We start from the raw sequence: 67,057 nt of genomic DNA, 5'->3' as shown, positions 1-67,057 counted from the left end.
GGGCCCCGGGGTGGTGCGGGCGGCTTGGGTGTCGGGTGTTTTAATTGAGGTGAAATCCGCGGAACGGACGAGGACATCTTCCAATCACAAATCGGCGCCCCACCCCCAGGCAGCGCGGCCGCGACCGGGCTCCGATTTCTCACCCCAAGTAGCAGCCGCTCCCCCGGCCACTGACCTGCCTCGGTCTGTGCCTTCCTGTTCGAGACCTTCCTATAAAGGGCATCACGCTCACGCGGCCTCGTGTCTGCTTGCGGCACGGCGTCCTCACGCTCTGACGGCCCTTCGCCCTCTCCCGGCTGCGGGGTGCCCCGCTGCAGCCACACGCCGGCGCAGCGCCACACGGGCCTTCCGCACCGGACCCCGGCGCCCAGGAACCAGCCTGTGGTGCTTGCGGGACGTCCCGAGACAGCCGCTGCCACCGCGTCGGCTCCCGGGGGCGGGGGGCGGGGGGTGCAGCCCACAGGCGTCTGGGAGGGGCAGTGCGGGCCATGGCAGGACGACGTCCCCCGCGGGGTGGCATGAGGGGCCCTGGGTGCCTGTGCTGCTCTGAGCTCGGGCTGACAGCAGAGGCCAGGCAGCTCCTTGCCGGGACGTTCTGGAAGGCACCACCAAAATAGAGCTAAACCAGGGAGAGGACGCGGGCTTCCCGGGTGGGGTCACAGAGGGCGCCCGGACGCGAGAAGGGGGCGCAGGGCAGGCAGCTGTGGGCGCCGCCAGGGGCGGGGCAGGGGGACACTGAGGGCGTCTGGTGCACGGGTCTGTGGCCGGGGCGGGGCGAGGGCCGACGTGGTCAGGTCTGTTCTGTCTGCGAGGAAGCTCTGCTCGTCAGGAGCCCTCAGCCGCAGGCCAGGCCGATGGGACGGTTCCATCGGCAGCAAAAGACCCAGACCTTTCTGTGTCCTCCACGCGCAGCTCCCAGGCGGCTGCTTCAGCACCGGCCACGACGCCCACGTCCCCAGGCGCGCAGGGAGCAGGAGGGGCAGATAAGGGTGCCCCTCCTCCCTTTGTCAACACTCGCACTTGGACCCCAGGGGGGGAGCACCCCCAGCACTCGGGGCGGCTTTGGGGAGGTTTGGAAAAAGGGCCCCTGCCCCACGCAGCCCTGGGCGCACACCTCGGGGAGTCCCCAGGGCTTGGATGTGAGGCAGCCCAGTGAGGCCTTTCCGGACCGGCATGCGGGCGGGGCGGGTGCTGTGGCCCGGGCCGCCCTGCCCCTTGGCCTGGCCTGGGGGCTGGGCCCTCCTAGCTGCAGGGGCGTGGGGTGGGCAGTGAGCTCTGCGCAGGTGCTGGGGCCCGCCTGAGGGGACGGGGGTGTGAGTCCAGAGAAGTCCCCGCAGGGCAGGCGCAGGCACTGGTTTCAATCTCCACCCTCCTCCACGCCCACCCGGCCGGCCGCCCTTCCTCAGGGCACCTCAGCAACGGCCCCGAGGCTCAGGACCGCGGTGCTTGGGTCCCGACCCAGGCTCGCCCCTGTGGCGGGGCCCTCCTCCCTGAGCTGGGGCGGGGGGCAGGGGCACGAGTGGCCAGCAGGAGGGCGCCCTTGGGTCCGCGGACACCTCGCCTCCAGGCCCCGTCCCACCCACACCCCGCGCCGTGCAGCAGCCAGGGCCGGGCGCCCCACAGCCTGTGGAGCAGACTCACTACCAGACCCCGGGCCGGACCCGGGGGGCTGCAGGAAGGGGGCTGGGCCGGGGTGGGGGGCGCTGTGGGGCTGAGCCGGCATGTGGAGGCAGCGCAGCCACGCCTGCCTGGGTGACGTGACTGGAGCAGCGGCCAGCGGCTCGTGACCCCTGGACGCCGTGTCCCCACAGGACCTGCTCACCACGTGCGCCGGGGGGTGTCTCCAGGGCTGGGACGACGGGTCCACGTGTGTTAGCAAGACCACAACTAAAGAACAGAGAAAGGCGAGTGGAGGGCTGGAGGGTTCTGGAAGCAGGCGGCCAGGCCTCCCGACAGCTGGGGCAGGGACCTTTGACGGCAGGAGCGAGGGCCAGGGAGGGCGTCCAGGCTGACAGGCCTGAGGGCGGGGAGGGCGGTCAGCGGGGGCAGCGGCCATCTCGGGCTTGGGCATGTGGGCCGCGCTCGGGATCCCGGCTGGGCAGCGTCCCGTGGAGGCCGGCTCGGGGGCCCGTGCGTGGGTGCCCGGATGGCTTGCCCCCGCCTCCCCCCACCACCGCCCCCGTGGTCTCACGGCCGTGATCCCGTCGTCGGGGAAGTCCCCAGGCTGGCAGGAGCGGTCAGAGCAGCAACGCCAGCCCCGCCGAGGCCAAGGAGGCGGCGCGACACGGCACTGCCCCGCGTGGTCAGAGGGTCGGGGAGGCAGCGGCTGGTGGCAGCAGCCCCAGGGCCACCGAGTGGGCGTGGTCCAGTCGTGGGCATGATGGGGACAGAGGGGGGAGGGGAGGGGTGTCCCCGGGGCTCCCCAGCTGGCTGGGGCTGGAGGAGTGTGGGCTGCCCCGGCAGGCCCCAGTGAACGAGCTCCCACGGCCAGGGGCCCAGCCTGCCGCTTACCAGGGTGACCCGGGCGGGCTGGACACTGGGCCTCAGAAGTCCTAAGTGCTCTAGTTGTAACTTAGAAGATGTGTGACGTGCAGTCATTCGTCAGCCGTTTCCCACGTGAGTGGGTAGAACTGAAATTTGCATTTTGAACCTGTATTTCCTGAAGTCATTTATTTATTTATGCGCACAAGAGCTGGGGTGCAGGGGGTGGAGGACTCCCCAGAGACAGAGCGGGGAGCAGAACAGGCGGGTCCACTGAAACACACTGCTGAGGGGAGCAGCGGGGAGACCGGAGGGGTCTGCTGCGCCGTGGGGGTCACTCCCTGGCTGGGGATGGAACTCGGGCTGCAGGGGCTGCAGCCAGCTTCACAGGCTGAGGCAACCCCTGCGCCCCCCGGGAGGCCCTTCCCTAAGTCAAGGGTTACAGCTTGAAAGGGGAAGACGGAGGAACCGCGCGTGTGGATGCCGAGAGAGCGCCAGCGGCCGGGGGTCGAGACTCCAGAGGACGACAGACCCGAGGCTGAAATCACACACGGCAGTGGCGGGCCGAGGGCCGAGGGCCGCAGGGGAAAAACGAGGGGAGTGAGGCCTCCCCGGGCCGTGCCCGCAGCCAGGACCGCGCCGGGAGCCGGGTGGGCCCATGGTGGCCACGTGGAGGGGCCCTGCCCGGACGGGGCTGCCCCACCCCACCAGGGCTAGATGCCGCCCGCGTCCTCCTGCCCAGCTCGGTCAAGAGAAGGGCACCTGGGGACGGCGCTGGGTGCCAGAAGCCAGTGGGCACCAACGCTGGCCGCATGCCTGGCCCAGACTCGGCTGGGACAGCAGCACCGGGCAGTGACCCCGCTCCTGCAGGGAGCCCTGGGCAGGGCCTGCACTCCGGCCTGATGGACGGTGGACAGGCCCATGGACACGTCTCCCTTCCTCGGCAGACGCGGTGCCAAGTGCGGCCCCTGGCGCGCCGGCTGCTCTCCGGCCAGGCCCCTGGGGCAGACGGCGCTTGGGCGTGCAGGCTGCTCGGGGCCCGCCCTGCCTTCGGCCATCACCCAACCATCGGCTCTCCCTCCCGCGTCCGAGCTCTGTCTTCCTCTCCTCACTGCCAGTCTTCTCCTTGAGCGTTCACAGGAACCCCCCTTCACCCTAAATCTTAACTCCCCCAGCTCTGCTGATACAAGGCCTGAGGGTGGGGCTGCACCAGGGTCACTCCTGACCGGCCCGGCCCTGACTGTCTCTCTCCGCTCACCCCCAGTGACGGCGGCACGCCGTGGGTGCTCTCTGAGCCGGGACACACCTTCTAAGCCCACTTCTCCCTTCCCGGGCAGCACTGGGGCCGAGCCGGCCGGGCCTCGGCCTAGTCTCCTCCTTGGACCAAGCGCTGACTCCACGCAGGGACGTCCATCAGGACAGCTCCTGTGACAAAGCGCCCCAGGGCGGCCGGGCTTAGAGCCCACAGAACACAGGAGGCCCCGGGGCCGTCTGAACGTCCGTCCTGGACACGCCAGCGCCCCTGGCTTGTGGCCACGACGCGGGCTGGGGGGCAGCACGTCTCTTCTCACTACTGTCACCCTGATTGCGTCGAGGATGAACAATGAAAACAACTGGATTTGTTTTCCTGGCAAGCCAGTGAGTAGCGGAGCACTCGAAGGGGAGGTCCCTGGAGATGTGGATGCAGCTGGAGGCCGCAGAGCAGCAGCCCTGCGCCCTGAGGTGGGGTTCGCTGCCAGCCCCATGTCCCAGCAGGACATGCCAGCAGCCTGCGTGTTTTACTTCAAACGGAAACGCACCGCGCGGTGACAGGAGTTTAGCGAATAAGACGGCCGTAAGGCATGTTTCTATTTTTAATTTTTTTGCTTGGATAAATCAATTGCTTCACAAAAATCCCTTTTAAAGACAACAATCCGAGAAAACATGTTACAGTATTCACATTTTAAAGATTGTCAGCTCCAGACCAAGCAGGCCCAGAAGAGGGGGCGTGCGGGCCGCGGTCCCTGGCGGCAGAGGCGGCGGAGCGGCCTGTGGGAAGGCAGGTGCCCGCTCTGCACGGCGGGGGCCACCCGGCGCCGTGTCCGCGGGCAGGACAGGCCCGTCCCCACCCTGGAGGGTAAGCCCGTCCCTACGCGGCGAGGCCGCGCCACTACCTGGAGCTCGGAGCTGGGGGGCCCGGCTGGAGCTGGTCTGGGGCCGGGGAAGCACCCGCCCCGGAGCACGGGCCCAGCACCCCTCCAGGACCCTCCCGAGCGGCAGACGGGGGTAGAGCTGCCCGTGCCGGATGCAGCTCAGCGCAGGCGTTTCAGGTGCTCTCGGCCCGTCACGGCTGCCCGAGGGCCCAGCTCGTTCAAGGGACCAGAGGACGGGCCTCGGGCCGTGCCCACCGCGGCCCCTCCCCGCAGCCCCCCCGTGCGTCCCTCCCACCAGAGGGGAGTCCACGGGGCGGGGAGGGCTGGCTTGCACAGGGCCTCATTTTCAAGAAGTCCAACCAAGACAATTTAAGTTAAAATGACCTTTTAAATTTATGCAGACTTGACTTAAAATAGTAAAAACGGTTTACAAATAAGGAATGCAATAGTTGCTTAAAAATGTTATTTTTTCCCCAAAAGAGCCGATAGTCGAATTTTTCTTTTAAAGCTCCCGAAATATTTAAAAAGAAATTTCTACGTATTTTGTGCTGCCTTCAAAGTTATCTGTGAAGCACTCTCGTGTAATTAACTCTAATTAATACACTTTTTTCGGGGGGGGGGGATGTCAGTTCCAGGAAAAAAATCTTTGTTAACTCAAAGTCTCCCTCAGTGTAATGCTGGTCCACAGCTGCCTGCCGCTGACCCTGGAGGACGGACGACAGCCAGGCCCCCAGAGGCCCACGGGCCGGGAGCCCCCAGGACGGCAGAGCCTCTCCCTGCACGTGGGGATCCCCTCTGCCGACGGAAGCGGGAACAAATCAAAACTGAAGTCCACGGAACAGGGGCCACGCTCGCCTAGCCTGGTCACCGGAAGCCTCGGTCCCAAGGGAGCTCCGCACCCCACATGGCCACGTCGGAGTAGAGGGCTCTGGACATCCCCTGCGGGAGAGTGTGTCCAGGCAGGACCAGAGCTCAGCGTGTGAGCCGGCAGCTGAGCGGCCTTCTGGCCAGCAAGGGGCAGCAGCTGGCGGTGGACCCAGGGGGGCAGGGGGCCTTGTTCTGTGCCACCAGGCGGGGCCACTGTGTGTTAGTTAGAACAAACCTTCTATGCCTAACATGTGGGTGGCTAAAAACCCTAAAACAGTGCACAGCTAACATGGCCTGGGAGCCATTCAACTGCAGTCAGGTTGAAATCAGACTGAAGCAGGTATGGTGGGAACTGGGAACTGATCACTGCAACCTTTCACGCAACTTACCTAAGTCCTATGTAGCAAAACCTTCAGACACATGCTTGGGTCAATGTAAAATGCAGTCTGAGCATTACAAATAAATGAAATTTTGAAGATACCGATGTTTTCTTTTACAGTAGTAAATGCCATTTACTACTCTAGGGCAGCAGAAAACCACAGAATGCCAGCAAACTTTGGGCAGGTTCATTAAATTTGGCCAATCCAGAACATTCCAAATTGAATAGTAAGCACATATTGTTTCTTCTCTAGAAATTTTATCTTCAATATAGTCATAATCCAATTCATAACCAATTTATAAAAATAGCTTTTTATCCAATAATTCCAGCAAGGTAAAAATAGGAGTTTCTTCTTCTATACAGCAAATCAAACAGGCTCGCTGAAGTCGGGGACCCGGGCGTCCTCAGCTGCCACCCGCAGCTCAGAGCGCCCGCCACCACGGCAGGCTCGGCGTGCAGAGGCCTCTCTCGAGTCCAAGGGCTACAAAAAGGCGTCGGCCCCGGGCCCTTCTGAACCAGGAACTTAGGGACGCTGCGTCGTCCCCCAGACACAGCAGCGCCCCTCCTCAACCTGGTCAGGGCGAGCGGTGCCCGCACATGTCTAGAGTCAGACCTGTAAAGAACTTCCGCACAAACCCAACACACGCACGCATGCGCCCGGAGAAGGCGCAGCCCGGAAGCACGCTCCGAAGCTGACTGGGTACAAAAGTGCACGCTCCTACATCTAATACAAAACATCGGGCATGGCTGCGCGGCGCCTGCTGCCACCCGCAGCCATCCAGGCGGCCGGCCCGCCTACTGCAGGGAGTCGCTGTTCTCCAGGACCAGCCCGCCAATGTGGCCAGGGCCCAGCGCTGCCCCGCCGTCCCCCGTGCTGTCCACAGACTCGTCCTCGCTCTGCTCCGCCATCATGACCTGCTGCACGGCCAGCGTGGCCCCGTCCGAGGACAGAGACTGCAGGCTGTCCACACTCATGCTCACGGGCGCGGTGATGGTGACCACAGCTCCTGCGACAGAACAGGCCATGTCAGACGGGCCGGGGTGGCGTCTGGGCTCCACGGGCGCCCGCCTCCCACCACACGTCAGGGCCAGGTCTGCGCCTCCCCATGGCCTCGGAGCGGCGGCGCCCTCGACGGCAGGCTGGGGTGTAGTGGGGGGTGTGACTGTGGTGTGTGTGCGCGGACTGCCAGGTGGAAGGAGGCCAGAGAATCTGAAGCGAGGCCGAGAAGACCAGGAGCAGGAGACAGAGGAGGAGACTCAGTTTTAAAGGAACAAAGAAACCCCCACGGGAGCCGACCGGTGTGTCTCCCAGCAGGAGCGAGCAGGCGACGGAGCCCGGGGAGCCGCCGCGGGCATCTCCGGTGAGAGCAAGAGGAGATAGAGCCGATGGCAGCGTGGGGGTCTAAAGAAGCCTGCCTGGGTCTCTCTCTCCCCCCCGCAGCCCCTCTCATCCCTCTACACCCCGGCCCGCCCCCCGCGTGCACAGGGCGAGGACTGTCGCGGAGGAGAACATCTGGGGGGGAAGACACTTCCCACGGGGTGCTTCTGTCTGAACTTCTCCCCAGGGGACAGGCTCTGCCTTTCCCAAAGGGGCGAGGGGAGCGGGCGGGAGAGCCAGTTATCCGCGGGGTCGCTGGACAGACAGACAAGTCAGTAACCACAAGTGGCACTGACCCAGCATGAGCACAGGCCTCTACTTAGCAAAGTCCGGAGGCGACGCCAGCGCGCGATTCGCAGACTGCGCCAAACAAGGCAGGGCGGGAGCCAGGTGTGAATCCTCTGCCAGCCCCGGAGGCCTGTGCCGGCATGCAAGGGAACGCTGGGGCTTGGCACGGAGCCACCAGGTGATCCCGGTGCCCACCCGCAGAGCCAGGCTGCAGGCCCTGCCATCTGTGCACCCCAGGGGCACCCAGAGGTCGGGCCTTGATCACGGGCCAAGAGCCCTGAGTGAGAACAGAAGCCAGCACAAAGGAGCAGCCTGGGTACCTTGGCTGCACTGGCACAGTGCCTGGGAGGACCAGGGCCGCAGACACCCTGCCCAGCAAGGTAAGGCCTGGAGGCCCGGGTGCGGCCAGGTGTCACCAGGCACCAAGCAGGCAGGGAGAACACTCGGGGCGGCAGAGAGAGACCCCGGGACTCAGGAGACATGACACCTGCAGCGTGTGAGCAACAGCACAGTGAGCGCAAGAGCAAGGCCTGGGGGCACAGCCGGACGACACAGCCTCCGTGCGGGCAGTGGCCACCTCCCTGCCAGGGAGCACAAATCAGCCTTGAGGAGAGGCAGGTGCCGCCACCACAGCAGGAGACGGTGCTCGAGGCACGAGGCGCAGCCGGTCTGAGAACAAGGACGGGCAGCAGCTTCTGTGCGCAGGCGCCTCAGCGCGCCACTCGCGGGAACGGGAGTGAGGGCTTTTGGTGGGGGGGAGAAAAGGTCAAAGGGCATGGCGTGGTGCACAACTAAATAAATAACGTAAAAATAAATATCATAAAAAACACGCAGGAGGAGGACTGGCGCAGCCTAAGGACAGAGCAGACGCCACCTGAAGGAAACACGGAGAAGCCGAGCCTGCCGGGCTGCGGTCTGGTGGCCTGGTCTGCCCCCGCAGGGCTGGGGTGGGGCCTGCAGCACAGTGGGCAATGCAGACCACCAGTCACGCCGCAGCGCACGAGGGACAGGGAGCAGGCGGCCCTGAGTGGAGCCCCGCGGGGGCAGGCAGAGGCGAGGCCGGGTGTGGACTCACAGGTTCCGCCCAACACCCCAGGCCCAGGGAGGGAAGCCTCGAGGGGGAGGGCGGAGCCCCACACACACCCAGCCACACCAGGCCCCAGCGTCCAGACGCAGGAAAGCGCGGAGACCGGCTCTGCGGCCAACCCTCCCGCCTACCTTCTGACATGGCCAGGTCGCTGGGGGCCGGCGGCGCGGCGCCAGAGGCGATGGAGTCGGGCCAAAACCTCTGGACGGGTCTGTTCTGAGCAGTCTTTTTCTTTGTTTTGGGAGTTTCTGAACAACTGGAGTCCAGCATGGGCTGAAGAATGCGCCTCCTGGCGTTGATGAACCTGCACGGACAGCGACAGGGCTCCCCTCAGCCTCCGCAGGGCCGCGAGCTTCCACCGGGCAGCCGCCTCAGGGCGCCCCGCAGACCGCCGGAGCCGCGTGTCCCCTCCGAACAAGCCGAGAGCACAGCCAGCGAGGGCCGGAGTCCAGGCCATAGCGCATGCGGGGTTTGAAAGACCGGCACAAGGCGCGGCCCACGGCCCTTTCTCACGTGAGCGGTGTCTGTGGCCGACACTGCTGTCTGAGGCTGCCATGCGGCACCTCTCCGGGAGCAACGCAGGCCGGGCCGGGCCAACGCCCTCGCCGCCTGCTGACTGCAGCTGCGGCCACAACGTCACCGTTTCAAAAGACTTTCCAAACCACGAGCTCCTCACATGTCTGAGGTCACCAGTCACCGAACTGTCCTAGACGCCAGGCCAGCCCGCCACAAGCCCCAGATGGCGCCTGCAGAAACCCCCTGGACGCAGCAGCCTCTCGAGAGTCAGGGCTCCCCGGTGCCGAGACCCTCCTGGGAGAGAGCTGTGGAGACGGCCGGGCAGCAGGCGCGGGGGCACGTACGGCACAACCCTGAACTATGCTGAGAGAAGAGGCTGCTGGGAGGGAGGCAGGGAGAGCAGGGTGGCCCCTCCTGCCCCCGTCTCAGGGTCCAGGCAGCCCCGCTCCTCACAGCAGCGGGAGGACGGTCACCCCATACCGCCCCACGGAGGCTGCGCAGAGCCTGCATTGAGGGGCAGAGGTGGCCACGCTGGCCTCCCCTCAGGGCACCTGGGCCATCTCCATGTGCGGACAGAGGCTCGCCCTCCTGCTAGCGCCTCTCAAGCTGACCCATCAAAAGCTGGACCTTGGCGGCAGCCAAGGAGCAACGTCGGGGCCTGACAGGAGCAGACCCGGGTTTGGACTCAGGCCTGCTCGGCCGTCAGGGTGGATCGCCCCCTCTAGTGGCCTCACACACGGCGGCAGCAGCTCCGAGGTGCTTCACCTCCAAACCCCAAACGCACTGACCGTGCCAGTCAGAGCAGACCCTCGAGCGCACGGCCGCCAGCAGCAGCGCAGCCGGAGGGAGGCCCCGCTCATCCGACAGCGTCCAGGCCAGCGCCGTGCGAGGCCGAGCACATACACCACGGAGCACAGGATGGAGGGCTCCTGCGGGCAGAGGCAGTGGAGAGCCAGGCGCTAAGCCGTTAGCGGCAAGCCAGGCAGCTCTGCCAATGTGGCGGCGGCGGGCTGTGAAGTGCAAAGAAGTCATCAGATGGAGAGAGCAAGAAGGAGACCAGCGTGCGGCAACAGCAGCCCCCAAGACAACCGCCCCTAACCCAGCCACGCAGGCCTGCAGGGCTGAGCCCAGGGAGTGACCTCAACACGAGGCGCCCTGACGATTGTCCTGGCAGCAGCCGCGCTGACACTGGAGACCAAGCCCCACTCAGGGACAATCATGCAGTGCAGCCACCACGGCCGACTGTGGACGGCCCCAGCGCCGGGCAGCAGGCCTCAGGGCGCACCCCCTGCGTGGACTGGGGGAGGCTCATCACGCACGTCAGGGCCCACCTGACCTCACGTCTAGCTCTAACAGCTAAGATCAGACGGTGACGCCCGTAGGCCTTAGAGCCAAAGCTGCTCTCTGCACACCGATTCCACCAGAGGAACTGGCCCCCGTGTCTGAGTGTGAGTAAAAGCGAGCGAGACACAGCGCTGGCCACAGAAAGCCCCTGCAGCTGGGCATGAGGGAGTCTGTGCGGGCAGCACTGGTCAGGACCCGCGTGTCCACATGCCGTGTGACCCAGAACCACCACAGGACCTCGGGGCCAGCACTGCCATCCCAGCTGCCTCCGGGTAGGCCCACGCCACCGAGGGCCCCGGCACGGGTGATAGAGCCGCCCAGGCGTCCAGGTGGGAGGACAGGGGGGTGTCACTGCAGGGGGACAACCAGTCTTGGTGTCCACTGCCAGGAAGCTCACCCCAAAACCATGCGTTCTCAATGAACACAGGGGACCTAACACAACCGCACACTGCTAAGGGGTGGAGGGCGGGAGGGGGCGCAGCGGCGGCAGGCGCCTTACCAGTTGTTGACCTGGAGTAGTGTCAAGTTTGTCTGAGCGGCAATCTGCTTCTTCTCGTCCTCCGTCGGGTAGGGATGCTGGAAAGAAGAAGAAGGGCATGTGAGCGTCTGTCTTCACAAAGGAAACCCCGGCCAAGCAAAGGACATCGCCCCCTGGGGCTCACGGCTGCCCGCGTGCACAGTGGGCACTGGCATGGTGTCTGCCTGCGCAAGCCCAGGGGGCAGTCTGCTGCGGCCTGAGTCAGCGACCAGGACAGCTGGCAGAGGGCCAGCCGCTGGAAGCTCCGGAGAAAGCTGCAGCGCAGAGGAAGCACTGGCCAAAGAGCTGGTGCCTGAGGCTACCAGGCAGCTTCCTGCCTGACCCTGACCTTCTGCCCTCCCAACACAGAAAGGGCTTCTGCTTTTATGCCCAGCCCCCGTGGCCTCCCTTCCCCGCAGGGACACGCCACAACTCAGCAGGTGGCGTCCACTGTCCGTACCCCTCAGCAGCACAGCTGGTCCCTCTCTCCCCCACTGGCAGCCCAGGGTCACTTCAGAGGACTGCTGAGGCCGGGGCTGAGGACCCAGACTCTGCCGGGCCATCCTGAGTCTCCCCATGAAATCCCGGCCAGGCCACACCTCCTCATCCAGGACCTCCTTGCAGCCACCGCAGAGCGGGGCTGCCTGCGGGCCAACCCCCAGCTCGAGGTCCCGTGCTCAGCCTGAACTGCTGCCCCTGATGACCGCGTCTTCCTCTCAAACCCACTACGTAAAGCACGGCTACTTCCCGGGCCGTGCCACCCCGCCGGGTCCAGGCAGTTTCTCCGCGGGCAGCCAGCACGCCTTCCCTCTCCACCAGGGGACCCTGATTGAAGGAACGCCCCATTTCTGGTCCCCTCCCTCCTGTCTCCAGCGCTGGGCCATGAGAGCCACCCCACACAAGAGGGCGCTGGGCACAGGCCAGCGGCCAGCAGACGCGTGCTTCGGGGTGCAGACGGCACTGCGGGCTGCTCACCCCGATGTGCTGGAAGAGCCAGGAGCGCATCACGTTGGTGGCGTGCTTGGGCAGGACGCCCCGTTTGTTCTTGGCCGAGCCGTCGTCCTGCTGCAGGATGCTCAGGTCCTGGTTCAACTGCAACTGAAGCTTGGAAACAATTTCAGTCTCGCATCAGAAGCAGCTCGGGACTTCAGATGGAGACACCCTGGTGCTGGGCAGGGCCTGAGCCCGGAAGGGTGGACACAGGACCCGCCAGGCTGAGGTGGAGGCCTCGGGCCGCTCTGCGCTCGGCCCTTCCCACGACACTCTCTGGCGAGGCCCAGGGCTGTCTCTCCGCAGCCAGGCACCTTCCAGCCCTGCACCACGCCTGATGACACCCCCCGTCCAGGCCTAGCGGACTCCAGCAACCCATGCCGCTGAACCAGGGCGGGGCCTCAGCAGCGGGGAGTCAGCTGCTGCTCCTGCTGGAACTCAGAGGTCCCCTGGGACCCTGGCCTGGCCAGCTCTGCAGGTCAGTTCAGTGGACGAATCCATGAACACAGTCCGAAGGAGGTGGAGACCTACTCTGGAGAGATGTGTCCCGTGTCACCCAGGCTTCCTCTGCATTTACCAGCTGTACCTGTGATTCTCAGCAGTCAAGGCTGCACTTTGGGTCTAGAACGCGAGTGTGTGTGTTTGAGGACCGAAAGCAAAGGGGGTTCAGCAGCAGCTGTAACCTCATGCTTGTATGAAACGAAAGCAAACATTTAAAACAGGTTCCAAAGCGCCAGAGCCAAAATCTCACTTGTCTGCCTTATTTGTGTCGATTTCCTGTCCGCGCTTCCCCGTGCTGCCTCCGGCCATCCGGGCAGGGCTGCTGGGGGGCTCACGGGCAGGCCGAGGTGCCACTGCCGGCTGGGCAGGGCTGCTGGGGGGCTCAGGGGCAGGCCGAGGTGCCACTGCCGGCTGGGCAGGGCTGCTGGGGGGCTCGGGCAGGCCGAGGTGCTGCCGCCGGCTGGGCAGAGCTGCCGAGGGGCTCAGGGGCAGGCTGAGGTGCCGCCACCATGCCAGGTAGTGTGAACCGAGACGGGCTGGGGAGAAGCAGCCCGCACCCGCAGAGCCCAGCAAAGCCTGAACGGGGCAGGGGCTCCAGCAGGAAGACTTTGTGCTGGAGCCCTGCAACCCTGCTGCCCACCCAGAGGTCAATGTCTGCAGGCCAGGACTAAGACGGACCGAGGCGGCAGACTCGAGGCCAGCCGGGGGGCGGGCGCCAGGTGGCTGTCAGAGGCTCCCATCTGCACTGAGAGGACCGCCGGCAGCGCAGACACGTCCAAGCCTCCCCCACGGGAAGCAGGCACCAGAGTGGAACACTCAAGAGGCAGCGGGACAGGCACGGCAGGAGCCAGGGGCCTCACCCGTCCGGGAGCCATAAACAAGGACGCTTATCCAAGCAAGGGCATGAGGACAGGGAGACCCCGGGAACTGAAGACTGACTGTGCTGATGCCCTACAAGCTGACAGACATTCTGACAAAGGATAGGGGCCTTTCAGCAAATAGGAAGTGGACAACAGGGACATAAACACCCCAGGAGTCCAGTGGCTGGGTCGGAAGGCCTGGCGCTCCCCGAGCCGCTCTTGGCAGGGGCCAGAACCTGGCCTTCCGCAGCGCCCAACACAGCCAGTGAGAGAGCCCGCAGCAAGCTCAGGAAGCTGGCTGACACCCTGGAGGCGCAGCCCACACAGGGCCCTGCCGCCACAGGCCGAGCCCCACCCCCCAGCCAGCCTCCATGAGGCTCGAGGTGTCCCCATCGGGCACAGTTGGATCCTGTCCAGGCTGACCTCTGCAGGTCACAGCCAAGGAGCCAACATTAAGACTGAATCAGGGGGGCCTCCCCGGTGGCGCAGCGGTTGAGCGCTGGGTTGTGAAGCTGCCAACAGCCTCTGCAGCGCTGGTTCCATCCCCGGCTGCTCCCCGACCACTGGAGGAGGGTCCCACATGGCGCGCAGACCTCTCCTGCCGCCCGCTGCTCCCCTCAGCAGTGTACTTCGGTCCTTCTGCCTGCTCTGCTCCCCGCTCTGGCTCTGGTGAATTCTCTCACCCTCCCGCGCTTCTGACTGTACCCAGTGCTTGTACAAATAAATAAATAAATCTTAAAAAAAAAAAAAAATCTATTAAAAAAAAAAAAAAAAAAAAAGACTGAATCAGGGGGCCTCCCCTGGTAGCGCAAGTGGTTGAGCGCCACGCGGTGAAGCTGTCCGTAGCCTCTGCAGCGTGGGTTCCATCCCAGCTGGCCGGCGAGGGTCCCACACGGCGCAGCAGACCTCTCCTGTCCCACCCACCGCTCCCCTCAGCAGTGTATTTCGTCAGTCTGCCTGTTCTGCTCCCCGCTCTGTCTCTGGTGAATCCTCTCACCCTCCCAAGCATCTGGCCTGTACCCTGGTTCTTATGTAAATAAATAAATCTTTAAAACAAACAAACAAACAAATAAAGAAAAATGAAAAAATGACTGAATCAGGATCTTAAAAAAGCACTGACGCGGGAGCTGCGTCACACCCGCGCGGGTTCGAGCAGTGCACGTGCTAGCCCGCCGGCGTCTCCCGCGTCAGGGTCTGGCAGGCCAGGGCTTAGTGTGCACTTTACCATGAGGGCGCGGGGGCAGGACTCCCCAAGGTCCTGAATGTCACCACCCTCCTGCTCGCCAAGTCACCTCCTGTGCTCTGGAAGCTGCATCAGTTGGACCCCTGGGGGCCGGGGTGGCCTCTGGGCGGCATGGGGTGCTGCCTTTCCTCCCAGGTTTCTTGCTGGGGGCAGGGGCTTTAAGGAGCGCCCTGGGCGCACAGGGACCACCAGCGTGACGCTGGCTGTGCACACACAGCAGAAAGGTCGCACACACAGGCCCAGACGCTGGCTGCGCACACACAGGCCCAGGCCCACGGAAACACTCATTGGGAGGAATGCGCTGGCCTGGGGTTCTGCTGTGGCCTCCAGGGGGCCCTGGGGAGACGCGCCCCCACCACCTCAGGATGAAGAGGGAGAAAGAAGCAAGGCTTCGGCATTCAGGGAGGCAGGTGAATGCCCCGGGAGCGAGGCCAGGCTGGGGGTTCCCGCGGGCCCAGGGCCCCGCCCCAGCCCTTCCACGGAGACGGCACACACCTGGGAGTTCTGGATCCTGATGGTCCCGGGTGACAAGGCCTGTGTCACTACTTGGCCTTGCGGAGTGACAACTGTGACAGGCTGATAGACTGTGCCACCTTGAAAGGAAGAACAACAAGGCATTCCGCTCAATACACTTACGGAAGGAATAAAATCTCTAGCTCAAAGAACTCTCTTCATCACCTGCCATACTGTGCTGCCTGGCTGGGGGCTGTGAGTCAGCAAACCAAGTCCCCTGGCCCAGCAGAGCTCTGTGGGGGCCTCCTGCTGGGCAGCACGGAGGGGGGGCCCTTTTGCTGGGTTTCCCGCTCCCCTGTATTTGCCCAAAGGCGCCGGCTGATGGATTATCACAGACGTGCTGCCAAATGCACCCCCTGCATGCAGCGGGCTCCAAGGGGGCGTGGCCCCCCAGCCTTGCTCCATTTTGATGACGGCTCTGTGCCCACAAAGTCTGGGGGGTCTTTCCCGAAGAATCAGTCTGCTTCCCACAAAGGTTTTCACTAAGACTAAGACTAGGACTAACGCAGCTAAGACTAACGCGAAAGTGCATTTTTATTTGCTCGTCATCAATTAATGGTGCAAGTTAAGATTTTCCAGGTGCTGCTTAGAGCACAAGTTGACACGACGGCCTTGGAAATGACGAGTGACTTGTGCCACAGCCTCCTTTCCTCTACACAACTTCGTGCTCAGAAATTTTTGGTAGAGACACGATTTGCAGGAAGGCATCTGTCTCTGAGAACAAACAGAAAGAGGCCTTCAAAGAGTTAGGGACGCGGCGCGGCACAGGCGGCCGCGTCCACCAGAAACTACGTGGCAGCACGTCTGCGTCCTGCGGCAGAGCCCTCCCTCCTGCAAAGGAGCAGGTGTCCTTCCCGGCACCATACCTGCCACGGTTGCCATGGTGACGTTTCCCTGCTGCAGCGCAGAGGCAGGCACCACGATTCCCTGGGGGCTGAGCGTGCCGGTGATGGCACTTTGAATCTGCTGCAAGTCAGAAACACGCCGTGGAGAGGTGAGGACTCGGCCCACGCGAGGCTTCCGGCCCCGCCGCCCACGTCACTTCCCAGGGAGACGCGCGCACGCTGCACACCCGAGACCCAGGGGCTCTGCCCACAACCCGACACATGCCGACGTCTTGGCCAAACCAGAGGTGGGCGTGTCTGAACAGCCCAGTGACTACTAAGAAAAGTGAATTTGTACTTTAAAGACTTCCCCAAAAGAACTCCCCCAGCCCGGGCAGTATCGCTGGGGAGCTCTGAAACACTTGAAGGATGAACACCGACGTTACGCGTCCCCTCGAGAAAATGCAAGGGGCAGGCGCGCCCTCCAGTCACCCCGCGAAGGCTGCACAGCTGGACACCAAGGCCAGACAGGGCCGGCACGAGAGCCACCACAGGCCAGGAGGAGGCAGCAACGGCCCCCGGAGCAGAGCGCGAGGCAAGCGCGCCAGACAAGGGGGTTTCCCTCGGAACACGAGCTTGTTCAGAAAGATCAGCAGCGAGGCCCACCACGTTCACGGTCGGAAGAAGACAGTCACACATCCATGCAAGGTGACGGGAGAAGTGCCTGACAGAATTCGAGACAGCCAGCCTCTCAGGAAGAAGGGGTGACAGAGCGCCTGCCCCAGTGAAGCAGCCCCACGCCGAAACCCCCGCTGAGTGACAGGCCAAGCAGCCTGGCAGCAAGGCCTCTGCTGCCCACCCCGTTCCCGACAGCGGACATCCCTGCTCTGTAGAGCCGCCTGCCGGGGCGGGGAAGGCCAGCTGCAGGCAGGGGTGTGAGCCCTGTGAGCCGCGTGGGCTCCACAAAAGGCCTCATGTGGGGACACTCAAGACACTCTACAGTCAAAAAAATTAATTAGAAAAAGGGCGAAAGACAGGAGGGGCCACTCTGCCACAGAGGACACCCGGGGGCGGGAAGCACCAGAAGGCCATGGCCACGCGCCAGTGGAGGCGGGTACGGAGGAAGCAGCCTGGAGGGCCTCAACACACCCCGGACACCCCACCGCGGAGCCTGGGGGGTCGTGCCCAGCCAGGCAGTCAGACACAGGACAGCAGCGGCATGATGCACCTAGGCAGGCTTCTAGAACAGTCCACATGGCAGCGGACAGTGGGTGTGGGCTGGGGCGGGCAGGGGCGTCGGCGCTGCAGGCCGCTTCGGCGGGCACGGTGAGCAAGAAAGGTCTGACTGTTCACACCGTCAAACTGTGCACCGAAAAGGGTAAGTTCTATGCGATGAGTATTTTACCACAACGTAAAAAAATAATAAATAAAAGGTATTTTAAGAGGGAAGGAAAGAATGGTCCGTCCTCCAGGAACCAGAGTCAGGCCGCCGTGGAGACCGAGGCCTCGCGTCACTCACTGCCCCCGCGGCGGCAGGCCGCTCAGTCCAGCCCGGGGGCTTGGCGCATGGGGCCTCGGGAGGCACGGCACTCGGTGCGCAGGGCCCCGGGGCTGGGCACGGGCCTCGGCAGCCGGAGAGTACCTGGGATTGGACGGGGGAGTACGGGCTGCCAGGCTCCCCACTCAGGAGCGTCTCGCTGTTCATCTTCGTCTTCAGACAGGCGATGTACCGGCTGCAGAAATCTTTGCAGAGTTCATTGACCTTTTCCAGCTCAAGGAGGTGAATACGCAAAACCTGGATTGCTTTTACCATCTAGGAGCAGAGAACATGAAGACGCTCAGACAAGGGGAGCCGACGGCGGCGTCACGACCGCCCCTCAGCTCCTCCTGGCGGAGGTGGCTCCAGCAGGGCGTTCACCCCCTGTGCGACAAGGCCTCGGTGCCTCCTGGTGGGAACCCCCTGCAGGGCGGGCGCTGCCCTCTCTGCTCCTGGGCTCAACTCTGCCTTTTGGGGCTCTGCTTCTGGGGTCCGGGGTCACGAGCCTTGCCTGCCCCAGCTTAGTGCGCTGTCCTCAAGGCTTTCTCTCGTGACTTTTCTACCAGCCTTCTACCAAGTCACCGGGGTGCTCCGCGCACAGTGCAGCTGCTAGCACCACCTGGGCCCCCTGCGGAGCGCGAGCGGCGGAGACGAGATGGGTGACACCCCCTGCGAAGCAACTGGGCTGGAAGGGCTAAACAGCTGATAAAAATTTAAGGATAAGCTAGACTAGGCAATTTGTTTGGGGAAAGTACTTTTTTCAAAGACCCCCTTCTGCTGATGAGGCCCCGGTGCAGGCTGTGGCCTGGGAGCTGAGCTCTGAGGGAAACCAGTGAAGGGCCCCGGCCCGCATCTCTGGGCCCTGCTTCTGGGAGGCTCAGCTGAGGCTGCACCAAGGTGGGGCCCACACTGAGGCTACCAGCGCCCCACCGGGACCAAAAGGCACGGCAGCCTGTGGGACAGCAGGACAGTTGCTCTGGAGGCTCCGCCGTCCCTTGGAGGGCACAGAGGACCGAGTCCTGGATCCAGAGCTGGCAGGGGAGCACTGGCTCTAGACAGGACAGCAGGGGGAAGCACCCCTGCCCTTGTTGCCTGACCCCGCTCTGTGCTGGCGGCCCCCACCAGAGGCTCATGTCGCAGCCTCAGCAGAGCTGCCCGCAGAAGAGGCCTGTGTCCAGGCGGGAGCCAGAGGCACGGGCTGGGAGGCAGGCGCAGGAGCACCTGGGAGCGTGGAACCCCCAGGCCATAGGGACACAGGCTCGACCCTCCCACTGCACCCCCAGAGGAAAGGCAGCGAAGACTGGAAGACTGGGGGACAATCGAGTTGTACCCCTGGGAACAGTCACCTCCCACACGCGTGCTACCCCTCTGGCAGAGCGGCAGACGGCCCGAGCTCCCGCCCGAAGTCTGAGGTGCGCGGAGCAGAGTCTGAGTTTGGAAGAAACGGAAACACAAAACATGTCTCTCACTTACTAAGTTGTCAGTTTCCGGGTCTTCACAAAAGAAGGGCTTCCCCTCCTTCTCTTGCTTCCTCACGAAGTTCTCGATGTCCACGTCGAAGCTGGCAGACGTGGTGCCCTCCGAGCCCTGTGTGGACTGCTCACACTTCTCAAACAACAAAGCCAGCAAGGGGAAGAGCGGATGCCTGGGGGAGGAGAGAGGCGTGGTCCACTTCGTGAGCATGTTCGGCACGAGTGGGGGCGCGTCCGCGCACAGGACAGCTTTGCTGAGAGGCCCTGCGGGCGAGCCAGCAGCGTGGAGCCCAGCGGCGCTTGCCGAGCGTGCGCCCATCCCACTGTGCTCCGCCTCGGGGGACCTCGTCGCCCCGAAGACACCCTGCACCGTGAGCAGGCACACGGTTCCCCAAACCGCACCGCGGCCACTGTCCGCGTCTGGGCGCCCAACTCTAGAGCGAGTCCGGCTGGGCGTGGGCCCAGGGCCCGGCTGCGTCCCCGGCACCCAGCCTGCAAGGTTCAGGCACGTCACGCTGAAACACCCTTGGGAGCCGCCACAGTCCCAGCTTTGCACCCCAGGAAGCACGGGCGCCCTGTGTCCACAAGCCCGTCGGTGCCGATCCCAACGGCTCAGATCAGGGCAGCGGTTTTCCGTTCTGGCCGGGCGTCGTCTCTTCGACATAGGCTACCGCATGGGGCAGCTGCGGGCCTGCGCTGGAGCTGCACGCCCACGACTGGCTCTCCCTACAGAGACTGCTGCTTCCCTGCGGCCATCGGAGCCATCCCGCTACCCCTTGGGGTGTGCCTGCGCCTTGTTCCTCCCTATGGCGAGTGACGCGCTACGGCACGGAGACGGCTCTCACCGCAGGTGCATACACCGAGACAGAGACTCCGTGTCTGGATAAGATACAAGCTCGGGACTTTCTCTGGAATGTGGGTGTCCAGCGCTCCCAAGAGCACGTGCTCGAAAGTCTACCTTTTCTCCACTGAGTGGCTTACACCTTTGCCAGCAGTCGGCTGGGCCCTGTCTGTGTAGATTCATTCCTGGATTCTCTGTTTGGGACATCGATCTAACTGCCTGGCCCTTCACCAGAGTCACATCTGAATCACTGTCAGATGACAGTAAATTTCAAAATCAGGGAGACCGATCACTTGACCTTCCTTCTTCTTTTGCAAAATGTGTTAGCTGGTCTAGTCCTTTAGACGTCAAATAAAGTCTAGATTTAACTTGCTTACGTACAAGAACCTCTGCTGGGACTTGGCCTGAATGCACGAGCTGGGGGCCGGCAGCGGGGGACGCCACGCCGCGGGGCAGGTGTGGGCCCATCCGCGAGCTGGTGTGTCCCAGCACCCGTGGCGGCTTGTCCAGCTTTCGGCATAAAGGCTCTACATGCTCTTGGTCAGAGTCATGCCTGCGTTTCGGGGACTGTGAAAGCACTGTCTTCCCACTTCAGCTGCAGTCCCACACCCTGGGGAGCAGGGTGGGTTTCCGTGTGCTCCTGAGTCTCGTGGGGCATCTCCTGCAGGCCTTTAGCCGCCCCCTTGGAGTTTTCCATGTGCACAACCCCGTCACATACACGTGGAGCCGGTCCCATCTCTCCCTCTCTGGCCTCGGAGCAGGGGCTGGGCCTCGACAGGTGCTGAGCCCCGGCCCGCGCTGCCTCGCCCGGCTCAAGGAAGGCCAGCTGGGGGCTCTGTGCCGGCCCCCATGAGGGTGAGAGGGCTCCCGCCTCCACTCTGCTGACGGCACTATGGGGACTGGCTCCTGGCCTCGGGCAGAGCTTCCCACACCACGTGCCTGGGGACGCACTGCCCGCTGCAGAACATTCTGTTCACGTGTTGCTGGACCTGGCTTGTCAATGGCTTATTAGTGATGTTACATCTAAGTTCACGAGCAAAAACAACAATAATAAACTGATGCTTCACTCAAGAAATGAGGGCGAAACATTCGTTCTTTTCCGAAGACATTGTACACCTGTTCTTTTTCCTTGTTTGTGATTCCGGCAGGACTCTCCAGCACGCGTGAGCAGATACTCCATATAGGCTTTGTTTAGACACAGTTACACTCTACACAAGCCACCTGGGCCTGAAGATTACTTTCTTGCAAGGACAGCTAAAGCACAGATTTACATCCCAAACCTTTCTTTATGATTAGGAATAACCTGATCATCGGAGAGAATTTCCACGTGGGCCGTGACCCCACCGGGGCTCCTGTTCTGCCCACTCACGGTGCCCACATTCCATTGACCAAGATCCGGGCCCCCCCCCCCCCCGGTGCCCTGGGCAGCACAGGCTACCTGTAAATGGCCTGCTTGTCTGCATCCATCGGCGTCTGCGAGCTCCCGGGGGGAGGGCTCACCCCTTCCACCTCAGGCTCAGAGCAGCTGGGGTCTTGCTCAGTCTTTAACTCGGTGACCACCTGCATCTGCGGAGGAGAAGCTTCATTACTCAGCAGGAAAGAGGCCGCTACTACGCCTGTCTGGAGAACGGACAGAGGAGACTACGACCGAGAACCTGCAAACAAGGCCTCTGAATCGAGTGTGCTTTTCGAACGGCTAGAAAAAGGGCAAATTTCCCAGCAGTGAAAACCTCTGAGGACTAATACTGTCAAATGCTTATGATTTTAAAAATCACAATAAGGCCGCGTGGAGGGAAGCGCCACCGCAGCTCACAGCCCCTGCTGCACGCCCTCACGCAGGCGCCCTCACAAGACACGTGTGTTATAGGAACACGCCGGCCACGCTCGGTCTTCTTTTCTCAAAATTAACTAGAACTCAACATGCTACACACCTGTGCTGGGGCTGAAATGCCCCGTCTCCCCTTAAATCTCAGGAGCAGGGCCTCCATGGTGGCGCAGGGGTTAGAGTCTCAGCGCTATGAAGTGATCGGCGGCCACTGCAGCCTGAGTGGGATCCCCGGCCAGGGAGCTACCCACACGGCACGGCAGACCTCTCCTAACTTGCCCACTGCTCCCTTAGCAGTGGGTTTCAGTGGATCCACTCGTTCTGCCCCCCACTCTGTCTCTGGGGAGTCCTCTCACTCCTGCACCTCTGGCCTGTACCCCAGCTCTTGTATGCATGAATAAATAAAAATAAATCTTTAAAAATCAATCAATCAATCAATCTCAGGAACGCCATTCAAACTATAATGAACACAAATTGTGGTACGTTCAGAAGGCAGGGCTGTCTGCAGACACAGCATTCCGCAAAGGGGCGCCTTGACACACACGTGCTTTAAATTGCTCTCAACTAGCCACGTTGCTTATAACTTAAGAAAAAAGTGTTTAAATCCTTACACAAAAAGAATTGAGTTTACTAAAAAAAAAAAAAAGTGCCACAACAGGGCCTCCCCTGGTGGCGCAGCGGTTGAGCGCTGGGCTGCGAAGCTGCCCACAGGCTCTGCAGCGCCAGTTCCATCCCCGGCCGCCGGCGAGGGTCCCACATGGCTCACAGTCCTCTCCTGCCGCCCGCTGCTCCCCTCAGCAGTGTCCTTCGGTCCTTCTGCCTGCTCTGCTCCCCGCTCTGGCTCTGGTGAATCCTCTCACCCTCCCGCGCTTCTGACTGTACCCAGTGCTTGTATAAACAAATAAATCTTTAAAAAAAAAAATTAGGGCCTCCCCGGTGGCGCAGTGGTTGAGCGCTGGGTTGCGAAGCTGCCCGCAGCCTCTGTGGCGCCAGTTGGATCCCCGGCTGCTCCCCGGCCACCAGAGGAGGGTCCCACATGGCGCGCAGACCTCTCCTGCCGCCCGCTGCTCCCCTCAGCAGTGTGCTTCGGTCCTTCTGCCTGCTCTGCTCCCCGCTCTGGCTCTGGTGAATTCTCTCACCCTCCCGCGCTTCTGACTGTACCCAGTGCTTGTATAAACAAACAAACAAACAAACAAGCAAACAAATAAATAAATAAACATGCCTCTATAAAAAAAAATTTTTTTAAAAATAAAAAAAAATTAAAAAAAAAAAGCCACAACAAACTTCTCGTGGCCCCTGGCCTGAGGACCAGGGCCAGGCCGTCCAGCAGAGCCACCTGCCCGCCCCAGCGCCTCCCCAGGGTTCCCAAGGCGGTGCCCCCAGGTGGTTCCCCCCCACCCCCCAGCGAGGGCACCTTTGCTGCCTGCAGATGCTAGGAGGGGAATTGCTTCTCTCTCTTAATAAAAACAACTGTAGCAACCAAAATCCCAAGCACCATCTTTCTAGCGGAAAATCTGAGAGCAGTGTGCAGAAAATCCTTAAAAGACTTATTCAGGGTTTTTTTTTCCTTTTTGAATGTCTGTAAGCGAAGCGGAGCCGCGGGGCTAAGGGGGCAGGCGCCGGGCGCTTCTCTAAAGGGATGCCAGAGCTTCTGGGTCCTGGGGCAGTGCTGCTACGGAAAGCGGGGCTTCCCTCCCGGGCGCGCTCCGGGACCTGGGCTGCCCTGGGTGCGGCACCAGCAGAGAGTGGGGGTGAGGAGGAGCCCAGGACGGAGGAGGGGCAGGACAGAGGCAGGCGCCAGGGGGCTGGGCGGGCAGGGCCCCTCGAGCTGGGCCTAGAGGCCGGGAGCTGGCCCCGCTGCTGCCCCAGGGCAGGGGAGGAAGGGCAGGGCCAGGGTGCCGGGAGCTGGGTGGGCAGGCTTGCACGGGGTGGTGGCAGGGGTCTGGGCCCAGGTGGCTGAGCCCCGGGAGATCTGCATTTTAGGAACAATCCCCAGGAGATAAAGAGCTTCCTGGCTGACACTGAACCCTCCCTCCATCCTCACACCAAGTAAAAACGCTCGCATTTTCCGAGTCAGCCCAGTCCAGCAAAGCCCTCCGAAACAAACCAAAGCAGGACCGTGAAACTAGTTGCTGAGGCCCAGAAGAGCCCCGGGAAGACGGCAGCTGCGGAGAGCCCCCGGCCCGGGAAGGGGCTGCTGGCCACAGCAAGGAGCTCTGGGCCCCAGAGCGAGAGGGGACTTGGCCACCCCCCGCTGGGATTCTGGGCATGCAGGGCACGGCCGTGATCCCAGGTGTCCCCGTGAGAGGCCGAGTCCCTCAGCGGAGGTCCTCCCACGCCTCCCCTCAGGTCACAGAACAGGGGACACCAGGCGGTCGCTGTCGCCCGGGGGAAGAAAGGTCTCAAGATCGGTGGAGTTGGTGGACCGGCCACTGCCCGGGAGCCCGGGAGGCTGCTGGGCATCAGGAGTGGCCGGGCGGGGACGCACTGGTCACGCCCCAGACAGCAGGGCCACTCCGCTCAGGTCAGATGCACCTGCCCCATCCACCTGTCTTCATAAGCAGCGACACTAACACTGGCGAGGGGCACCCCAAGAAGCTCTGGCTGGTATGTCGGATTCCCGGCCATCTTGGGATCACTCGGAAACATCTTCAGTGTCTGTCCTGCCCACCTGGTGCGCACCGTGCTCGGGGCGGCACCTGGGCTCAGGACACGGGCAGTGCGGGCCGAGTGGGTCAGCACCGGCCAGCCGCGGGGGGGGCCGCAGCCCTGTGCTCACCTGCTGCCCGTCCTGGTAGCCGTCCAGGCTCAGCGCCTGCGTCGCCATCATGGTGAACAAGCTATGGCAGCGAACATCAAATCATCTTGAGCCAAGAGCAGAGGGCACCTGGGGAAACAAAAGCCGGAGGAAGAAGCGTGGTCAGTAAAGCGGGTGCTCGGCCCCACAGACAGTGGCTCAGGGGTGCCCACAGTCACATGTTTACAAAGTGGCCCTTTAGCCTTTAAGGAGAGGTAGGGGGTGGGGGGCAGGCAGCCAGCCAGAAGCCATGCACCCCCTGTGGACAGATGCTCGGGGGCCTTGGGCGTGACTGGGGGTGCAGGAAACCACGGGAGGCCTGCGTCAGAGGGCCCCTGGACGCCCCATGAATGGCAGGGCACAGGGCCGGGGGCCGCCCAGGGCTCCCACCTGCGGAGCAGGGCCGCGCGTCCTGCAAGGGGCCGACGGCGAGGCGCGGGGTCTTCCGCCTGTGGAGAGAGCAGCATGTCCGCGAGGAAACGGCGAACAAGGGCCACCACCGTCAACCCGGCGGCCATGGGGACGGCCCGCTCCTGTGGAGAGTCGCTCTGAGACGGGCCCAGCCCTCCCCCAGGTCCTGCCAATGGGGATGGCTTACAAGTAGGGTCTGCAGATGGCAAGGATCTCGAGGCCCTCAACTCCCTGTCCTCTATGGGGCAGACGTGAGGCCCACAGGGACGTGGAACGGTGAAGACGGGACAGAGATGGGTGGGTACCCACTAGCCCAGGGCACCAAGCCTCCTGGGAGCCTCCGAGGTAGCCCAGCCCCTCAACACCTGGATTCGGGCATCTGGTCACCAGAGCCGTGAGTCAACATAGCACCGCTGCTCTCGCTGCCGCCTGCGGGCCTGCTCGGCAGCCCCGGACACCACGGAGCATGTGAAGTCACAAGATTGCGGGAGAGGCCACGGGAGAAGCCACCAGGGCAGGGGAGGGCCTGGGAGGGTCAGCCTCATCCATGCCTCTGAGGGTCACGAACAGGAGGGTCACTTCCTGGCAGGGCGTCCCCAAGATGGGAGAGGGGAGGGGACAGGCAATCACTGTTGGGGAGACTCTAGGGACCCATCACAAAGTTGCCCTTTTGCCCCCAAACTGAAGACAGAGGCCCCGGACCTCTGTGAGCCTGTCAGTGAATCCTGACCCAGACTTGGCTTTCCCCAGGGCCCTGACTCCCCCACCCCAGGGCCCTGACTCCCCACCCCAGGACCCTGACTCCCCCTAGTGTCCCTCCTCCCCAGGGCCCTGACTCCCCCACCCCAGGACCCTGACTCCCCCTAGTGTCCCTCCTCCCCAGGGCCCTGACTCCCCACCCAGAGAAGCAACTCCCACCTTTGAAGCCTCCAGCACCTGGGGGGCCCAGGGCGCTGCCCCTCTTTACTCTCACAGGGCCTTGGCGTGAGAAGGGGAGAGGCCGCGGTGCTGATGCTTCCAGCGCCCGCCGCCAAGCAGGCTGACCCGTGGCTCTGCTGCTTAGAGAAGCCCTCGCCAGCTCCCGGCCCAGGGAGGGCTTTGCCCCTGAAGCCTGCTGGGGCACTTGTCCCCTCCACCCCCCCACGCTGTGCAGGTCACAGGGGCAGCTGGGATTGGCCTGGGAGAGCGGACCTGAAGCCACGCCATCCCGCCACCTTCTGCAGCGCCGCGCGGGCTTGCTCGTGGAGCCTCGGCCGGCCCCACATTCCGGCCGCAGCCCTGCAGGTCTCACTGGCTTACTTCCTCCACACGGTCCTAGAGACCTCGCCCTGCCGAGTCCCCAACAGCCGGCACGTTCCCCGGGGCCGTGGTGCAGAGGAGCCGGGTCTGGCCGAGCCTCATGGCCATGGCCTTGGGGCCGGCCCTCATTCCAGCCTGGTGGCTGGCTGGACCCACCTGCCACCGCGGTCCTCAGGCATCCCCAGGGGACAGTCACCTAGAGAGCAAGACCAAGGGCTCCGTGGCGGCCAGGCCCACGGCCCACTCTGACTGAGAAAGGGCCTCGAGAGGACCCTCCCCGCACGGGCACCTGTGCCTGGAGGCTGAGGGCCAGAGGGCCACGAAATGTCAAAGTGACGAGAGGACAGACATGACCCTCCCTGAGTCTCCCCTGCCCGGGCCGGACAATCCTGGCTGCGCGGCGGGGAGGCCTGCTCCAAGGCCGTGGGTCCAGACGCACCGGGCCCTTCTGTGCCCCCGTGCCAGGACGGACCGGGCTTCGAGGCGCTCGGCCACACTCCCAGCCGCTGCGACTACTTTCCTTTCCTGGTTTTTTTTTTTTAATTATTTTTAATTTTCCTACACAGTTGTTCTTTTTACACAACATTCAGCTCCTCCCTCGGGTGTGGTCCCTTCAGTCTCCCGCCACCGCCTCAGCTGGGACCATCACCTGGCCCCGAGTGCCCTGCCCGCCCCTGTTTTGTTTTTAAAGATTTATTTATTTATGCACACAAGAGCTGGGGCACAGGCCAGAGGTGCAGGGGTGAGAGGACTCACCAGAGACAGAGTGGGGAGCAGAGCAGGCAGATCTACTGACATACACTGCTGAGGGGAGCAGCGGGGAGACAGAAGAGGTCTGCTGAGCCCTGTGGGTAGCTCCCTGGCCAGGGATCGAACTCGTGCTGCAGAGGCTGTGGACAGCTTCATAAGTTGTGTCTTAATCACTTGAGCCACCAGGGAGGTCCTCTCCCTCCCCCACCCCCCGGCTGTGTGCCTAGATCTCTGGCTGCCTGCAAGTTTGTCTCTTCCCTGACCCTCTGTTCGGTCTCCCTACATCCCCTGTGAGAGAGGCCATCGGTGTCTTTCTTTCTCCCTCTGACTCGTTCCAGCTCCACCCATGTGGCTGCAGATGGCGTGAGTTTATCTTTTTGATGGCAGAGTAGTAGTCCACGGTGTGTACAGACCACATCTGCTTGATCCAGTCACCTGTTCTGGGCATTTAGGTTGTTTCTGTATCTCAGCTATCATGAATGGCGGGGCAGTGAACACAGGCGTGCACGTGTCCTTTTGAATTAATGTTTTTGTGACCTTGGGTAGATTCCTAGGAGTGGAATTGCTGGGCCATAGGGAAGGTCCATTTTTAGTGCTGTGAGGGTCCCACACACAGCGGCAACTAAACGCAACTCATGACATGGGCATACGTTAAGTTCTAGAGGAAAAAGACAGCCCTGAGAAAGCCACTTGGTTGGGAGACTGAAATAGTTCCATGACTGTTTTCCAGCCCCCTTCCACAGGCCCCTGTGTCCCAGCACACGGGAACAGTCACCACGCCCGGGAGGAGGGGTCGTGGCGTCCCTGGGACGTGACTGAGTTTCCCCCTGGAGTGGGCCTGGACACCTGAACTCCTCCCCAGAGACCCGTTCACATCTGGAGCGAGGAACCCAGGGAGAGCGGCCGGGTGGACTCTGCGGCACAAGCCAGTGAACACCCGGCCTCCGTCACCAGCTGGAACACCAGGCGCAGGGACCTGCGTTACCCGCTATTCTAAAACAGGGGTGAGGTTTGCTTGCAAAGCCAAGCCCAGAGGCGCGAGCGGCAGCGGTGGCAGTGATGACAAAACCGGCTGCGCCACTCGGGGGCCGGCGGGAGGGACGAGCCATGGCTGGCGCTGGCCACTCAAGCCGAGACCCAGGCCGAGCTATCCGGCATTGGCTCCCACCGCTCTTCTGCGCGCCATCCACGACCGGACACAGGCACGCAGGCTGACGTCACACGCGGCTCAGGGCGGAGGGGGCCCACAGATGGGGAGGACAGCTCCCCGACAGTGGTGCTCCTTGATGGGGCTCAGACCCAGCACCTTCCGTCTGCCTCGGCGGGGCAGCAGCCTTCTCCGTGCGGGCCGGACGGTAGGCCCTAGGGCAGCGGGCACCTGATCACTCGAGATCTTGCTGACGCCTTGAGTTTGGTTCTGACGCGCACGAGGCCTCACTGGGAGACGCGACCGTCTTCCCGGTCCAGCGACCGTGGCGCGGCTGTGCCACCGAGAAGGGCACTCCGCCTCGCGCCGGAGCTGGCACGCGGGGGAGGCAGATGGGCCGGGAGCCACATTTTGCCAGAGGGGCTTTCTGCCGAGGCCCGCCAAACCTTTCTGCGAGGACCCCTCCGCTCTACTTTCTCCCAGGGCGCGCAGACTGCCAGGCCTGGGTCCCCAGAAGGGAGGCGCACGGCCCTGGCCCACGCCGGGTGTGGGTGGCCCCCGCCCCGAATCCGGCTGTGCGGCGGTGGGCTCCCCTGCCTCCTTCCACCCCCGAGCTTGCACTCTCAGCCTTGGTGACGCTGCTCCCACCGACACGCCTGATGCCACAGGCGCGCCCCGACCCTCCAAGCAGCCCCTGGCCCACGGGGTTTCCTTGCCCAGCCGGGCAGCGGCCTGGCCACGCTCAGAAGCTACCGCCCGCCCCACACAGCCGACCCGATTCCTTCAACAGAGACGTGCAGGGCGTCCAGGGTCACGGCAGTGTCCGTGTCTGCAGGAGCGCGGGGCCGAGGGCTGGGGACGCGGAGGCCCCCGGCCCGGGGAAGCTGCTTTCTGGGGCATCTGATGACTAGTTTTTCCTCAAAACCTTCAACTGAGGATCCTTTTCTGAACTAAACCCCTCGATTAATACCCCTAAGACAGAGGTCCAGAGAGCCAAGAACGCGGCAGATTCTGTGTTCCAAGGAGCCCCCCAGCACGCCCGAGGGCGGTCTGCGGCGCCCCGCCCCGCGCCCATCCTGGCCCAAGAACAGGTTCTCAGGAAGTTCATCAAGTAATCGCTTTATTTTCAAAACACGTTTTGGGGAAATAGCAAGTGATGTCTGATATTCAAATACAATCACAAACACCCCCCCATGAAAGCAAAATCTGCCCCAAAAGCACTTCCCTTGGCAGCCAAAAGCACGCGCACACCCTGGGACGGCGACATGCCTGTAACCAAGAGGCCGCCGGAGAAGGCGCTTGGCGGGGAACACGCGCTGGAGCCACTGACGTCACAAACGGACCCCAGAACTTCCCCGACAGTCCCTAAGTTGCGTCAATGAGTGTGTTGCATGAGAAGCGGGAACCCCACCTTGAGGCCCAGCAGTCTGCGCCCCAGGCCCCGGGGTCTGCACCAGCGCGGAGCTCGAGGTGAAGCGGCTCCGGCGACAGAAGTGACACCGCGGTGGCCCCGGCGCCCGCCACATGGGCACGGCCCGCGAACACGGGGCGGGAAGAACCTGAAGGCCGCAGAGAAGCGCCGAGCATCTGAAGCCCGAGACACCAAGCTCGTGTAAACACACAACACGCGCGTCCCCACCTGCCGCCTGACTGCCCAGCACGTGGCAAGGCCGGTGCCACCCTCTCACGGGGCTTCCGTGGCACTTGCAGGAAAGGATACCCTACAGCGTGGTCTCCACCAGGGTGATTTCTGGCCCCCGAGGATGGCTGGCACTGCCTGAAGACACTTGGGGAGTGGGGCACCGAAGTGACCTGCCTGTGATGCCCGGGGCGCTTGGACTGCAAAAAATTCTGCTGAGGGGGCCTCCCTGGCGGCCTAGGGGTTGAGTCTCTGCCCTGCGGCCTAAGTTTGATCCTGGCCAGGGAGCAACCCACAGGGCGCAGCAGACCCCTCCTGTCTCCCCGCTGCTCCCCTCAGCAGTGGATTTCAGTGGATCCGCCTGTTCTGCTCCCTGCTCTGTCTCTGGCGAGTCCTCTCACTCGCCACCCCACCCCCGCACCAAAAATAAATAACATAAGGGCCTCCCTGGTGGCGCAGGCGGTTGAGCGAAGCTCCGTGAAGCTGCCCGCAGCCTCTGCAGCGCGGGTTCGATCTCCGCCAGCCTCGGAGCAACCCACATGGCCAGCAGACCTCTCCTGTCTCCCCGCTGCTCCCCTCAGCAGTGTGTTTCAGTCAGTCTGTCTGGCCCGTACCCCGGCTCTTGTATAAATAAAAAATAAATCTTTAAAAAAAACCCCAAAAATAAGTAACATGAGACATACGAACGCACGACTGAATACAGAAGGATGCAAAGCTAAATCACCGATTTTTATGACGTTCTCTTGAGGCTTATTATGAACCAGCTTCCCGGCCACAGGGAAACACAGGGGCTCGTACAGCCCGGCGGCAGCAGCCAGGGGGCCAGGGCGCATCCTCCAGGCAGACCCCGCCCGCCGGCCGTGGCAGCAGCTGTAGCAACACCTCTTGCTTGCGGAGTCATCACACGCCACTGATTTTTCAAATGCAAAAAACATGATCCTCGAGCAAATGTGTCCGAGGTGGCACGTGCCAACACGTATTAAGAGCTTACCATGTTCTCATTAAGGCTTAATGTTTGCGAACGTCCCATCACTGTTCTGGAAACTGCGATCACCACCTACCAAGCCTCAGTCCCTGTGGCATGACCCAACCCCACTACAGACCCTGTTGAAAGGGGGCACAGGCAGGTGGCAGGAGCCCACATTCCCTGGGAACACCTCGGGGCCCAGCACGGGAAGCAGGCGGCTCGGACCCTCCTCGCAGGCGCTGGGCAGCAGGACGAGGACGAGGCAGGAGGGCCGGGCCCGCGCTATGGGCAGAGAGGGGCCGTGTGCAGAAGGAGCAGAGGCTGGGGCGAGTCTCAGGAGGGGGCCAAGGCCAGAGCACAGCCTGTGAGCCCAGAGCAGCGCAAGGCAGGCCCCTCCCTGCTGGCCGGCCGCCGGGGCGGGCACCTGCACGCAGCCCCCAGCCCGCGAAGCAAACCCAACGGCTCAGGACTCCTGTGGGCGCCGAGGTTGCCGCTGGCCTGAGGGAGGGTTTCCAGACCTGCCCGCTGACCAGAAGGAGACTCTCCGAGGGCCGGCGCACGGCCCCCTCAGTCCCCTCCAGAGACAGCGGCTCTGGAAGCGCCACCCTCACGGTCTGCTTTTCTTGTCAGAGCGGCCCGGCTCCCTGCAGACTCCCACGGAGCACGGCCGCGCAGCAGGGCCCCTTGGACGGGTCCTACTCCCCTCATTCCCCCGGGGCCTGGAGCCCTGGCCTGAGACCAGCCTGCTCGGCGCCGCCCCAGCTACAACAGCAGCACCTGCAAGGCCAGTCCCAGGGTGGCCACAAGCACCCACCGTCAGCACCTCGACACCCCGGCCCTGCACACCCCAGGCTGCCCCAAGCCAGGCGCCTCCGGGGCGGTGGGATCACCCGGCAGACCTGGGCTCCCCGACTGGAGCGGCCGCGGCCGAGCAGCTCAGCGCCCTACGGGGCGGGGCGCCCGGTCACGTCAGAGAAAGTCCAAAGACAACAGCAGGCGCCCCAAGTTTCCACCAGCTCTCGGACCCTGTCTCTCGGCTGACGGATGAGTCATTTCCCAGATTTTGTACTTTTTTAAACATTTACTTATTTATACAGGAACCGGGGTGCAGGCCAGAGACGCGGGGGTGCGAGGACGCGCCAGGGCGGGGAGCGGCGCGGGCTGAGGAGTCGCCGCCGAGGGGGGCGGGCGGCGGGCGGGGTCGGCGGCCGGTGCTGGGGTCACCCCGCCAGCACCCCGCGCGCGGAGGCTTCACAGCTGCGCGCAACCCGCCGCGCGGGGGGGGGGGGGGGGGCCTTTCCCAGATTCTGAAAAGCTCCAGAACCTTAAGGCGCCTTAGAATGAAAAAGCTGCGCTGGCGGCTCCGAGGCCCCCACGTTCGTCCTCACCCCGCAAACCACGGGCCGGGCCCGCGCCGGCCCCGCCGCAACCCGCCACCCCAGGCCGCGCGGGGCGCGGGGCGCGGGGCGCGGGGCGCGGGGCGCGGGGCGCGGGGCGCGGGGCGCGGGGCGCGGGGCGCGGGGCGCGGGGCGCGGGGCGCGGGGCGCGGGGCGCGGGGCGCGGGGCGCGGGGCGCGGGGCGCGGGGCGCGGGGGTGCGCCAGCCTGGGGAGGAGACCCCCCGGGCGCAGGGGGCCTCCCCGCCCCCCCGCCGCCCCCAGCGCCTCCGGCACAGCGGGCCGGGTCGGGGCGCCGCCCCACCTCGCGCCACCCAGGCCCGAGCCCGGGCCCGCGCCCGCCGTCCGCCCGGCGTGTCCGCCTCGAGCGCGCTGCGGACTCGCGGCCCCGGCGAGGGAAGACGGGCCGCGGGGCCGGGGCCCCCGACGTCGGGGCTGCGCGTGGCCCGGCCCGGCCCGGCCCGCCGAGCCCCGCGCGCCCCGCGGCCGGAGGGGGCGCCCCCCAGACGGAGACGCCGCCCCGGGCGGGCGGGCGGCCCCGAGCCCGCGGCTCTCGCGCCCGCAGGCCCCGGAGGGGAGCCCCGGCCCGGCGCCCGCGGCACAAAGGGCGGGCGGGCCGCGCCCCTCAGCCCCGGGGGCTCGCGCCGCCGCCGCAGCGGGACCCGGGCCCGGCAGGCGCCGCCCCGGCCCGGCCCGGCCCGGCCCGCCCGCCGCCAGGTGAGGCCGCGCCCCGCGAGCAGCCCCGGCGGGCGGGGTTCGGCGGCCCCGCGCGCCCCCGCGCCCGCGCGCCCCCGCCGCGCGCCCCCGCCCCGCCGCCGCCCGCGCGCCCGAGGCCCGGCCGGGCGCGCGCCTCGCAGCGGGCCCCGCTTGGCGGCGGCGGCGCCTTCCAGAAATTTCCGCGTCCCTCGGCCCGCACCGCGCGCGGAGGGCGCGCCCCCGCGCCGGCCCCTCCCCGCCCTCCCCTCCCCCACGCGCCCTCCGCCCCCGCCCCGGGCGCGGGCGGCGCGGCCTCCGGGCGGCGGCGCGGGGACCCGGCGGCGGGCGGCGGCGGGCGGCGGGCGGCGGCCGCGGGCCGGCGTGATTGATAGGGACGGGGCGGCGGAGCGGCGGCGGCGGCGGAGCGCTTGAGTGACAGCTTACCTGGGTGCCAATCTTCATCACACTGACAAGCGGCTGCAGCAATCGGGACCCGCAGTGCCGCGCCCGCGTCCAACCGTCACGCCGACGCCGGGCCACGCGACACAGCCTCGCTCAATGGGAGGAGGGCGACGCCGACGCGCGCCGCATCAATATTCACCGCGGGGGCGGGGCCTGCGCGCGGGGGGCGGGGAGCGCGGCCCCGCCCCGCCCGGCCGGCGCCCGCCTCCTGGCTCGCGCGGGGGCGGGGCCTGAGGCGCGCCACGCCCCCCGCGCGGCCGGGGCGGGGCGGGGCGGGGCGGGCCCGGGCGGGCGAGACCACGGCCGCGGCCGCGGGGGACGCGGGCTGTACCACCCGAGCGGGGGCGCCGCCCCTCCCCGCCCGGCCGCCGCGCGGGCCTCCCCGCCGGCCCGGCCGACCTGGGAGGCGCGGGGAGCCGGGCCGCCGGGCCCAGGCCGCACAGCGGGTGCCGCGAGCCCCAACCGCGGCGGGGCTGCCCGGACCGCCCGACCCGGCCCCGCCGCTGCGGCCCCGCGCCGGTTCCGGCCCTGCCTGGGCGCCTGCCCGGCACCCCACGCCGCCCTCGGGGCGCCCCAGGCCTCGCCTCCGCCCCTCGGGCGGCCTGGCCTGGCGGCCTCCCCGGGAGGCCTGCGTGGCCCTGGGGGGGGGCGGCGACTGGAGGGTCTGGAGGCCTCCGGAGAGAACGGGGAGCCCCGGCAGGTCTCTTCACGCGCGGCACGTGCCCGCGCCCAGCCCGGCAGGCGGGAAGGCGCCGGACGAGGGGCGAGGGGCGAGCCCCCAAAGGACAGGGGCGGGCCATGTCGCCCTTGGTCCCCCCCAGCCCCCCGTTCAGGGTGACAGTCTCCACCCGCCTCCGGGCAGTGCGCCCCTCTCCCGGCCCCTGCACCTCGGGTCCGCGCCCACCGCGCCCCCTCGCCCGCTCTGCCCCCGGCCCAGGCGTGAGGCGGCCCCGGGGCCTTTGCACTGGCCGTCCACATGCCGTCCACATGCCGTCCCCTCCACACACACACCCGCGTTCCTCGGAGCCACTGTCTTGGGCGGTTCTCACCACCGCCCCCCAGCCCTGCTCTGTCCGCCTGGCTACTGTCTTCTCCGGGGTGGGCCGCAGAGCGCCCGCGGCTGGCAGCGGCACCTTTCCCTTCGCCTCCAGCGGGGCCCACGCTGCCCTTCGTCCCACACTCCCTTCGCTGGGAACCCCGGCGCTGACTGCGGGCCCCGCTCTCGGGGTGCTGCCTGGCTTGCTTGGGGTCACCCGCCCGCGCCCACAGGAGGGTGAGGCTGCTGCTGCTCTGAATCTCGGGCCCCAGGTGACTAGTCCCCAGTGACTGTGATGCTGTTTCGGGAAGCCGGGGGCTGGCAAGAAGCCCCCAAAGGGCCCCTCTACTCTGTTCCTGCTGCGGGTGTTAGTGCGGCACCCCTCCGCCCCCCCCCCCCCACTGCTCTGACCGTGCCTCCCCCTCAGACCCAGCGAGAGGGCAGGGCCGGCTGGGGCTCACCCACACCCCCACACACAGCCGGAAGTTCGCGGGAGAGGTCGATGGCGGCGGAGCTGCTTCTGGGCAGCATGTTTTTCTCCGGGGGCTCCACCTGCCTCCAGGATTGGGGTTCACACGTAAAGAGCGATAACTTATCATTACAAGACGGGGAGTGCCGTGCTCGGGGGCCTCCAAATACATTGGCAGCCGCCCGGCGACAGATTTTTGGTGGGCTGTGGATTCACGCCCTGCACACCGGGGCCAGTGCCTCCCCGCGGTCAGGGGCAGCGCTCCCTCCCTCGCAGCCCCGGCGAGCGCTCTCCGGTCTCCTGGTCAGCTGGCCGGCCGGGGGCAGCGCCTGGGCCCGAGCTGTGCGGCCTCTTCTCCGGGAGCCGAGGGGGCTGTGAGGACGCCGGTAGACGACAAGCCTGTGCGGTGGACGCGCAGGCGCTGCAGGTATTTTTGTTTACGTTCTTATTTTGTGAGTTTCCACCATGCAGAAGCAGGGGAGGGCAGCGTCGCTTGTGCTCACCAGCCTGGGCCTGCGAGTGGTTCAAGACAAACCCTTTGGGGTACTCGCTTCAGGGGCGAAGGGGTAAGGCTATTAATTCCATTTTATGGGGAAACAGAGGCACGGCACAGTGAGGTCTCACCCAAAGGGTAAAGGGTGCATGGGGAAGGCACCCGGCCGGCGGGCGCCCCATCAAGGCCCTGCCAGGCGCCGCCCGACAGCGCCAGCCCCGGGGCCCTTAAGTGGACCACCGCACAGGCTGCCTCAGCCCCGCGCACCCATGCCCTGAAATCGCAGCTGAGACACAGTCCCTTCAGAGGCCAGGCGGGAAGCTGAACCCCCAAGTCACGTCCTTGGTAGAACGGAAGCCCAGCACTCGGCGAGAACACACGTCTGACTGTCACTGTGGCCTGAAGATGCCCGCTCGGGGCTGCCTTGGCGAGGCCGACGCTCCGGCCCAGACGTCGCCAGCGACTGGGGAGAAGTGTTTGAGCTTCGGGTGCTGGGCACCTCTCGCTCTCTGGCCTCCCGTGGGGGTGTGGCCCGGGGGAGGGCTCCCCGGGCCAGGAGGCCCACCTGGGGGGTTCCTTCGGCCCCTGCAGAGCTGCCTGGAGGCTGAGATCAGGGCACACCTGAGCTGTGTGCAGTAACCCTGCCTGCTAGGAAGGCGCCTCCCCAGGGGAAGACTTTGAGCCAGCGTGTCAGGGGATCCCATGACCTGGGGGGGAGGGCTGGAGAGGGAGCTCCATTTCATGCCAGTGATTCAACCAGCCTCCTCCCCTGTGATGAACACCCCCCACGCACACTCCAGACACCAGAAACCCAGGGGAGCTTCCTCTTCGGTGCCTGGAGGGTAGCGCCTGGGGGTATGGACCCTCTGCTATCAGGGGCCCCCCCAGACCTGCCCCGGGTCTCTTCCTGGCTCTGGCCTGTACCCCAGTTCTTGTATGCATAAATATTTAAAAAAATAAGACGGTGGCATTATGTTTTGTTACAAATACCGCACCTCTCGTTGAAGGCCCAAATATAGACTCGAATAAATAAAATAAGGTGCCACTGAGTGAACAGGTCTTGCAGGCCTGAAAAAGCTGTCACGTGCAGCCTCTTCCAGGAGTGCCAGCGCTGTGAGGAGAGGCCCGACCTCCCGGCCCTCCACCAGCCGCCTCCCTCGCATGGAGAGGCCCTCCTGGTGTGGGGCCAGCGGGGCGGTCATCTGTAGCGCCATTTTGAAAGTGGATCCGGGAGCCATCACGGGAAAGCAGCGCTGTCCGTCTGGTTCCGACCCGGTCAAAGGCCATAGAACTGAGCCCAAGACCATCAAATGGAATTATTAACGCGCCCCTTCGCCCCCTGGAGCAAGAACCCCAGAGTTTATCTTGAACCACTTGGGCGTCTGTCCACAATGCAGATTGTTGGCACTGACCAGTGGGCTTTCCGGCGCCCCCAGGACAGCCCCAAGAAAGGGCAACAGTCAGAACTCCTTCCCCAGGAGGTTTAGCCAGTCTGCTCCTGCCCGCGGCCCGCAGATGCCCCTTTATACACAGCCCGTCATTTCCCCGTTCTCCCCAGTGGCCAGCCGCGAGTAGAAGGCCCACAGCACAGCCGGCCACCGAGGCTGCCCTTCCCGTGGCTGCGAGGTGCCCGCAGCTGCCGCCACCTCCTGTGGCTCATCTGCCCTTCCCAGGGCCAGCGCAGTCCTCCCTCTGCTAATCTCGTCCTCCCTGTGCTCGCTGGGTCCTCGTGTTCGCCCACCTCCCGTGAATGTCCAGGCCTGTGGACTGGCTGGGCTGCCCCTGGCAGCAGCGGCCTGGACGCAACCAGTCTCCTCACTCATGTGCTTCATCCCGACAGCTTCCACCCTGGGCCCACCGAGTCAGGATCAGAATTTGGGTGAGCGCCCCTGGGCGAGGCCTGTGGATCACCTTTGGGCCGCTCCTTCCCGGGATGGCATTATCAGGGTCCGCAAGAGGGTACCCAGTGGGGAGTTCCACGTCGAGGCCCCCGCGTGGTGGCTGAGGCTTGGCTCACCCTGTCCCCTAAACACAGCGCTAGAAAGTTTGCTCAAAGGAAGATTTGGACGCTCACCAGCAGGCTCAGGACTTCACCCCCAAGGCCGGGACTGGCTGGGGGAGGAGAGAGGAGGCGAAGGGCGTGGCTCGCAAGGCCGACGGACCCCCACTGTCAGGCCATGGCCCCCGCCCTCCTCTCCTGCTGGCCCATGTCTCTTAGCCAGCGGGACATGCACAGAACTGCTGGCTTCTGTGGCGCCCCTCCTCCCTCCCCCACCAGGCTGGCCTGAGTCTGCAAAACCTCCAGGCTGGCGCCGTCTCCCCAGTCTCGTGCCACGTGATAGCTAGAAGTGGAGCAGGTGGTGGCACAAGCCCGCGTCAGTCATAGCCGTGTTGCATATTTTGGACGTATATGTAATTTTTTCCTTCTTCTTAAACATGTATGTATTTATGCACACAGGAACTGGGGCGCAGGCCAGAGGTGCAGGGGGTGAGAGGACTCACCAGAGACAGAGTGGGGAGCAGAACAGGCGGATCTACTGACATACCCTGCTGAGGGGAGCAGCGGGGAGACCGGAGAGGTCTGCTGCGCCCTGTGGGTCACTCCCTGGCCGGGGTCGCATTCACAGCGTGATCGCTCCCAGGGAGGCCCAGATAAAACTGTTGAGCAGAGGGGCAAACACCGGGGACTGCGGCCGGCAGGGCTGTGAGCAGCTGGTCACTGATCTCCAACTGGGCTGCTCTTACAGGAGGGCACTGGCCTTTTTGTTGAGATCTCCCAAGAGTGGCCTGGCACCCAGTGGAGAAGCCACGCCCACTGTCACCCCCTCCGGTCTGCGGGGCAGCTGTGGCCTGCCTGCCTCCCCCCCAGGCTTCTTCCCGCCCAGTCTCCCCCTCCAGACGATGTTTGGCAAACTTCCATCGCGCTGGTAGGCCTTCTGGGAGTGTTCCCAAGCCCTTAAAATCAGAGCACACAAAACGCGAGCTCCCCCGCTCACCAGCCCATGTCAAGAACGACCGCTGTTCTGCTCTATCATCCGAGTTCCCGACGCCCCCTCCAGGGTGAGGGCCCCGCCTCAGCCATGCGAGCTGCGGGCAAGGAGCTGCGGGCAAGGGGCGGGGCGCGCAGGGAAGGGAGGCCAGTGCACACACGGCGGCAGCTTTTATTGTTGCAGCAGAGACACAGCGAGGCCGCGCAGGTGAGCCCTCGGCCCAGCCGTCAGTGGCGAGGAGACTCCCGTCCCGAGGAGGGTTGAGGCAGCCTGAAGGCCGAGAGGTCCAGGTTCACGTCGAGGAAGGTGTACGGGGTGTAGTCGTGGTGCTGCAGGTTCCTGTAGGTGGTGTTGTCGAACGGCTCAGGGGGCGCGGGCGCCGGCTCTGCGGTAGGAAAAGGAGCTCGTGAGACCCGGACAGGCAGGGAGCGGCCGACGGTGCCCGCCCGCCCGCCCACCCCACTCCTCAGAAACAGGGACGGCTGCCCCATTAGGAAAGAAAAGCTCACAAAAGCAGCAGCATCTTCCCAAGCAACACAGACACGCGCTGCAAGAGAGGGAGGGTGTTACCAGGCGCCTTCGCACGGCGCCCTGGGGGTGTCCAGGCCCGGCTCTGCTCAGTCTGAAAACGCCGAGAACAACGGTGGAGGGACCGTCAGGCCAGTTAAAGATGCAGAAAAAAACGAGATGAGACTCTGTCTGCGACAGACGTGACCCCGAGGAAGCGGTCACAGCAGAACGGAGCGCGCGTCCACGGCCCCGAACGCGAGAAAATCCCCCCCGGACAGCGCAGGGGAACTGGAAATGAAATGTGCATTTTTTTGCCTGACCTTAAAAAAAAGAAAAAGAAAAAGGCGGTGCCCCTGCGGCCCACAGACTAGAAGCCAAGTTAATCCGAGTTCTTAAATGAGAGAGAGATCCTGGCCCGGGCAGCGGCTCCCGGGACCTCACGGGCGCGGCTGAAGCGACAGCTTCCCAGGGCTCCCGGCCCCTCGATGGGAGGAGGCCAATGGGACGAGGCGGGGGGCAGCTGCACGTGGCAGCCAAGTCTGGGTCAAGTTCTCAGGCCCCACAGGCCGCGATCAGGGCTGCCGGCTCCACGCAGGCCGCACGGACCAGCGGAGACAGCTCCCAGCAGCCACACTACCCAACGCCCTCCCAGCCTGGAGCAGCTGTAAAGCTCGCAGAGCCGCCGCCCTCCCGCCCTCCCAGCGAGCAGGCGCCCCTCCGAGCACACCAGGCAGCCTCCCGGAGAGAAGAGGCCGGGCAGCCGTCCGTGGGCTGGGGGGCTGCGGACACAGCCCGGCAGACCCCCCACAAGCATGGCAAGTCCTGGAAAAGCCACTGGCTCGTGAAGAATGGAAAGCAAATTGCTTTCAAAAAGGCTTGACAGGAGAACCCCAGGTCTGCCCTTATCCTCCGTGTTCCTCTCCAGCGAGGGCAGAGGAGCTGGCAAGAGCCATGCCAGGAACCCCCACCTGTTAGTGAAAGAGGGAAGTGGAGGGAGACACAGTCCTGCAGCTTCGGCACAGGGACAGGACGGCCAGGCGAGTGCCAGGCGAGCACGAGAGAACAGGCTGGCAGGGAGCAGCGCTCAGGGGCAGGCGCCCGAGGGGGCAGGCAGAGCCACCCGCCTCGCCTGACCCGTCCCAGCGCGTGGCATCCACCAAGGTCCACACCCAGGAGGTGGGTCAGTGGCCCTTTCAAAAATGGATGTGACAAGAAGGCCATTTGTGTAAACTCAGCATAGAGAAGATAAAGCAGCCGCTCGGCTTTGCAGAGAACGAGAAGGTGCTGCCGTCAGCAAGAGGAACACCCCGCGGGCGGGCCCGGGACCCAGACTAAGGGCTACGTGCGCCTCCTCTGGGGGCTGGGCAGGAGCCCCTGACTGACGTGACCTGCAGCTCGTGCACGGGACACCCTCAGGAGTTAAGGTGACGCTGTCCAGTGCCAGTTCTCAAGCGGCAGCTGCTCGCGGGACCCGAGGGTGCCACGGCAGGCTCGTGCCTGTCACTGCTACCTGAGGCCCGGGGACAGCCACACGGCGGCTCCCAAGCTGGGGGCCGAGAACACGCCTTCCAAACCCAGCCCCACGAGGGCGCCCTGGCATGTACCCTGCGTGGCGTCCCGCCGGCCCACGCCACTCGCCGCGCCGGCCGCCATCTCGCCCTCTTCCTCAAGCTTCAGCGCTGCGGTCTTGTCTTCGAAAACACCTTTATTCCCAACAGGAAGCGGCTCTGAAGTCTTCACTGGCGCCTGACCCTCCAGTGTCTCTCCTCCGGCCCTCAAGACCCCGTCTATCACCTGCTCCCCCAAGTCTGCTTTCACGAGCAGGGGCACCGCCGTGGTGGGGAGGGCCTGCTTCTCCACGGGCCTGTCTCTGGCCTCGGCGGGGGCGGCCTGCGGTCCACCTGCTGTGCGACCCCTCGCCTGTGGAGTGGGCCCCGGGCCGCCGGCAGCTGGGGTCGGCAACCGCACCCTTTCATGGTCAGAGGAGCGCCCGACCGCGAGGGACTCCGGGCCTGCGCCCTTCGGGCCACCTGGTCTGAGCCCTTTCTGTGAGCATGGCCCCCTGGCGTCCTGCCCCCCTCTCTCCTCTCGGGGTGCGGCAGCACCCGAGTCCTCCCTGCCTGTGCTCCGTCTCTTTGCTTGGCGCGGCTTCTCGGAGGAGGTGAGGTCTGCGTGCGGCTTCTCTTTGACCGAGACCACCATTTGGGGAGGCTCCGGCTTGGGGAGCCTGCCTTTGCCTTTGCCCGCCGCTCGAGGACGCGCTGCGGAGCCGCGGCCCTCCTCCTCAGACTCCGAATCCGAGGACGAGGACGAGGAGGGAGAAGCTGCGGGCCCCCGGGCCTTCTGTGGCGCCTCGGGGCCGGGCTTCCTGGCGGGAGGAGGAGCGTTCTGAGGAGATGCCGCCACGGTCTTTCTTGCAGAAGACTTGGGAAGCCCTTCCTGGGGGAGCGGGGCGCCGGGGCCAGCCACCACCCCGCGCTCACGCCCCCCCGGCCGGCGAGCCCCGGCGGCAGAGACGGTCTTAGACAGCTCAGCTGCTGCTGGGGCGACGAGGAGCGTGGCCCTCGCCCGGGGCTCCACTACATCTGGGGAACGGCACAAAGAGGAACATTACTCTCAGCATTGAGCAAAACCATCTCAGTCATCAAAGTCAGACCTATCATCAGAGGTCATCACAGTCGTTACCCAGCAGCCTGCGCGCGGCACCGCCCGAGCACTCACCCCTCGGGGACGCCCGCCACTGGCGATTTTTAAAAACAAGGATTTTTTTACCCACACACGTAACAAACTCATCTCCATTTTCCACAACGTGAGCTTCGGTGATGTTGATCTCTTAAAGGGCAGCACCTGAACGTAAGGCGAGCCGCAGAGGTCTGTTCAGGTGCGCGCTCGAGCTTCACAGACGTCGGTCCCTCGACCCCGTAAGCAGGCGCGGCCTCTCCAGGGGGACCGTGTTCGCACTGCTGCGGCGTGAGCTGACGCAACGGCCGCGCCCCCTGATTTAGGGTGGGGGGTGCAGACACGTTAAGAGTGGGGGCCCGTGGGCAGATACACGCAGGCGCCCTGTGAGGGGGGACAGTGCTTCCCTGTCTAAGTACTTAGGGATTTCCTCCGGTCGGGGCAAAGTCTTATGCGACCACAACACGTCTACACGGACTCAGCCTCGCGTGTGTGCTGGAAAGCACAGGCTTGGAACAGCGGCCCCCAACAGGCACTGACCAGAGCAAGTGTCGCTCGGCTACGCAAGTTTTGGTGCGCAGATTTTTAAAAATGGTTAAGAAAGCTACTATGGGGGGTCACCCCCCACTGAAAATGGAAAGGGAGTTTCAAAGGGAATGAGCGATGATGCTGATTTAGAGATTCTGCCTGGAAAGCAGACCTCAGCCTATCACACTAAGAAGGCGGCGTCGGCAGGTCAAGTTCCCAGAAGGTGGGAGCTGCAGCAAAGTCCCGCGCGGCCCAGAGCCGGCCTGCCTGCCCCCACCCCAGCGCAGCCAGTGTCTGGCCCAGGGAGACTCGCCCGCTGTGCCAGGGCACCAGGCTGCGTGGGCAGCAGGGCAGACATGACACCCCCAGGAGGCGACCCTCACCGTGAACAGCGGCACGAGCTTGCCTGTCTCCCATGCCATCTCCCACATCTGCCTAGAGACAGGAATCGACAGACCTGGGCAAAGTTTCAGTGTGACAGCGACTTTCCTTGGAAACAAACGACACAACCCGAAGCTGCCCAAGTCCAGCCGGGCGGCGGCGGCGACCAAGAGGGCAGGCCAGGCGCTTTGGAGGCTGTTCCCAACCTCAAGGAGGCCACACCAGCTCACGTGAAGTGAGGCTCTGCTCGCAGGTGGGGGGGGGGGCGCTCCTCGCGGCTCCGCCAACTCCTCCCCGGGGTTGCTGAAGCTTCCCAACTGTCTCTGCAGGGTTGACAGGCAAGGGCACAGCTGCAGGTTGGGGGTCCCTCGGCTAAAGCAAAGTGACTCTGAGGTTTGAACTGTCACCCTCATGATACTTGCGTCTCTTGTCAACGGTCACAAGAGCAGCCTGGCAACTGCTTTCAGCAACCAAGGGGCCTGGAAGGCCGGCCACTCCAAGCCCGCACTGCAGCGCAAGCCTCCTTCCACGTGCGGGCCAGAGAGGGCGACGCACGCCGAGAGCTGCCTGGCACTGCTGGCCGTGACCCAGCGCACCAGCGGGCATGCTGATCCCTCTCAGGCGGGAAAAAACCCAGGCTCCGGGGCCTGTCGGGCCCACCACGAGCAGGAGCAGAAGCTGCACAAGCCCAGGCCAGGCCTAGTTCAGTGCTCTCACAACGGTACCCCAAACAGTCATAGGACAAAGCACCTGTCATTGACTCGCACAGAAGCACGCTTCCGAAAATGGGGCTTTTTGGCTCTGGCATGTTCTAAAATCCATTAATCCAATCTCATAAGCCTATGAAGTAGGAATGGAGAAAAGAACAAAGATTCACCAAGGGCAGGGACCGTGTCAGGAGCAAGGGCCAGCGAGTCCACAGAACCCACACGCTGCCGCCAAACCAAGCCAACTCCTGCACACCTGACCGACATTCTTGGGGGGACACTTCTGAGGTGGGTGACAATTTGTTTCTTTAAAATAAGAGTCCCAATGTTTAAGACACCTCTTTAAAACATTACAGGTAAGGGAAACAGGAAAAGCAGATCTAGAAACGAGGGCTGTCAAGGACAGGACCAGACAACGCTGCTGTTGAACTCAAGGCAGACACCGCCGGAGCGCGCGTGTGCTGGGGGGAGGGGACTCATGGCAAGGGGCCGGCACCACATAACCTACCGGGGGTGCGCGCAGACCAGGGGAGAACAAATGCATCTATGCACTTTCAAACACTCCACCTGAGGGAACAGCAGTGACTGAAGTAAGACGAACTCAAACCACGCCCCTGAAATGCGGGTGAAGCAGACACGCGGAGACTGTACATATCACACGTGCATTTTAAGAGTCAACTAGGGTTTCATCAATTAAAAGCAATGCAATAGTAAAAATTAAAAAGATCCTAGATGTAAAATAAACATTCAGAAGAAAATAAGAGTAAACAATGCCCCTGATGATGTCATCACAAGCCAGCAGGGAGGAGAGAGCACCCACTTCCGTCCACCAGGACATGCCACCTGGCTGGGGAGGGGCGAGTGGACAGTCAGGGGGCCGTGGAGACGCACCGCACCACCAGTGAGTGGAAACTGAAGTGGGACCTGCTCTTAGCCCCTCCCGGGGGTGAGTGCACCTGCAGGGCTGGCCGTGGGGACCAGCAGAGCCTGGCGATCCAGGGGCGTGTCTCAGAGACCATGGAAGTATCAATTGGGGGAGGAGGGCAGGGCGCACCCTATCCTCATGAAACAGACCTCTTATGATGCCATCTAAGTGGCATGCAGTCTTCAAACTGCTGGGCGAGTGTAGAGCCTGGCATTCACTAACTAGAGGAGGAACCAGCTTTGGGTTAAACGTGTGCAAGACGGCTGCATTACTGACGCTTGCGTCCAAAATCTCTTAGAGGTCTTATGTCTGACAATAATGCGGACACATTTATGAAAAGAACTGTAAGAGATGAAGCTAGTGCAGCGTGTTTCCCACGTGCGGAGCTGACGCTCACTCCCGCGCATGCGCTTCCCCCGCGGCAGATGGGCAGGAGCAGCTTACTTTTGGGTGGACTTTGTTTCTTGGGACTTGGTGACTGTCCCTTTTCAGTCTTTCCTGATTCTGCAGAAAGAGAAACTGTAGAAGCAAGTCCTCGAAACATTCGTGCTTCTAGGAGCACAGTCTGACAAAAGAACGAACAGGATAATGTTAGAGCAAGACACTGACTGCCACGACAGCTGCAAACCCTGGCAGCCATGGCACACCACTAAACGGGACTGCACTTTTCCATGACACAGACTTTATATGGCATTATCTGTGCCCCCAGGGCCCCCACTCACTCTCACGTATTGCAGGCCTTCCCAGGCCAGTCTAGTACAATTTTCAAAATACATGTGTATCATGGAGTTTTTGGAAAACACAAAAAATGCTGCAAGAAAAAAAACACCCAAGTTCAAGGACAATCACTACTTAGGTGCTTCCCAACCAAACCCTCTCCTGTGATGCTTTCTTGGTGGTCTTGAATAACCCAGTAAGGTACAAAATATACTCTGGTCCTTTTGGCTGTTGTTTTTGATTTTTAATAATCTTTCCACTACCGTTATGGAAAAACTGTGAAGACAGCAAAGTTCACTTACATCCCACAGCTGCTCCTTTTATTAACACTTTGCACTAGCGCAGTTGTCATAATTCATGACCCTGTAGAGGTTGCTTACTATTAAAGTCTGTATTTAGGGCCTCCCTGGTGGTACAAGGGGTTAAGACGCAGCCTGTGGAGCTGTGCGCAGTCTCTGCAGCACGAGTTTGATTCCAGGCCAGCCAGGGAGCTGCCCACATGGCGCAGCAGACCTCTCCTGACTTGCCAGCTGCTCCGCTCAGCAGTGTATTTCTATCTGCTTGTTCTGTCTATTCCCCACTCTGTCTCTGGCGGATCCTCCCACCCCCCCATGCCTCTGGCCTGTACCCCAGTTCTTGCATGCATAAATAAATCTTTAAAAAAAAAAAAAGTCTGGGGCCTCCCTGGTGATGCAAGGGGTTGAGATGCAACCTATGAAGCTGTCTGCAGCCTCTCCAGCATGAGTTCGATTCCCTGGCTGGCCAGGGAGTAGCTGCCCACATGGCGCAGCAGACCTCTCCTGACTGCCCGCTGCGCCCCTCAGCAGTGCATTTCAGGCAGCCTGCCTGTTCTGTTCCCCGCTCTATCTCTGGTGAATTCTCTCACCGCCCGCATCTCTGGCCTAAACCCCAGCTCTTATATAAATAAATAAGTAAATCTTAAAAAAAAAAAAACAAAAACAAAGTCCGTATTTATTCAGAGGGCCCCACTTTCTGACAAGTGCACACGGGAAGGTGGGACATTCACGTCACTGTTCTCACGGGGGGGGGGCGTGTTTGTGCACCTGTGACTGGACCCGGACTCTGCAGGGAAAGCAGCAGGCTCCCTGACAGGCCGTGTCCCCTCGCACCCACTGCACTCGGCGCTGCAGGGGCACCGCTTCTGCAACGAGAGCCGTCTCTTACGGCAGCGAGAGCGCAGCGGCTCCAGCGTTCCCGGGCAGGGCCCAGCCCTTCTCCCTCTCCCTTCTCAGAGGAGGGCGCGCACAGCTCCAGGTGACCAGCCCACCAGGCACCCGACAGTCCGCTCACCTCCTCCCCGGGTTAACAGACAGCGGAGACGCCGCCCTAGCGGCGCTGACGAGGCCGGACGCGGTCGGGGCCGGCACCGCGCACCGGAGGCGCCCAGCAGGCCGCGGCCCAGCGCGGGTGGGGCGGCGGGGTCAGCGGGCGCGCCCAGACACCGCGCCGGCCAGGCCCAGGCCCTCCGCTCGGGCCCGGGAAGCGGGTCAGGGCCCCGGGCCGACTCCCGTGCCGGCGCCCCAGCTCGGCTCGGGCAAGCGGGGTCAGCACCGCCGGCCCGGCCCCCCGGCCAGTCCGCCCGGCCCACGCCCTCTCCCCGGCCGCGACGCGGCCCCAGGACGGCTGGAGGTCGCCGCCAGGGCCGGGCTGGCCGGCGCGCGCCCCGCGCCAGCCCTCGCGCCCTGGGCGCCGCCCGGCCGGCCTACCTTCAGCGCGCCGGCCCGTCCTTGCCGCAGCAGAAGCGGGGCCGCCATGGCTGGGTCGCGGGCGCGCCGGGCGAGGAGACGGAATATCGCGGAGTATCGCGTCACTGCGCGCGCCCCCGCCTGAAGTCCCGCCCCCGGGCCGAGCGCGCCAATCACAGGCGGGGACGGGCGGAGCGTGCCCTCGACCTCTGCGCGCGCGCGCCCGCTCCTGGTGTCCCGCCCCCGGGCCCGGTGCGCCAATCACAGGCAAGGACGGGGCGGAGCGGGCCTCCACCCCTGCGCGCGCAGGGGCCTGTGGGGCTCGGGCCTGTGGGGCTCGGGCCCGCGGCGCGGGGTGCGGGGAGGGGGCGCGCGGCTCCCCGGCGGCGCCCGCGGCGGCGCGGCGCTCCGTACCCCGGGCCTCGCCCCCCGGGGTGCGGAGCCCCCCCACCCCCCCGCGTCCTGCCCGAGCCCCCCCCGACGCACAGGCCGCGGGCGCCCGGGCACTTCCGGCCCCCGAGCCCGCTGCGCGCGCCGGGCGGGCCTCTGGGTCCCCTCCCGGCCGCACCCGCGCGGGCGCCTGGGTCACCTCCGCTCGCTGCCCTCCTGCGGGCGGGCCGGGCGCTTGGCGCGGGCAGTCGGGCACGCCAGCCCGGGTCCGGGGCGAGGCCTGGCCCCGCGTGGGTGGCCTCCCGGGCGCACGGACGTGGGGGGGCCCCAAGGCCCTCGCCAGCCGGGACGCTGGAGCCCAGCGGGCCCACGGCACCACCACCCGCCCCGGACGACAGGGCCGCAGCCTTGGACCTGGGCGGGAGCGAGGAGTCCTTTGTCCCTAGCGTGTAAAGGTGCCCAAGAAATCGATCAAGGGGACGTGCAAAACAGGCCGGGCGCTTGGGGACCCGGCCTTGCCCGGCGGTGGCTCTGGGCTTAGGAACTCGGGATACGCGGCCCGTGTTTCCCCCATTAAACCAGCACCCTGACCTGGAATTCGGGGCACGCGCCGGTCCACTCACAGAAAGCAACCAGTGCCCCGGGACTGGCTTCCAAAAGACCATCTCTCCCCGCAGGGGCAGGCGAGTCTCCCTTTTGTTGGCACTTCTCAGCCCTCGTGGATAGTGAGCGCACCTCCACACAGGGCTTCTCACGGGCCTTGCCCAGATGCGACTCCAGGGTTGCCGTTCTTCTAAAGACCCCAGATACAAGCTCTGCTTTCCCTTGCAGACAAAACTCTGACTCGCTGTTGGATTATAATATACAGGGAGAAAAGGAAAAAAACGGTCCCAACAGAGGAAGTATCCTTTGTGTGACACCCGGTTAACTTGTCTCCAGGGTTGCCTATATGCTCCTTCACAGGTGATTGAGGAGTTGGGAGGTGATAGGCCAGGGCTGCCAGGTGGGCACTGCTGGAAATGGCCAGTCCAGCTACCCTCCCCCAGCGGGGCTGAAGGGAAATGTATGGCTGGAGTTGTACGGACTCAAGAACCAGCAAAATGAAAAGGCCTCCCCCAGGTCACTGGCAGGGTGGCGTGAGCAGGAGGCACAGATGGTTGGAGGAGCCCTCAGGGAGCCAGAGACCCAGTGGATAAAGGGAGTCATGTTCGAGGCTTTCAAAGCAGGAGCACGCTTGAGCAGGGTAGCTATGGCAGTGGTGGGGAACCAGGGTCTAAGGACCGGGGATCGGCTGGGGAGCTGTTGCAGCCTGGGGAGCGGGTGCTGGCAGAAGTTCAAGGGACCAGAGGGAACACCCAGAGGGAGAGGCAGGGCCAGAGCATGAGCAGATTAGCGCTGCCTAAAGATCACAGCAGCAGAGGGCCTCCCCGGTGGCGCAGCGGTTGAGCACTGGGTTGCGAAGCTGCCCGCAGCCTCTGCATCGCTGGTTCGATCCCCGGCTGCTCCCTGGCCACCGGAGGAGGGTCCCGCATGGCGCGCGGACCTCTCCTGCTGCCCGCTGCTCCCCTCAGCTGTGTCCTTCGATCCTTCTGCCTGCTCTGCTCCCCGCTCTGGCTCTGGTGAATCCTCTCACCCTCCCACGCTTCTGACTGTACCCAGTGCTTGTATGTATGTATGTATAAATAAATAAATAAAAACACCACAGCAGCAGAGGCTGGAGAAAGGGTCGCTGGTTTAAAAAGTAAGACCACAGCAGCAGAGGCTGGAGAAAGGGTCGCTGGTTTCTCGCGTATTTGTGGAGGGGATTGTGTCCTGTTTTCCAGTCAGCTGGTAAACTGTAGCCTCGACCACGACAGCAGGGCTTGTGCTCCGACTGTGAATTCTCTGTCCGGATGTCCCTGCAGCTGTCACTGCTGCTCAAGGCGGAGACAGAAGAACAGACCCATTTTCAGACAAAACCTAACAAATTTATATTTGTGTCTCTCCATTAATTACATAAAGTCCAGTGTACACCACTAGAGCCCCCACTTGCTCTCCTAAAGACGAGCAAACTTGTAAAGATAACTGGAGTCTCATGTGGGCCAACCCTCAACTCAGAGGTGTGTGGTCTGAAGAGGAAAATAAAAGCACTGGGCAGCACACAGCCAGCGAGCTCAGGAGACCCGAGTGCCCATCTGATGGGTATATTCTCTTTAAGCCCCGAAGGAAATGGATCACACATTAGCTCCTGTGGCCCGGCGCAGCCCAGGCAGGGCAGTGTGGAGACTGAGTCTTCCAAAAATGAAAGTTCCACCACTGTGTGAGGCACAGCTGCGAGGGAGCCTCTCTGATCCAAGCCCTCAGATCCAAGAGCTTAAAACCGGCCTTGGGGAGCAGAGTGGGGGCTGAGTGTCAGTCCAGCGCATGGGGGAGGGCCACAGAGTGCTGAGCAGCCGCTAACACCCAGTTTAGCACCAGCTCATCCTCAGCCTGGCCTGTGTCGTGGCACCTCCAGTGCCCTGGACACCTCTAGTGTCTGCACTGCCTCCCTGGAGGAGGAGGAAAGTGAAGATGCATCTGGCATGTGGGGAGAGCTGCCCTGGCATGCGGAGCCCAGAGGAGGTGAGTCAGGGTGCTGTCCGAGCTACAGGGCGCACAGGGAAGGCAGAGGGCAGTGCAGAGTGGGGATAATCCCTGGGGAAAGGTTGGGCTGTTGGCTTGTCCGCGTGTGGGCACTGCAGGCTGGGCTTGGGGCATGGGCTGGTGGGTCTCTGCATCAAGGAGAACCGTACCCTGGGCCATAGCTAAAGTAGTCCAGACGGTGCGCCACTGACTATGCCTCGTGGTGGATCAGATGAGACTCCAGGGATCTTGGGACAATGTTTGGAGTTGCAGAGATCTGAGCTGCTGGCCCCCAGGACAGACATGAGCAGATTTGACCATGAAAATGGCCTCCGTCAGCCCTCCCTTCCTCCCGCCCTCCCTCCTTCCCACCTTTTGTGACTTTTGCTGCTGTTCCCATCAGCAGGGGAGTCCCAGTCCTTGGATTTTGTTGCCCTTGTGACTTGCTTGGGCCAACAGCCTGTGTCAGAAGTAGCAGCACCGCCCCACGCCCGGAACACTGAGGCCTGGTGGGCCTTTTCTCAGCTCTGCTGCCAGGTGGACGGGCCTGGCGGTGGGGGCGAGAGGGCTGTGAGAGAAGACCAGCTGCCTCGGGCCCCCCTAGAGAGTCCAGTCCCAGAAGAGCCCCCAGCTAAGAGTGGCCCAAGTGCTGCCGCCAGTGTGTCGGGAGCCGCATGAGCACTGCTGCCCGGGCGGCCACCCTGTGACTTCTGTGCAGCGCTCCGAGGTGTGGGTGGGCAGCCGATGCCCTTCCCAGCAGCACAGCAAGCTCCTTCACAGGATTACAAAGCGAGATGGTACAAACCAGGAATTAATCTGCCCTCATTGTTTTGTGAGTTTCAGAGAAGACTTGGTTATCATTGAACTAGTCGTACTAAGAAATTAAAAAAAAAAAAACACCAACCACCACCACCACCCAGCCAAAGTCACAGAACTGAAATCTGAGCTGTGGCTTTTGGGTGAGGTGCAAAAGAAAACAACAGTAAAGCGTCCAGGCAGGCATCCTGGTAATGCCGGCGCCTGTGAGGGGCTCAGCTGTCGGGACAGGGGTGGTAAAGCCACGGAGCCAGCACCCTGGCGGGAGCACGCAACACTATCACCACAGAGCAAGAGCAGTCTGAGCGGCCCCCCTACTTCCAGCTGGACCCTCCATGGCCTTTGTTCTGCAATCCATAAGATTCATAAACCCTCTTCCTTCAGCGTGAGCACCTTTCACCTCGTTGCCTTTGGCCACGTGTTGCACTGGGGTGTACCTCACCCTCTGTGCAGTGGCCGGGGTCAGCTGTTTCCTGGGCATCCTGCCTCTCACCCGCCCGCCACTCCTAGGTAAGCAGCTGCGCCTTTTGCCAACTGGTCCTCCCATGTACACGCTGGGCATGGCTGCGGGCGCACTGCTCAGGCCAGGCCTTGGCCCAGGTCCTGGTGCCGTGTACAGACACCGGCAGGGAAGGCGTCCCGGAGTGAGCGGTGACTCCCCTCGGAGGAAACTAATCAGCACGCAGAGACGTGGTGATGGGAGAACACCGCAGGCACAGGGACCGGCGTGTGTGAGGCCCTGTGGTCTGTCAGAACCGTGGGCCCCAGGGCGGTCGGGCGGGGCACAGGGGAGCGGCCGGCACCCCGGGAGCAGGGAGCAGGTTAAGGCTCCACCTTTGGCCCGGGAGCCGTGGCGTCACCTGCTGGCTTAGCGCAGGCGGGTAAAGGGTGGATTCTGGCCCGGGGAGACCTCCCGGCGGCGGGGAGCGGGAGACAGGGTGGGGGCCGGCGAGCCGCGCCCTCAGTGCTGGGTTTTGGGGGCCTGGGGCACCTGAGTGAGCGGCCGAGCGGTGTGGGCCACGGCAACCCCGGCTGAAGTCAAGGGGGAGCCCTTGGGCCGGAAAGCCCCCTGAGACTTTGGGGTGTCGCGACCCGGCTCTGTCGGGAGAGGCGCACCCCCCCCCGCAGCGCCCCGGCCCGGAGCGAGCCCGGCACCCCGGGCGGACGAGCGCTGGGCGGGGCCGACCGCGCCGCCGCGCGCATGCCCAGGGCCGGCGGCGGGGCGGGGCCTGGCGGCGGCGGCCGACGTCACCTTCCGGCGCCCGCAGGAAGCGGCGCGGCGGGAGCACGTGGGGGGCGCGGCGGGCGGGCGGGCGCATGGCGGCCGCCGCGGGGCTGGCGCTGTGCGGCCGGGCGCTGGTGGTGCGGGGCGGCAGTCGGTTCCTGGCCGCCTCCACTGCGAGCAGGTGAGGGCCGGCGCGGCGCGGGACCCGGGCTCTGCGGGCGCCCGTCGGGGCTGGAGGCCGCTGTGTCCCCGCGTCCCCGGAGCTGCGCCTGGGGGGGCCCCGCCCCCGTCCCCCCGCCGCCTCGGGGCGCTCGCGCGTTCGCGGGGGCCCGTCCACTTTTTTCTCGCCCCCGCGTCCCTGACTGACCGCGGCGCCTGGCCGGGCCGTCGCGGCCCGTGGCAGCTTGGCGGCGTCCTCCGGCGGGTCACGCGGGCCGACGCCCGGCAGCCGGGGTCCGTGTCCACACTGGAGGTTCGGGCTGCGGGGGGAGGAGCGGGGCCCCTGGTCTCCCTGCCGGAGGCCTTCACGCTTCGGGAACTGGCTCTTCGCCCCGTCCCCGCGGCGGCGCCCGCCCTGCCCGCGCGCCTCGTCCCCGGCCCTGCTCGGGCGGAGGTTTTCTTGGACATCCCCGTACTCGGAGGCGCACCCCGTGTCCGAAACGCGCCCCTTCTAGTGGGTCTGCGGTTTGTGTTTTCCCTAATTTCACGCTCTGTCTTGTGCCCCAACACCGGCATTTTAAAATGAATAATTTGTTTGGAGATTTATTTTTATACAAGAGCCGGGGTGAGAGGATTCACCAAGGACAGAGTGGGGTGACTGAACAGGCAGACGGACTGAAACACTGCTGGGGGGAGCAGCGGGAGACAGGAGAGGTCTGCTGCGCCATGTGGGTATCTCCCTGGCCAGGGGGGGAATCGAACCCACACTGCAGAGGCTGTGGACAGCTCCACAGCGCGGCGCTCAACCCGCTGCTCCACCGTGAGGCCTGGTACATGTTTTTTGATCGAATTTGGCTGGAATGGTGGTCACTGTTAGTCCACTGTTTCCTTTCTCCGTGTAGTTCTGATTTTTTCCTACTTGAAACAGACCACGTGTCTATCAAATCTCCATGCTCCTGGTTTAGTGTTTGGTTTCAGAAATTCAATTGGATGCTAAATTCAGATTTCACAAATTTACGAAACTGACTGGTATCTGTTACCTGTTTTGTTTTAGATAGTGAGCCATGGGCTTGTTACACAGGACCTGCTCACTTACATCTTTACCTTTTGAGAAAGTGCAGTGACTAGCCATGTTTCTGTCTTGAAGGACAACCTGTATACTGTAGGCCCTGTGGGAGAAGAGTTCAGGCACAGTCGTTTTAAAAACTGCCTTCTGGGCCTCCCTGGTGGCGCAAGGGGTTAAAACGCAACCTATGAAGCTGTCCGCAGCCACTGCAGCACGAGTTCCATCTCTGGCCAGGGAGCTACCCACGTGGCGTGGCAGACCTCTACTGACTTGCCTGCTGCTCCCCTCAGCAGTGTATTTCAGTTGATTTGCCTGTTCTGTTCCCCACTCTGTCTTGGTGAACCCTCTCACCCCCTTCACCTCTGGCCTGTACCCCAGTTCTTGTATGCATAAATAAATAAATCTTTAAAAAAAAACCAAAACGGCCTTCCCTGTGCCAGGTACTGCAAACAGGGTGGGATAAACCAGAGAGAGCTTAGGGTCTGTTAGGGAAGATGAGCGACTCCTGTGTTGGTAAGTGGTTGGCAGTCCTGGGAACTCTTTTGGGTAAGTGAGATGTTTTTTTCTGAACAAAAAATGGCAGCTTTAAATTTGGATGAAAAAACCCATTGAAAGCAATCCTAAATTCTTCTAACAATTATCTTGGCATTGATTTTCTAGTACCTGGAAGAATAGGATGTTACTTCCTATTGAATTTTTTTTTTTTTTTAAAGATTTATTTATTTATACAAGCACTGGGTACAGTCAGAAGCGCGGGAGGGTGAGAGAATTCACCAGAGCCAGAGCGGGGAGCAGAACAGGCAGACTGGCGAAATACACTGCTGAGGGGAGCAGTGGGTGGCAGAAGAGGTCTGCGCACCATGCGGGACCCTCACCGGTGGCCAGGGATCGAACTGGCACCGCAGAGGCTGCGGAGGCCCTTCCTATTGAATTTTTATCCTATTTATTTTACTTAGTTTTTTTGGGACAGAAACATGTCAATTTGTGGCAGATCTAATTAGATTAAACAAATAAAGCTCTTTACTGTTCCTTAAAATAGCTATCCTGACAAAATCTTAATGACTAGATATCTCGTATGGGGGGAGTCTGCATTTTTATGAACAACATACTCCTCCTAAAGTCTTCCTGTTATTTTTTACAGTGATGACGACAGCCCCTTCACGTATGACTGCAGTTCTGCCGAGAAGCCACAAGAGAATAAAGGGTGAGGTGGGAGCTGTCTCGGGGGTCTGAGGTGTGGTTGCATAGTAGGAGGTGTAGCCTGGGTAGTAAATGGGCTTACTTGCTGATTTCTTCATTTCTCTCTCCCAACTGTGTGGAGAAACCAGGTACCACCACCATAGGAAAGAAAACGGCACTCATTTTTAAATTAGGCTTTACATATGGAAGCAACCTAAATGCCCCAAAACGGATGACTGGATCGAAAAGATGTGGTCTGTACACACAATGGAATAATATTCAGCCATCAAAAAGATTAACTCATGCCATTCGCAGCAACACGGGTGGCGCTGGGAGGGCTGAGGCCCAGTTGCCTAAGTCAGAAGGGAGAGAGAGAAACAGCGGGTGGTCTTAGCTGAGGAGCATGGGGAAGTCAAATAAGGGCTCGCGAGAAAAAGACAAAGCTAGCAGGAGAGCTGTAAAGGGGGCCATTCGGCTGGGGAGGGCTGGGAGAGGGTTGCGACGGGAGGGAAGAGCCCCAGAGTCTGTGCTGGCGGTTCACGGGTGTCTTGGTGGGGGGGACTTTTATGGGGATTACACCTGAGAGGAGACGGAGCGGTGGTGTAAAAAATATGTAAATAAAAAACTAACAAAAAAATCGATTAGACTTGGGCCTCCCCAGTGACGCAGCAGTTGAGCGCTGGGTTGCGAAGCTGCCCGCGGCCTCTGCGGTGCCGGTTCGATCCCCGGCTGCTCCCCGGCCACCAGAGGAGGGTCCCGCGTGGCACGCAGACCTCTCCTGCCGCCCGCTGCTCCCCTCAGTGTCCTTCGGTCCTTCTGCCTGCTCTGCTCCCCGCTCTGGCTCTGGTGAATCCTCTCACCCTCCCACGCTTCTGACTGTGCCCAGTGCTTGTATAAAATAAATAAATAAATAAATAAATAAATCTTAAAAAAATCAATTAGACTTTAAGACTGTCAGGACTTTTGTAAGTACTTTTAATTTGTCTCGTCAGTCATCAGCGCATGGAGACATGCGGGTTCACTGCAGCCGAGCGAGAGGCGAGTGCGGTCGCTTTGTCTGATTTAGCGGCACTGGCACTGGTCTGGCAGCTCATTTCTTCCTTAGGATGATTTTTTTTTTTTTTTAAGATTTATTTTATTTACAAGAGCCGGGGTACAGGCCAGAGGCGTGGGAGGGTGAGAGGATCCACCAGAGACAGAGCGGGGAGCAGAACAGGCAGACTGATGAAATCCACTGCTGAGGGGAGCAGCGGGTGAGTCAGGAGAGGTCTGCTGCGCCATGTGGGACCCTCGCCGGCTGGCTGGGATCGAACCAGCGCTGCAGAGGCTGCAGAGCTTCACAGCGCTGCGCTCAACCGCCTGCGCCACCAGGGAGGCCCCTTATGACTGTCTGATTCACGTCAGCTCTGACACGCTCACTGAGTCTGGTTTAATTAGATTTGCTTTTTTTTTTTTTTAATAGAGGCATGCTTTATTTATTTGTTTGCTGGTTTTGTTTGTTTGTTTTGTTTATACAAGCACTGGGTACAGTCAGAAGCGCGGGAGGGTGAGAGGATTCACCAGAGCCAGAGCGGGGAGCAGAGCAGGCAGAAGGACCAAAGGACACTGCTGAGGGGAGCAGCGGGCGGCAGGAGAGGTCTGCGCGCCACGCGGGACCCTCCTCCGGTGGCCGGGGAGCAGCCGGGGATCGAACCGGCGCCGCAGAGGCCGCCGGCAGCTTCGCAACCCAGAGCTCAACCGCTGCGCCACCGGGGAGGCCCAGATTTGCTTCTCAAAGACTGGAACTGTTCGGCCGCGCCCACACCGCGCGCAGGTGGCGGGATCTCCTGCCACGCCTCCCTGCCTGCTTGCTGGCTCTGCCTGGCTGGCGGCGCGGTGGGGTGGGTGCCTTAGTTACCTGGGGTGGCCTAACCCTTGTCTTCCTCTCTTCCCCAGGGAGGATGGACAGCCCGTGGGCAAGGGCAGCGACACGATTCTGGCGTCCACCTTCTCCAAGTCGGGCAGCTATTTTGCTTTAACTGATGACAGTAAGCGTCTGATTCTTTTCCGTACAAAACCATGGCAATGTCTGAGTGTCAGGTATGGAATGCTAACGTTGAACCTCACCGCGGCGCCACGCGCACAGCTCACGCTTGCATGCCAGTAGCCGTAGCGACGTGACTAACGCGTTCCGACTGCGCTGCCGGGCACTGTTAGTAGCGCTTTGCGTCAGTTAACCGAATCAGTCCTGGTAACAGACAGGCCTTTTGGGGGCCTGGGGCCTTGATGGGTTCTCACCTACACCTGCTGCGGGTCTCACCTACACCTGCTGCCCTGGTATCTGGAGTCGATCTTGTCAGTCGGCCCCGAAGGCAGGGCCAGGCCCTGAGCCTGATGCCAGCGGTTCCAGGGTGGGTATCCCTGGCCCCTGGGCTGCCCTGCTTTGCACACAGATCCTCCAACCCACGACGGTGGATGCGGGAAGGTCCGCCCACTGCTTGAGAGGGGCAGGTTTTGTGTGAGACTTTGAGCCTGGGATTTAACCTGGCTGGGTTAATTTTGCGTGACTGCATGTCTTCCTAAGCACCTGGACAGGGGGCTGCTGATGGGGGCTGCAAATCAGTATCTCCACAAGAACGTAGGTTCTGTGGCCTTGGTGTTCCCTCTGGCCCAGCAGGGTGCTCGCTCTCTGCTGCGGCCACTGTCCGGGGTGCGTGCCGCCACCTCCTTGTCTGTCGGCTGTGCCTTTGGGGCGCAACTGGGTGACGCTGACCTGGGCGCAGCACAGGTGAATAGTGTTGGCTCTGAGAGTCTCCTCCTGTGCAAGTTTTTCCCTCCCGGGTGACGGTGTCCCTGGCATAGAGGGTGACACCTACCGGCAGCAGAGGTAGCCCTCCCCCTCCCAGGCCACAGGCCACCTGCCGGACTGCCGGCACTGCGGGTTACAGAGTTGGGGCTCCCCGGGACAGCTTGCCTCCCACTTTGTGTGTCATCTCAGTTTTGAGAGAAGCGTAAAAGCCAAACTCCAGGTGGCATCGAAAGCGAGGAAACCCACTTTGCCTTCTGCGCAGTCAGGTAGAAAGTGAAGTCTGCTGCCGGGATTTCTTTCTTGTTTTTTGTGTTTTTCTGTATTAGGTAGACACCTGTGATGTAAGAGTTTAAAGCAAAAAACTGAAAGGTTTCCGGTGAAGTGTCACATGGCAGGTACAGCTAGCCATGGGGAAGCTTCCAGATACGTGTGCTTCCCTCGACTCCTGCAGGCCCTGTCGTCCTGAACTGGGAGGCCCGAGGCGGTGTCTGGCCCAGGGAGCAGCCCTCAACCCAAGGAGCTGGGGTCCTCAGGACTCAGGGTGGGCGCCGTGGACGTTTCTCCTGTGGGTCAGGGCCAGTGCCAGTGCCGTGGCTCCAGCTGCTGCCATCCCTGCCGGGGAGAGGAAGGGCCGCGGCCTTGGCGGCCAAGCGGTGGCACGCTGAGGGTACAGGGCCACTGTCGGGCTGCCAGCGGCTCGGCTGGGCGGGCCTTTGTCCTTGGGTGCTAGAGGCTGCGGTCCAGGTAGGCGTGGCAGGGCTGGCTCTTCCTAGGCCTCTGTGCGGGGCTTGTTGGCCCCACGCTGCCTCTGCGCGTGGCCGCGCCTCCCGCGTGCTTGCTCCCTGGCCCGGCGCTCCGGGGTCTCTCTCGGGACGCCAGTTCTGCCCCTCATTAAGCCTTTTTTTTTTTAATTTATTTATTTTTTTAATAGAGGCATGTTTTATTTATTTATTTAATTTGTTTGTTTTGTTTATACAAGCACTGGGTACAGTCAGCAGCGCGGGAGGGTGAGAGAATTCACCAGAGCGGGGAGCAGAGCAGGCAGAAGGACCGAAGGACACTGCAGAGGGGAGCAGCGGGCGGCAGGAGAGGTCTGCGCGCCATGTGGGACCCTCCTCCAGTGGCCGCAGAGCAGCCGGGGATCGAACCGGCGCCGCAGAGGCCGTGGGCAGCTTCGCAACCCAGCGCTCAACCGCTGCGCCACCAGGGAGGCCCTCTTTAAGCCTTGATCGCTTCTGCTTGGGCCCCTCCCCCAGCTCAGCAAGCCCCGGAAGGATGTCCCGATAGGAGGTTGGCGCGCGAGGACAGGTCAGCTGTCTGCATGGCGACCTGCTCCCTTCCACGTCTTTCCAAGCTGCAGTTTCCAGGCCCGGTCAGTGACGTCCAGTGTGGGCTGACCGTGCCGCATTCTGAGGGGTGGGGCTTTGGATTCCAACATGAATTTTGGGGGACACCATTTCGCCCTTAACAGTTGTGAGCCTTGCCTCGTTACATTGGCTGCTCAGTTGATAGCTGGGATGTCCGTGGCTTCCGACAGTCTCAAAGTGGGGGGTCTGCCCAGAGGCGGTAGAGACATGGTTGGAAGTGAAGGCTGGTTGGACAGCGCCTCTGCACGCCCATGGGTGCCCGTGGAGCGGGACTGACTCTCCCTGGGCTGGGCCGGGCGCCCTGAGCTCTGGCTGCAGACGCCCAGGCCCCCGTTGGAGTCGGGCTTGCCTCCCAGGATGGCTTGAGTTGGCAGCTGGCTTTGGGCGGGGGTCTGGGGGTGTGGGGCTTAGACCTGGCCAGGAGAGGCCAGGGTCTTCAGGATGAAGTTGTGGGGGTGCTAGTGCTGGAGGCCCAAGAAGCATCAGTGCAGGCAGAGGCATCAGGATTCCTGGTACTGATCCCTGGTACTGCTCCCCACCTCTCTGCTGAGGGGTGTTCCGGTGCTCACTGGTTCTGCATCTTCAGAAAGCACTTTCCATACGAGGTGGCGTGTTTCAGTCACCTGTGGAAGTTCCCAGGAAGGAGCCTCCAGGCCCTGAGCTGTGTGTGTGCAGCTTAGGAGGAAGGCCCCGCACCGCCCCGGGGCTCTCTCCTCCCCCAGAAGCCCTCACATCCCACCCGGACAGCACTGGGGCGCATCACACCACGCGTGTCTAAACCAGCTGTGGACAGTCTGGTCGGAGACACGGACTGCGCGCGGCCTCGCTTTGAGCCTCGTACCCGCTGCGTGGCACCTCCTTACTCGATCCCATGTCCCCGTTTGTTCTAGGCGAGCCCATCTACCCAGATTTTGCCCCACTGGCTCTTGGTGACAGAGCGCTGGGTGGGAAGCCCTCGGGCGTGGTTGGCCAGGGCCTGCCATTCCCCGGCCCGGGTGGCTTGTGTCTCCTGGCGGGGACTTGGCTGGGAACGTCCTGAGGACGGCAGAGCAGAGCAATCGAGCTGACCGGTCGCTCGTCTGTCCGACTCCTCTGGGGAGGGTGTGTTGTCCCACCAGCCACTTCCCCCTTTAATTTCTTAGGTCGTGCAGAGTGGGCTCCCGCGGAGGCGCGGAGGCGCGGAGGCGCGGAGGCGCGGGCCGGGGCCAGGCGGAACTCGCCCGTAACCGCCTCTGCAGATGTGACTCGGGGAGGTGCTGTACCCCCAGGCCCCGCCAAGGCGTGCGCTCAGTGCCTGAGTGGCTGCACGGTTGCATCTGCTGAGGTCACCTCGTCCCTGTCGTGGGGCGCCTGGGTTGGTCCTGGAGCCCCCTGTTGAAACGACGCTGTTTGCCTGGGACCTGGGGCCGGGGCTGGGACTGGAGGGCCGGCCACGCCGCGCTGCCCTCGCTGTCCCCAGGGCTGCACTTAGGTTTGATGATTCCCGAGGGGGACTCAGAACTCAGGGGCCGGGACAGATGCAGACTGAGGCTGGCCAGGGCCGGGCCCACGGACTGGGCCCAGGAAGGTCTCCGGGGTGGCCAGGCGATCCTGCCACGTTGGTGTGGACAGCTGGGGCCCCATCATAAGTCCTAGTGTGCCCGTCCCTCGGGCCCAGGGCCCCTGGTGAATGGAGGCACCCCTCCTGGAGATCCCACGGGGGTGTGACCACGCTAGGGCTCTCGCCCTGCTGCCCCTGTGGGTCAGGATCACCCTTACTGCTGGGGCGGGGTGCAGCTGGCCGCCGGGTGCCCTGAGCCGGAGTGCCAGGCACTGCCCAGTAGGTGCAACCCTGAGCTGCCAGGAGGCGGCATTCGGCTTAGCTTTTCACCTGTGCTTTCCCCGCTCCTTGGTCGCGCCATCTTAGCTTGGGGACGGGGTGTCCCCAGAGCCCTCCTGTGCCCCTGGGGTTCCTGGGGATGGAGCATGGAAGGCAAGGAAAGATGGGCGTCCAGGGCTCCTGGGGCAGCTTTTTCTGTTCTAGAAGGGTCCAGCGTGTGCAGGGTCTGAGGGGGGAAGGGCGACGGCTCCCACCCTCACGTGGCCGGGGCGATGTCGGGCATCAGGGGCCGTTGTGGGGTCCGCGCTGTGCTGCCGTGTCCTGTCTGTCGAGCCCTCTTTCTCCCTTCACCGTCTCCCGAGTGGGCACCCTGGGCGGTTTCTCGGGGGTGGGGAGTGGCTGTGGGGGGCGGGAGGGTGCGGCCGCTGCAGGGGCTGAGGGTGTGCGGGGGCCGAGCGGCGTGGCTCACTCTGCGGCACGTCCCCTGAGGGTTCGCAGGGACGCCGAGATGGGCGCTGGGGGCAAGGGCTGTCTTTAGAGCAGGGCTTCGCAGCGGCTAGACCGGGACCCGGGCACGCCGGAGTGGCGCTGACCAGAGGACGGGAGGGCCAGGCCTTGCGGTGGTCACTCTCTCGGGAAAGGCGAGAGGGGCGGAGCAGGAGTCCCCTGGGTTTGTTCCCTCCCGGGGTCTGCAGAGGAGGGGTCAGGCCACTGGACCGGGGGAGGGGGCGGCCCCCTCTGTGCAGCCGTGAGTGGGTGTCTCAGGAGGTAGGCCCCGGAGCGCGGCCGCTCGACTGGGTGCCAGGCTGCCGGAGGGTGGAGGGTGCTGGAGCCCTGGGCCCTCGGGGCCAGGCAACCACCTCTGGGCTGCAGCCCTTGGCGAAGGGTGGCGGGACCCTGCCTCTGCCCCCAGGCGCCCTCCGGGGAGATGCCCCTCACCCTCCCGGCCACACCTTGCCCCCATCTGTGACCCGACTCCCTGGCACCCCAGCCCCTCCCCACAGCTGAACTGCATCTGGGATTCACTCCCAGGGTGAGTTTAGTCCTGAGATCACGGAGACACAGGTGCGCGATCGTGGGTCATTCTGCGCTGTGCTGGGTGGGAGGGACCCCGTGGGGGCTCGCCGCCTCCTGGGGTGGTGATCTCATTGGCACTCGAGCCCGTCGCCTGAGGGCCTGGCACCACCCCCTGCACGCCAGGCAGCTGCTCCCGAGCCCAGAGCCTGTGGCCGCTGGGCTGCTGGGATTGCAGCCTTCCCCCGGGCCTGATTGTCTTTCTTCCGCCGTTGTTTTCTCTCCACGTTTGTCCCGTTGCGCCTCCTGTCCGCTGCTCCCCTGGCACCGGCCGTGGGGGAGGAGGAGACGCACCAGCAGACGCCCAGAAGCAGGGCTGAGCCCCCCTCCCTGCCCCTGTTCCCGGAAGTGGGGCACCCGGGCTGGCCTTGACGCGCCGGTGTCCCTTTTAAGCTGACGTCTCGGGAGCGGGTCCCCTGCACACCCGGGGGTGACGGCGCTGCCGGAGAGCAGGACGCGGCGCTCGCCTGCCCGAGGGAGCGGGAACGTGCGGACCTGCCCGGGGCGCGCTCGCTGCGTGGAGGCGATTCCAGGAGAACCGAGTGGAGCGAGCAGACGGGAGGCGCAGCTGGCGCGCGGGCGAGCTGGTTTTCATCAAGACCTCCCCTGGCCCAGGCTCCTGGCGTCCTGCCGAGTTGCCTCCGGGAGGCGAGCCCCCTAAATTCAGGGCTGCCTGCAGGCGATACAGGCGGGGCTTGGTCCAGTGCCCAGGGCTGGCCGCGGAGTTGGCATGTCCGCTCGGGGTCCGGGCCGGGCGCTCTGGCAGCAGGGGCCGGCCCGAGTGGGCGCCTTTGGCCTCGACCGCGGTGTTTGAAGCTGACCGCGGCCTTCCCTCCCGTGGCCGCGGAGGTGCTGGGGCGGGATCCCTTCCCTGGGCTTTCCCGTGATGTGCGCCCACTCGGCAGAGCCAGCTGGGCCCCCACCCCCTTGCTGTTCGCAGCCGCTGCTGTAAAGACGAGCCTGAAGGCGGCCTGTCGGGCTCGGCCCGCCCACTCCTGCTGGCGCGGTGCCCCCGGCGGCCGCCCTGGGCCTGCGCCGACCGCGCCTCTCCCCGCAGGACGGTGGTGCGGAGATGCACGGCCCTGACCTTCACGGCCTCCGAGGAGAAGGTCCTGGTGGCGGACAAGTCTGGGGACGTTTACTCCTTCCCGGTGCTGGAGCCCCGGGGCCGCGGCCACCTGGAGCTCGGGCACCTGTCCATGTTGTTGGATGTGGTGAGTGGGGCGCCGCGGGTGGAGGCGGGCGTCTGGGTGGGGGCGCCTGTCTCCCGGGGCCGGGAGGGCCCTGGGAGCTGAGCTGGGGCAGGAGATGGCGGCTAGGACGCGGCGGAGACTCCAGACTGAGCCCCGGGTGGACGCGAGCGCTTGTCCTCCCTGCGTCCGGGTCAGATCGGTGTCCTTCCGGCTCCGAGGCAGGAGCTGCCGCTTCCCCGGTGGCCCAACAGGCAGCCCCAGCTGCGGCGGGGCTGGTGAGGGACAGTCACTGGGATGCGGGGCCGCGGAGAGGCGGGCGCCACCGGAGCTGGGCGTGTCGGGTTGGGGCGTCAGGCTGCGGACGGCCGGGAAGGAGGGCTGGCGATGGGACTGGAGGGCGCTGGGGTGCCGGCCTCCCCGTGAGTGGCCTGTCCCCCCCCACCCTCGCGCACAGGCGGTGAGCCCTGACGACCGCTTCATCCTCACCGCCGACCGGGACGAGAAGATCCGGGTCAGCTGGGCCGCTGCGCCGCACAGCATCCAGTCCTTCTGCCTCGGGCACGCCGAGTGAGTGTCCCGGCCGGCTGGGCTCCCGCCCCGGGGCCTTGGGGGTCAGTGTGGAGGTAGCCGGTCCTGCTTTGGAAGCTGGGGCCAAGGGGGAGGTGGCTGCTGGACACCTGGCCTCGGGGCTTGGCTTGTGGGTGAGTCGCCCGGGGCCTTTGGCCCTTCAGAGCCCTCTCTACGCCTCCCTCACCCCAGGGCCGTGGACAACCCGTCCTGGGGTCTGCGCCCTGGGGCACTCCAGGCCTGAGGGCTTGTCCCTGGAGGATTGCTCTTGAGGGCGCAGGGCCAGGGCGACGGTGGGGGCAGAGGTGGGGAGCTGCTGCAGCCATTTAAAGACTGACTGCGCCTAGCCCGGGGGTTGTCACGGGGTGGGGTGGGGCGCAGCGGCTCTTCTGCAGAAGGACCTGCCCGGCAAGGCCCGAGGCCGTCGCCAGAGGAGGCGCGTGGCTTAAGCGCGGCCGCGGGGCTCCTCTCCCAGGGCTTCCTGCTCTCTGGCCTGGGGGGAGGGGGACGAGGGTCGAGGCACCTTCTGGCTGCTGCTGGGCTCCTCTGGCCTCTGGGCATCCGGCCAGCGTGCGGGCTCCTGGACACTGACCCTCTCCCCCCGCAGGTTCGTCAGCTGCATCTTTGTGGTGCCCGACTGGCCGCACCTGCTGCTGTCCTGCTCCGGGGTGAGTGCGCCTGCCCGGCAGCGGCTCGGCCCCGCGTGTGCCGTGGCCTCCTGGGCCCCCGAGCGCGCACCCAGGCCTGCTGCTGCCGCTTTGGGCTCTGCGTTTGCTCCGTCAGTTGAACCCTCCATAGCTGGACGTGGGTGAGGCTCGCGGGACTCGAGCCTGGTGTCCGGGGCGCGTCTGCTCAGACACGGAGTCACGCTGCTCGGGGGTTCCGGGACAGACGTGGGCCCGGCTAGGCCAGTCTCCCGGGGTGGCGCCCCTGGCAGTGCCATGTGCAGGACTGCGGCGCAGAGCCCTTCTCCGCGCCCTCGAGCGCCGAGGCTCCTGCTGCACAGGTCTGCCCGCCCCGGGCAGTACCAGGGGCACTCCTAGGCCACGCGGGGACTCCCCTGCCCTCTCCTCATCAGCCGGGGTGTCGCTGTGCGGACAGCAGCCCGCGGGGGTGCTGCAGAGCTGCCGGGAGCCTCCCTCGTGCTCTGCAGGCCTGTGTGCGCAGGATGCAGGCGTGGGCAAGTGCACGTGTGCCCACGCATATAGAGGTGGGCACGTGCGTGCTTGTGCCTGTGCGCATGCTCCTGGCCTGAGTGTGGCAGGCGTGGTCTGACGCTGTCTGTGTGCCTTGGCCTCTGCCCTGGAGCCGCCGTGTCTTGTGGCCACTGGCACCAGCGCGCTCTCAGCCAGCACTGGGGGGTGGGGAGGGTGCGGGTCGCGGTCCCGCGGGCCGGGCACAGAGCGGGCGCTGAGGGTGCCTTGTGCGCAGGACTGCACCCTGAGGCTCTGGGAGTACACGAGTGGCCGTGAGCTGCACTGCTGTCCCCTGACCAGCCCGCAGGAGCCGGGGGAGCCCCAGGACAAGGTAAACCGCCTGCTTTTATCTCGCTGGTGGGGACAGGCAGGACCTGCTCCCACCACCAGATCCTGTGGAAAAGGTCCCCTGGGCTTCAGCTGACGTTTCCAGGGGAGCAGGTTTGGATTTTCTGGATCTGTGGGTGTCTTGAAGCCACTGGGGTCCAGGTGGTGGTGCCAGGACCAACCTGCAGCTTCTCTGGGGTGGGTGGGGCTGTTCTCAGGGGCCAGGAGGTCCTACCTGTCACCAGGGCCCTGTGCTCCGTCTGGTGCTCCGGCCACCCCTGGTCTCATGTGCATGGAAGGGCCCCCTCCCCCCACCCTGGCCGGTGCCTCGTCTGCCCCGCTCCTGGTGGGTTGCTGCTGGCCTGGATAGGGCTCAGGCAGGCCGGCCAGGCCTGTGATGCCCGCCTAAGGGCCGCCGGGGCCGCCAGGTCAACTGCATCCCACTGCCCTGGCTGCCTGGAGGAGCCTGGCCCGTGTCCTCCGCCAGTGTGCGGGGCCCCTCAGGCGACGGTACCTGAATCTCACCAGGTCTCGCCCTCCCTGCTCTTTGGCCAGTTTGCCAGTCTGGAGACTCCACTGCGCCCTTCCCGCGCGTCAGTCACGGAAGCAGTGGTCTCCCGACACCTGTCCTCCCCTCGCTGCCCTCCAGCAGCTCTCAGTGCTCCGCCCTCTCTGGGGCGCGGGGGCATCAGCGCCCTCTTGCTCGAGCTCAGCCGAGTGGCTCTGACGTGCGGTCCCCTTCCCTTGCAGAGGCTCGCGGCCTCCCGCATCGCCTACTGGAGCCGGGAGAGCTGCGTGGCGCTCCTGTGTGACGGGTGAGTGGCCTTGGGCGGCCGTGCCCGACTCAGGCGACGGGGTGGGCCAACGGGGCTGTCTGCAGGGGCTCTCACCGGGCGAGGTGCCCCGGTGGCGGCCACGTGCTGACGTGCTCCTCCCGGGCAGTGCGCCTGTGGTCTCCATCTTCCACCTTGACGTCCCCGGCCAGCGCCTGGCATTTGTCCAGCACCTCTCTTTCCAGCACCGAGTGTGGGACATCGGCTTCCAGGAGAGCCAGGGGCTGTGGGTGCTGCAGGGCTGCCGGGATGCCCCCCTGGTGCTCTGTAGGCCCACGGGCGGCCAGTGGCAGGTGAGGCGTGCGGGCCCTGCTGGCACTTCAGCCCGGGGTGGGTGGTACCTGCCTCACCTCTATGCTGGGGTCTTTCCCGGGGGCGTGGGTGATGGTTGGGGCCTGACCACCCCTGGCATGTTCTCGTGATCGTCTGTCATGTGTCTCTCTGGCAGAGGTGGTGGCATGTGCATGGTCTTGGCCTTGCAAGAGCTGAGCGCCACCTGGCTCCTGTGCCAGGTCCTGCTGGGCTGAGGGGAACTAGGGATCCTCCCTGGGAGGTGAACCCTGTGCCTTCTGAGTTAGCACCCCGCGGTAAAGTGGGGGTATTGTTTCCCATCCCACCCGCCACGTCTCACAGACTTGCTGCGGGGGGAATCGGTGCTCTGTGGAGACTTGCACCCTGCAGGGTTGACCTGACCGGGGCTCGGGGGACACCTGAACTCTGAACCCCGGCTGGGGAGATGCTGGTTCCTGTGCTCTGCATCGCCTGATGAGCCTGGGCAGCGGCAGCCCCAGAGCGGTAGCTTCCCAGTGGGCTCGGCCCACCCTGCGGGGTGAAGCAGCAGGCTCCCTGGGGGTTCCAGTCCTGCCCGTCGTGACAAGCTCTCCGTCTCCCCAGCCCGTTCCCGAGAGCGCCGTGGTGGAGAGAGTCTGCGGTCTCCTCCAGGGAAGCTGGGCCATGCTGGAAGGTGAGACAAGCGCAGCGTTCAGGAGGCGCCCCATGCTGGCCAGGCAGAGCTGGCCCAGGCGGGGTGCCGGGGGGCGGCTTGTGAGTTTGGGGCATGTGCCCTCCCAGGGCAGGTGGCTAATGGGGTCTCTGAGGACGCAGCAGAGGGCGCGCTGCCAGTGACCCTGGTTGGCTGGAGCAGCTGCCACTGCTGCTCATGGCTGGGCCGGCCTTGATGGGCCCTCAGACTCAGCAGGTAGGCCTTGGCGCCCCGGCTGCTGGTGCTTCCAGCTGGGACATTGGGCAGGGGCCCTCCAGGGGCACCTCCCAGGGCCTGCCTGGCCACCACCGTGTCTTTAGGAAGCTCGGGGAGGGCGGAGGAGACCAGGCTGCGCTGCCTGTGGCGGGTTAGGACTGCGCCTGTGGGTGCAGGCAAAGGGGGGGTGCGGGCAGCACCCGGGTGCCCACAGGGTAGTGTCCTGCCTGCCCGACTGCCGCCGGAGCCGTGCACAGGACTTGGATGTGGGTACTCCAGGGCCGTCGGGTGGGGTGCCCTGGCCCCCTGCCTGTGCGGGGGGGCCTCAAGGGCTGGGCCTTGAGCACTGACTTTGCTTCGCCCACACAGGCCCCACCAGTGAGGACACCGGCTACCGCGGCCTCTACAAGGCCACCTTCGATAACGTGACCACATACCTGAAAAAGAAGGAGCAGCGGTTGCAGCAGCAGCTGGAGAAGAAGCGGCGCCAGAACCCACCACCTGGGCCCAACGGGAAGGCCAAGAAGCCGAGGCCTGGCGAGGCGGCCCTGGGCGGCTGCTCCTAGCGGGCAGGGTTAGGCCAGGCCAGCCAGCGCGGCGCCACTCCCACCCCCGGCAGAGGCTCCCTTGAAGAAGGGGCATTGGGTCTTAGGAGCTCAGTGGACGGCCGCATCCGGGGCCCTGGAACATTCCACTGCTGAGCAGAGGCTCTTGGCTGCAAGGACACCATGCAGCGTGTTAGCCGGCCTCGCCCCTGTCCTGGGTGCCCCCTCAGGGACCGCGCACAGCAGGCGGTGGCCTCACTGTGTGCCTGGGCCTTCCTTCCCGCAGCCCGCGCCGCCCAGCCCGGTAGCCCTCACCAACCTGGAGCCCTGGGGCGGCCGGCGCAGCTGCAGCGCTTCCCTGGGTGGTGCCTGGGACACAGGCCTGGGGCTCCTGCTCGTGTGGGACGGGCCTGGC

The 67,057-nt window shown here is 63.9% G+C and overlaps 3 protein-coding genes across 7 annotated transcripts; 1 reads left to right on the top strand and 2 right to left on the bottom strand.

Moving 5' to 3' along the window:
* Positions 1-6,654: 6,654 nt before the first annotated feature.
* On the bottom strand, positions 6,655-24,425 carry PKNOX1 (PBX/knotted 1 homeobox 1; the record flags this gene model as incomplete). 5 transcript variants are annotated; one of them, XM_084232369.1, is made up of 10 exons in its annotated part: positions 6,655-6,866; positions 8,744-8,916; positions 10,972-11,048; positions 11,965-12,093; positions 15,079-15,176; positions 15,963-16,062; positions 17,563-17,733; positions 18,931-19,102; positions 21,209-21,336; positions 24,375-24,425. In XM_084232369.1, the coding sequence occupies 10 exons, from the start codon at positions 24,423-24,425 to the stop codon at positions 6,655-6,657; spliced, it is 1,311 nt and encodes a 436-aa protein (XP_084088495.1). The 5 variants fall into 5 exon arrangements, with proteins under 5 accessions (XP_084088495.1, XP_084088497.1, XP_084088498.1 ...); XM_084232371.1 differs by having other exon boundaries at positions 11,965-12,087; XM_084232372.1 differs by having other exon boundaries at positions 15,079-15,167.
* A 13,884-nt stretch (positions 24,426-38,309) lies between these two features.
* Positions 38,310-46,390, bottom strand: NDUFV3 (NADH:ubiquinone oxidoreductase subunit V3). The gene is made up of 3 exons (XM_084231085.1): positions 46,321-46,390; positions 44,321-44,441; positions 38,310-38,531 (listed from the first exon to the last, which is right to left on the bottom strand). The coding sequence occupies exons 1-3, from the start codon at positions 46,366-46,368 to the stop codon at positions 38,374-38,376; spliced, it is 327 nt and encodes a 108-aa protein (XP_084087211.1). The 5' UTR covers positions 46,369-46,390; the 3' UTR covers positions 38,310-38,373.
* A 5,027-nt stretch (positions 46,391-51,417) lies between these two features.
* Positions 51,418-66,663, top strand: WDR4 (WDR4 tRNA N7-guanosine methyltransferase non-catalytic subunit; the record flags this gene model as incomplete). The annotated part of the gene is made up of 11 exons (XM_084232770.1): positions 51,418-51,512; positions 53,698-53,760; positions 55,671-55,814; positions 61,841-61,997; positions 62,431-62,543; positions 63,151-63,211; positions 63,975-64,070; positions 64,817-64,881; positions 65,009-65,192; positions 65,794-65,863; positions 66,467-66,663. Exons 1-11 carry the CDS (start codon positions 51,424-51,426, stop codon positions 66,661-66,663), a joined length of 1,239 nt encoding a protein of 412 aa, XP_084088896.1. The 5' UTR covers positions 51,418-51,423.
* Between the last annotated feature and the right edge of the window lie 394 nt (positions 66,664-67,057).

This window comes from Talpa europaea (genome assembly GCF_964194135.1).
Source record: "Talpa europaea genome assembly, chromosome: 4".
Lineage (NCBI taxonomy): Eukaryota > Metazoa > Chordata > Mammalia > Eulipotyphla > Talpidae > Talpa > Talpa europaea.
This window is presented reverse-complemented; position numbering and strand designations above follow the sequence as displayed.

What these genes read in the sequence shown, in the direction of transcription:
- NDUFV3 (XM_084231085.1), bottom strand. Translation starts at nt 46,368, where the DNA reads ATGGCGGCCCCGCTTCTGCTGCGGCAAGGACGGGCCGGCGCGCTGAAG. An exon ending in GACGGGCCGGCGCGCTGAAG is followed by an intron (nt 44,442 to 46,320) that starts GTAGGCCGGCCG and finishes TTCTTTTGTCAG; the next exon opens with ACTGTGCTCCTAGAAGCACG. An exon ending in GAAACAAAGTCCACCCAAAA is followed by an intron (nt 38,532 to 44,320) that starts GTAAGCTGCTCC and finishes TTCCTACCGCAG; the next exon opens with AGCCGGCGCCCGCGCCCCCT.